Source organism: Plectropomus leopardus, chromosome 10, assembly GCF_026936395.1.
Source record: "Plectropomus leopardus strain MGB_pleo_1.0 chromosome 10, ASM2693639v1, whole genome shotgun sequence".
NCBI classification, from domain to species: domain Eukaryota; kingdom Metazoa; phylum Chordata; class Actinopteri; order Perciformes; family Serranidae; genus Plectropomus; species Plectropomus leopardus.
The window spans coordinates 36,581,952-36,654,040 of NC_142185.1; the positions used below are offsets into that span (position 1 = coordinate 36,581,952).

General features: G+C 41.1%; 1 protein-coding gene across 1 annotated transcript; it reads right to left on the reverse strand.

Moving 5' to 3' along the window:
- Positions 1-4,357: 4,357 nt before the first annotated feature.
- Positions 4,358-50,519, reverse strand: htr2aa (5-hydroxytryptamine (serotonin) receptor 2A, genome duplicate a). The gene is made up of 3 exons (XM_042494916.2): positions 48,745-50,519; positions 19,343-19,543; positions 4,358-6,088 (listed from the first exon to the last, which is right to left on the reverse strand). Exons 1-3 carry the CDS (start codon positions 49,187-49,189, stop codon positions 5,226-5,228), a joined length of 1,509 nt encoding a protein of 502 aa, XP_042350850.1. The 5' UTR covers positions 49,190-50,519; the 3' UTR covers positions 4,358-5,225.
- Positions 50,520-72,089: the final 21,570 nt, after the last annotated feature.

Genomic DNA, 72,089 nt, shown 5'->3' on the forward strand with positions numbered 1-72,089 from the left:
AAATGAATCAGCAAGAAAGGTTGAATAACAACTGTATAACTTTTTATGCCGAATCTGCATTTATTACCTTGAATTTTACATTTTTTATGCCGTATTTTCACTGTCGCTCCCTCAACACCAGTTCTGGAAAACAGGGATCCAGCTTAGCGGCAGAAATTAACTCAGTGTAGCAGCTTTTATGCACGTGTTTGTCATGGCCAACAGTGAAATTACATCTGTCACATTATGTGACACTATAATACTTTTTCTGTAGGCTTTTATCCTGAACAAACAGCCCATTTTTTCTGAACTTGTAAAGTAGTGCCGTATTTTTGGTGTTGTATATTTTCAAATTGCATATTAGTTTTATACTTTGCAGTGTATCAGAGCGACTGTAACAAACCACAGTTTCCCCCTTCAGGGATCAATAAAGCTTTTCTGATGGTCCAGGGGTTGAAGGATTTTAAAGATTTTGTTTTCTTGGTTTTTAGGTTTTGTGTTACTGCGCTCTTCCCTTCCTGTTTACCAGCTGCACAGCTGTCCTGCGTCAGCCTCATTAGTCCCTCCTGCTCTTCTGCCTCATCACCTGAGTCTCTTCACCTGTGCTTCTTCGCCTGTATTCTCCGGCTGCGTTTCATCCCCTCGTCAGTCTGCTTTGTATTTAAGTCCTGGTTTTCAGTTCAGACTCTGTTTGATTCTTGATTTGGTCGTAATGTTCAGTTGCTGTTTCCCTCAGAATAGACTGTGATCTTTTTGAGTTCTTGTTGCCTGCCGTCGTCTGCACTTCGGTTCACCTGCACAGCATCACATGACACTCTGAACCGTTATTTTTCATATTGTCCACCACCGCAAAGAACGACTTCACTGCCTCTGCTTTTTACTTTCCATAGTAAAAGACCTATTTAAGTAGGGGTGGAAGATTGAGAGTCCAAACAGATATTTTTATTCCCATTTAAAACCCCATAGAAATACATATAAAAATGTCTATATATCGTGCACAGTGTCAGACTGGAGCAAGAAAGTCATTGAATTATCATTTTTCTTTTTAAAATCTGTATTAGAAGAGTCTGGAAAATGTGCGTATGAAAAATGATTAAGATCTGATACTCCTAACCTATTGTTTTGGATGTGTTTTTATGGAAAATCAAAAAACAAGAAACCCCTTGAGATCAACAACAAAAAAAAAGTATGTGATGAAAAACAGGCGCTGTAGCTTCATACATTGACCGGTTTGAAAAATTCCAGCTGATATGTTCTTAAGGCAGGCTTTCTCTGTAATGTCCCTAGAAAATGTGAAAAGGCTTTTGAGATGGCATCATGCAATTTTTTTGCGTAATTTGAAAATTTTCAACTTGCATGAATACATTAGTAGTGTGAATTTTGCATGATCACGTCATTTAAATCACTTGTGTCGCCTGGAAAAAATTTACTTCCATTTGAATTTTTGCATGACTTTTTCTGTGCAAATTTTGGCGCATGCAGTCCAGAGAGACATTTTGTCTGAGTCGAGGAGGCTCGAATTCTTTGGACCAGCAGGGAACGTTCCAGCAACATTGACTAACATTACATACAAACTGCAACAGTATTTCAAAGAAAATATTTTAATCTCGTGTTCAAATAACATATTAAGGATGTTTATCTAATCAAATAATATTCTTGTGAAGTTAAATGTTCTTTTATTAAATTCAATTTCAATTTTACATGAGAACATTTGAAGAATGTTTTCAAAGCTTCATTCAGAACATGCTATTTTTAAATGAAAAGTTAATGTGATAAATTAAAAGAAAAACATATTCTGAACATTTTTTGATGTTTATAGAGAATGTTTCCCTAACTTTAAGATGAATGTTCTGGAAACATCATTACGGCATCTAAGCAGATTTCCTGCAGCTCCTGTGGGCGCAAACATAGTAATGCATGCACATTTATACTCTGCCCCCCTCAATGAAAATATGTTCTTGCATGCATGATCAACCCTGTTAACTCTTTTTTTACTCCAATATTTATTCATGCTCTGAAGTCTTGAATAAATAAAACTCTTACACATAAATGTTTCGTCTCCAGTTTTTTTACTTTGACAGAAAAAGGGAACCTGTTCCGCACAGTTGACATACAAAAGAAACGTGACTGTCACCATCAAACATCAATTTCCAAAATAGACACTAGTTTAAAAAAACAAACTAGAGTTGGGTTTGTGGGTCCAAAGTTACGTCAGCAGAAAAGTGTCATCACTGCAACAGCAAAGAGAACTACACAGAGAGCAGCTACGTCATCAGTGGGGGTCAGATCCATCAAAATCCACTAAATGGATCAGAATTAAAGCCAAAAACAATTTAAAAATATAAAAATCAACTGAATTTCTGATTGAGACACCACACACAGTTTTCTGGATCTAATCTTTCTGTGTAAATGCAGGTCGTGACTGAGCAAAAGAAAAAAGCATCAGTGCTGAATGGTGCTGTGAAACTAAAAGCAGCCGCCCGCTGAGCTCATATTTCTCCTCCTCCATTACTGTTGTTTATGAGCAGCCTGAATCTGTTTGTGAACCACAGCTCCCCACCTGCTGCCGGGGCGACGCTTTACCTCCACATAACTCACGGTCACCAGGCGGGTTTCCATTAACCCTCAAACTGAAATTGCAAATACAAAATATGCCTAATGGAAACATGTCAATATCGAGAAAACTCCTGTTTATCGCAAAAAAAGATTTTACGCTCGCATGAGGTGGTGTTTCAGGCAATTTGAAAAAGCCGTATTTTGTAAAACTGCAATGAAAACACCTTTCTTGCTTCAACAGCTCATATGATGTGCAAGAGCGGGTGGCGGTGATGCAACTTTATGGATGCCAACCGAGATCATCTTAACGGTTATACGAGACAAAGATATTAATTATAAGATTGGCCTTTTTTTGGCTGCAATAGAAATAAACCTGCCAAAGTTCTGGACTTCCATCACCGTGTGTTATATGAAATGATATCACAAGAGAAAAGTCATGCAACATTTTCAGTGAAGACATCCCTCAATGGAAACGCTGTCATCTCACAATTTTGTTTTATCCAAATTTGGAAAATATCGCTTAAGCTTTGTGCAAATCTGTAATGGAAACCTGCCTACTGTGTGCGACATGTAGTGCAACTCTTTGTACACCCTGAGCTTGCTGTCGCCTTCTCATCACATGTGAGGAGTTCTGCTCCAAAAAGTGACACTGATGTGAGATATATATATATATATATATATATATACACACACACACATATGAGCCAGTTTGTGTTGCATCTGAGTTTTCCTTTGACTTTGTTTGCAGTAGCTCAGCATCTACAATTCATGTGGTGTTCAGATTCAAATGCAGCTATGTTTAAGTCTATGTTGAGTTCTGGTCTGAGGTGCAGATTGTGGTAATACATCGATGGCTCATACATTAATCCATCGTCTGGCCTTCCTCCAGGTGATTCTGTCCTCAGTTTCATATCAGCACATTTTAAAATCATATTAAAACATGTGGCAACCAACTGCCGAACTGTAGAAAGACTGAAGAAGAAAACCCAATATTTCAGGAAAAGAAATGTCAATTTGTGCACGGCTCCTCTGAGGAGAACACAATAAAAAGTGACTTTTACAGTGAAAACATCTGCAGTTTGGTGCTCTGCCAATGTGAACTCATGTTCAGTCTTCATACTGCATCACACCAGTGACAGTAATCCTCCTGTCACCTGTAAATAACAAAAACCTCAACAATCATATACATTTATTCACATATATCTGCACAAAATACAAATATAGATCGATTTACGTCGTCTCTCTGTAACATCAGCAAAGAATATTTATTCTTCTGGTTATTTTCAACAGAAAATTCAGAAGTAGCGGGAGCCTTTTCTTCCCTTTTTCATATCTGACCTCTGTGAGGGTCCTGAGTCTCGCTGTGAGTCAGGCTCATCCTGGATCTCCCCCCTCTGACTCCAGCTTCTGATAAAGTGGCAGGAAATCCAGTCTAATCCCTGCTGATCCACCCAAAGGTATGATGGGAGGTAAAGGCCACCTGACTGATGCCAGGGAGGCGGCAGATTGAGGGGGGAGCCGAGGTCACCACGGCTCAGCATCCGTGGAAAATGAAAAAAATGTGCGTTTGTCCAAAGCGTTCTTGACAAAGTGGGTAAATTTTGTTGCTTTTCTTATCAGCCAAAAAGCATCTCACGTCATTTCACATACCACCCCTCCTCCTCCTCCTCCTCCTCCTCCTCATCTCTCAGACTCAAAGATATCGACTCAATAACTTTAGAAAAAGATTAAGTGGAAAATAAAATGATATGTTTTGCTGGCAGTGTGGACGAGACTCTGAAACCTTAAATGCCTTTAAAGCCCCAGTGTGCAGGATTTAGAGGGATATTTTGTCAGAAACTGAACAGAATCTAATCAGTTTGCTTTCTTTACTGTATAATCATCTAAAAATGAGTGGTTGTGTTTTCATTGTCTAAAAATGAGCTGTTTATAACTCTCATCTTCTTCTCATCTTCATATAACGCCATATTGCACCGCCAGAGCGGACAAACCACACCAGCGCGTTCTCATTCCCAGCTCGTCAAATAGCACCACTTGGTCAGTGATTTTGGCGTCTGACACTCATGAGGACGTCTTTTTCTGCGTTCACGTGATGTCCAAAGGTCGTAGTTTCCAAGTTGGAAAATCATTGTTCTGACTCGGTTGTATTCATGTGCTTTTAATGTGAAAAATTTTTAAACAAGAGGTTTTGTGCTTTTGGCCTAAGATCCAAAATGCCAAAATTAACCTTTGCATCCACATGATATGTGATACTCAGACTTTTGCTTCCTGTCTGAATGTGATGTTTTTACACTTCACCACGTGCCCTTTTTGCCTAAACATAACCACGTGCTTTTGCAGCAACATGTGACCACTTGGGATGAGAACACGTTGGCCATCCTCACAGCTAAATCCCTCTGAATCTGACACACTTTTCTTTAAATCCATGAAACAAGCACTGATCACATTATTATTAAAAGGTGTTTGTTGTAATTCAGCTCCAGATTCTGTCGCTGAGGGATCAGAAGCACTGAAATCTGAAGGTTCAGACTTTTTATTTTGACATGTTCGTGAACTCATGAGTTTTTTTTTTAATCCTGACCGGGAGGCACTTTGTCTTTGGCACTTTGACTTTAAACCTCTCTCCCACGTTTGATGCGACCACAGAAGTTAAAGGTTTGATCTGATCTGTGAGTTTCACGGGATGGCGTTCACACACAACTCTCGTCTTTCTCTCCGCAACTTTTATCCGGCCTACACTTCTCTGTTTCCTGTCCGGGTAAAGAGAAGTCCTTCATCTCGTTGCTAGAATGCACCACGCCGTTTCGTAACTTCCCGATGTCACCGAGGGGCAGCTGGGTGGAGCTGTACGCCAGCGGCGGGATGGTGTTGACCAGTATGAGCTGGAGAGGCTTCTTCTCCGGCTGGTACCGGCAGCGGACGTAGCGCAGGAACGCCGCTCGGTATGTTTTGTTAAACAGCGTGTAGACCAGCGGGTTGACCGCGGAGGACAAGTATCCGACCCACACGAAAACGTTCAGCAGGCCTCCCATGAGTCCTGCGTCGCACACCGCCGGGTCGCACGCCACCACCAGCACGTTGGTGATGAAAAACGGACACCACATGACCACAAAGAGAAAAAACACCACCCCGAGGACCTTGGACGCCTTCTGCTCGTTGCTGATTGACTGCATGGTGCGGCGCCCAAACAGCGAGCCGGAGACGCTCCCGCGGGCGCCTCCAAGTCCGCCGCTGCTCCCTCTGCCGCCGGCCTCGCGACTGATCGAGCGTCTGAAGAGTTTCTCGGAGGACAGCGAGGTCTGCGGCAAGAAGCTCAGCGTGAACGTCGTGCTCCATTTGGGCCGCGGGACCAGCTGGTCCAAGCAGAGCGTGGCTTCGTTCTGCAGGGCGTTGATGGTCAGGAAGTACGTGACGACCATGATGGTGAGGGGCACGAAGAAGGCCACGAAGGAGCCGACCAGCACAAAGTTGTTATCTGTCAGCAGGCAGCTGCCATCTTTGAAGACCTTGGAGTGGTCTCGCAGTCCCAGCACGGGGATGGGCATGGAGATCCCTGCAGAGAGGAAGGAAGCAGACGACGAGAAAAGCTCAATATTTGTGGCTGTTTGTGTGAGAGGAGATTTAAACCGCTGAAACTCAGATCCTTTAACCCTTTAACAGGCATCGTTACCACACGGTGGACATTTTTTGTGATCAAATTCATTTACTAAAAATCCAATTTCATTTTTGTACAGATGTTTTTTAACGATGCGTTTTAGTATTTTGATTATTCCGTAATTCTATTCAGTTCTATTTTTATCATATTAAATTGACTATTATTATTATTATTATTATTATTATTGTTATTATTATTATTATTATTATTATTATTTATCAACAGATTTTTTATGGATTAATTATATTTGTATGTATTTTTGTTTATTTCTTTATTTCTTTTATTATAGAACATTCAGAATTCGTATATTTTATAATTTTTTGTATCTATTCATTTTTATATTTTTATTGTATGAAGTCACTTTTATTTTCAGATGTTTTATTATATTACATTGACAATTGCACTTTTTACAATGTATTATGCTTTTTTTTCTTACTGCTGCATTTTGTCAAAATATTCTGTAAACGCATTTCTTAGTGTGACTGTTAAAAGCTCTTAAGCATCAGCAGTGGAAAATTTCTCAATTACAAGTAAAAGAAAAATGTTCTCACACGTCTGTATGAATCTGCACGACATTTTGAAGCATTTTGAAGATGAACTTGTGTGACGAGTGAGAGGTCATATAAACCCTCTCATTACGTGTGCAGACATTTAATTAGTAGAAGAAGTGTCTCGGTGTAGTTCTGCTAATTTCAGAGTTCTTTGATTACAAAACTTAATAATGCAGCAAAATGACTTTCATACATCACAGTAAACGACTGATTTGCATAATTTAACAGTAATACTGTGCAGATGCTCTGTATTGCAGTATATCGAGATCATCATAATAAGAAGTTAAGGAGAAGTTAGTTAGAAGTTGGCTTGATGTCTTAAAAAACAGACATGGGAAGAACACAATGAGCAAGAACAGAAGAAATCACCCAAAAAATGAGCCAGAAGTCGTGGAAAAGGGCTCTGTGCACTGAAGCAGCTTTTTAGTTTGTCAGCATTTACTAATTCTACATTTTTTTTAAGTATGTTTATTATGAACCTTAATAACACCCTTAGCCCAAAAAAGCATTTCTATCAACATAACTCTACCAAACATCGACTCTTGCTGTGTGTTTTCTGCGGTGGTTTCTGGCAGCTAACAGCAGCAGCACAGGTACAGTCTGTCAAATATTTCGGCAGAGGAGCCCTGCTATTACCGCTGCACTACCTGTTCACTCTTACATGTGTCAGATTTTCCATTAACTGCTCTGAAACTGTCCGTCTGTCTGTCTCTGAGTGGGAGGAAGCTGGTGTTTGGCCTCCTCGTCTCCCCGTCTGCAGCCTGTGGTCACTGCACCTCTTTGGTCTGTCTTAGTGTCTTCTACCAGTTTCTAACCTGCATTTTGATTGATTGATTGTGTGCATCACCCAGAAATAAAGAAACCTCATGTGTTTATAAGACATCAAAATTCATTAAAAATGACTTTACAGCTCAGTCTTAAACAGAATATTCTGCCTTCTTTCCCGAATTTGCAACAGAAAAAGTTTCCTCCCTGAAGCACAGCTCAAGTTTTTTTTAATAATCATCTAACCTAAAGAAGTCTGCATAAATTGACGACATTTTAGTAAAAAGTACATTTCTCCAGTCATCATGAACAACGCATCAAAACAAAAAATGAGCCTCATTCTCAAAATCACCCACATAACCCGACAAACATAATCTGTCCTCCTCTGGAGTGTCATTAAACCTACAGTTAACGGAAACGCTCCTGAACGTAACTGCACACAGCGATCTTTGTCCTTTGCTTAAATTATATTTATTTATTTATTTATTTTATTTCTGCATTTTAACCATCCTTTACAATAAGTCCTTAACTTTGGCTTGTACCATTTATCAACAGACCACTTTTCTTATGCATATGAGACATCTTGCTCCTCATCTCCTGAATATCAGAGTAATCTGTTCTGGAAAATATTATAAATATATAACTATATATAATATATTATAATATATAACTATAAAAGATTTTAACTCCGTCATCCAGGGATGACAATGTGAGATTAAATGTCTTTTTTCGTGAGTCTCTGATCAGACATCTTCACAAGATGTCTGATGTTTGGATGTTTCCATCCTCTAATCTCCACTAATGGCCAAAACTGAAGTAAATTTATGGACTCCAAACAGGAGCGAATAGCTCTATAATGCACAGTGTTAGAACTTGTTGACTCCAGAAACACACATGAGATGTAAAGTTGTGTATAAGTTTAGAAAACCTAAACTGTCACGACCTTTAACCTTGTTTAGTAGAGATCCCAGAGCTCTATTTCTTCACGGGGAAGTCCAGGAAATAAGGTTACTTTGAGTCCAGATCTCCCCCTGCTATTATTTCATTTTCTCAGCCTTAAATTTCGGTTTTCTCAGATTTAATATCTGCAGTCACACATTAGCATAAATCTCGTGATAAATTACCCCCAAAACTCCTGGATGAAGGTGAGATAGATATTCGCTCCACAGCAACAGGAAGCGGGTAGGAGGAGATAAACGCTGTGTTCTCATTACCTGTACCGGTAACAACCACGAGGGAGGTGAGAGAAAGAGCCGGAGGAGGAGGAGGAGGAGGAGGAGGGATTGACAGACTCAGCGAGGGAGGACAGAAATTGTGGCTGCACGTCGGGAGCAGAGGGGTCAGAGCCGGATAATTCTCATTAAGTCTGGATGGTTTGACAGAAAAGCAGCCGGAGGGTCTGAAGGTTTTTCACTTTCCAGCCTCATAAACAAACATTTATTTTCCACCTCGGAGGCCTGATTCATTCTGGACAGAGAGACACCGTGAGAGTCTCCGGCTGCTGCTTCTGTAACGTGAGGACCAGTGCTGCCACATTGGAAATGTTAAACTATCGTACCAGAAGCTCAAAATGATCGTTTTTTGAGAAAAAACATCGTGCCCCGGTCACAGTTAAATTAATGAATTTAGTTAACAAGTATTTTAACGACTTTTTGACACATATACAAATCTACCCACTGCCCACTACCCACGTCTTCACGGCTCAGCGCACAGCTGACGTCAGGTTAGTTTTCCCAAAATGCTGATTGACGTGATTGGCTGTAAGGAGATCATGTGATAAGTGACGCGTAAACACGGATCCAGGAGTTAAAATGGGACGTGTGAACTAAACTAAGTGCTTATTGAGAGCGTCACTTTGGTCAAATTATCGTACATTACAGCAATTTTGGAATTACTGATCGTAAAGAGGGTAAAAAGGTCCTTAAATCATAAAAATGTCTCAAAGTCCAAGAAACATGCTTAAATCCAAGAAATGTCATAAAATCATAGAAAAGTCCTAAAAATGTTCTAAAGCCTTAGAAAAATTCAAAAACCCCATAAATGTCATAACATCCTATTTGTCCTTATGTCCTGGACATGTCCTTAAATCCTACAAAATGTCTTAAAATCCTACAAAATGTCTTAAAATCCTACAAATTTCCGAAGATATTAGAAATGTCCTCAAATCCGAGCATCATCAAATCCTAGAAACGTGTATGGGGTTGCTGCGAGTGGCCCCTGAACCTCCTGTCAGTTTGGAAAAGTGGCTCCCAAGCAAAGACAGCTGAGTCTCTGTGATGTGTAAGACGGAGGACGTCATGGTCCCGCCCATGCTGTTTGATTGACAGCTGATAGAGACAAGAGTCATCTGCTCTTATTTAATCTCCACAGTGAAAATATTCAGACTGAGGTTGACTGTGTGAATACAAGCTGAAACGGTCACGATTCATCATCACTCTCTGAAAGCTGAGCGGCTGACAGACTGAAGGTGAGACGGAGCAGGAAACACACAGAGACAGAAACTACCATCACTGTCTGCTCTCTATCAGCTGATCAGATGTTTTTTGTAGAGGTGACACTGTTGATACAAGCGTCTGCGTTCTTCAGATAAACGCCCTCGAGCACCCATCGCACCGCGCTGCTGCACAACCCACAAATCAAAAGCCAGTTTTTGTCAGTTTTTGGGTCTTCCTCTCTTTCTCCCTGACGGCAACTGGCTGCTCTAAATACATGAAATCAGAGACATGAGACGGAGGAGAGAGGAACTTGACAGAAGTGGGTGAGAAGATGAAAGGGGATCAAGTGAGAGAAAACAGAGAGGAGGGAGACGCTGCAGACACAAAGGAGACGGAGGAGGCTTTCATTTCAAAATGCAACACAGGAGCTTTGAGAGAGAAGCTGTAGCCTGAAAACTGACCCTCATCGTCCTCATCTCATGTCTTTTTATTGATTTAACTGCATGTTTTTAATGCATTTAAGTTGTTTTTTTACTTGACGGTGAGATCCACTCAAAGTTTCAAGGCCACGCATAACAGAAAATAAAACTCTTGAATGTTTCAATCAATTTTCACTTAAAACTCTTCATTCTGAGAAAATCACTCCTCAAAGTGCTTTTTATCGCTCTGCAGTCATGTTGTAAAAGCTGCCATTCGTTTCAGTTTTCTGTTGTAACGTCGAGGTGATTCACACAATCACATATTTCATTTATTTTATAAACCAGAGGGAAAAAAGACGATTCTAACTGCAGAATTCGCCTGAGAATCATTGTGTTTTTAAGTTTACAGGCAGCGTCACTTGACAATGTTGGCAGATGAAACCTTTCATGTTCACGTGATTCGCCGCTTGATGGCATCACGTTGAAACGCTGCCAGAAACACCATAATATGAAAAGAGGTCCCTACAAGGTGGACAAGAGGCGGCGGATGGATCCAACAAACCCTGGACCTTCACCGGGCGGGTTTCCATTCCAGATGTGAGCAAAACTTAAGCAATATGTATTAAATGTCGATAAAACTCAATATGGAGCTGACTGTGTTTTCACTGAGTGATGTTCTGCAGCTTCTCTTCTGGTGATAACATCCCAGTAACCATGGCGACGGATGTTCAAAACATCAGCAGCTTTATTTCTATTGCAGCCACCAAACTAGCCGTCATTATTTCCAATCCAAGGCCACGTAGGCGTGTAATGGAGCCGTGATGGAAAGGCGAGCCCCTTATACGTGGGAGCGACCACGTATGAGGGAATTCTGGGAGATGTAGTCCACGATTTCACAGAGGAATTGTGGATTCTAAACTTCCAGATGATCTGCTCAACTTTCTCAGAGTTATGTGATGCAATAACAGCTCTTGTAGCTCCTGCTGCATCATGAGGGAGCCAGTTCCTACTGACAAGCACATAGACACAGCATCATGTGACCTCACAGCATCATGTGACCTCACAGCATCATGTGACCTAGAAAAGACTAAAAAGTGTTTCCATTGCAATTCTGCAAAATATGGCTTTTTCAAATTTGCCCCATTGGGCATATTTCATATTTGCAATTTCAATTTGAAGAATTTGAGGGGAGATGGAAACCTGCCTGATCAGGAGTCTGGTGTTAGCTTCCCATCTCAATATGATTCATGTATTGACATCATGGTAGCAGCATCCCAAAACATCAACACAGACACAGACAGATACCTAGAGCGTAATATGTAGACGTGAAAGTCCACTGCAAAGCAGCAACATGTGATGACTTGGGATGAGAACACGTCCAGCTGCCAGCGACACACAGCTATGTTTGCAAGTGAAACTCAAATGTGAATTTTGGTTCCACATCCTGTGCATCAGTCCACAAACAGTTTATTCTGTGCGCAGCTGCATGTAGCGGACCGTGACCTTTAGGCGCTTACGGTTCTGCACGCACACACAAACTGTCACAGCCCTAATAAATACACTGACACCTGATGCACATCATGCACGCTCTCACACACACTGACAAAAGGAGACACAAACATTTGCAACAAAAACAAACTTCAAACATCCAGTTTGAAGAGTTTTCCTCTTTTTTCCGTACTGATGAAAGAAATCAGTTTCTGGGTCATAAAAAGGAGGGATGGAAGGAAGGATGTAAAGGAAAGGAGAATTTAAACCTCGCACAAACACAAAAACTCTAGAGAGCCGAGCAACAAATACACACACAAACACACACACAAACACACAGAGCGGCCTTGTTTCTGTGATTGCCAGCCCTCAGCTCTGTGTTGTATCTGCCAGCCGGTGCGATTATTAGACTGTGGGGGTTCAGATCTCAACGAGCAGCCGCTCTGGACGGATTACAGCTTTAATTCCTGCTGTACAAATGTGCTCACATTCAAGACGCTCTGATGACAGAGGGCCAGTGTCGCTCTCTTATTGTTTCAGCGTGAAGAGCTGGCAGCCTCCACTCCATCTTTCTGATGTAAAGTCTGTTTATTGTCCTCATTTACACGACGGTAAATGCACCGACTGCCCTGCCAGATTCTGTGAAGCCTCACATAATGTTCAATTATAAACTTCTTTTATGATCAATGCCAACATTTTTGAAACTCTTTCAGCATTATCTGCAGTTTGGTAAAGGTCAGGGAAAGATGCCACATGCTAATTAGCTGTCTGAGAGTGAAATGTCCTCATGTTGAAGTATTATAGAAATATAATAAAGCAGCATGTAATTCAAAATACACTCAAAATACATATGTACTACTAATGATAAAAAAAGACTTCCATCAATGAACTTCTGACATACAATAAAATATTTTGTGATTTTCAGCCAATTTCAACCCTTTGAAAACTTGACAAATTAGATTTATTTGAATAACATGGATAAAAGGAAATGAGCTACTCAAGAAGAAATTACCAAAAATTTAGCAAGAAAAACAAGAGCTCATGAACAAAAAAAGTGAATGTTAAAGGAAATGCCCTGAGAAAGTACTTAAGTTGTGATAATTCTGTTAAATAATTTTAAATACACAATTATGATCATTATAAATATATCTTTTAGTTTTAGATATTTCTCCCTAGTGTTTTAAAAAAAAATGTAATTGTTAATTTCTTACAAATTGCTTATTGTCTTTTCCCCCAAGTTTTCCACAGAAATTAAATCAAATTTGCTCATGTTTCAAAGGTTTGAAGGCTTATGAAAGGTGTCTGAATGCAGCACAAGAAAATAAATGTTGATCCAGATTTTAAAGGGTTAAATCAAAAATGTTTTTTAGTCATTTTAATAAATAAAAATATGAACTATCTCTGAGTCAGAACAACTCAAGTAACACAGACGAGTACAGTATATGTCTGCTCATCTGTTTTCTTATGTCCGTGTGTGTGTGTGTGTGTGTGTGTGTGTGTGTGTTGGTCTCCTTCCAGTTTCTGGATGAGCCACTGTAACGCTCCCACTGGGAAACACTGAGCCGTCTGTCCGCCTACACACACACACACACACACACATACACACACACACACACACAAACACACACACACACACACACACACACACACACACACACACACACACACACACACACACACACACACACACACACAAACACACACACATTGATGTGAAACACCTCTGTGCTGCTGCATGCAGAGTTTCACTCGGTTCATTAAGTCAAAGACAAACTCGGATCCTTGACTAAAGCAAAAGTGGAAATACCAGCTGCCCCTCTCCAAAGGTATCAGATACTGATGTTTTTGCAGTGATTTTGGCATGATATTATTGGGTGGTGTCAGTTGAGAAGGCGGCCGGACAGCCAGACACTACCGTCCACGGCAGCATGATATGCAAATGTGCAGCATCAACAACAACATCAACAGCAGACGCAGGAGGATTCGTGATGCATCATATGCAGATGTAAATGGTACAGACTAAGCTGTGACATTTGACCAGTTTGGATGAGAACATGTTGGTTTTAGAGAGAAAACGGTGAGCTGGGAGGAAGTTTGGGGGTTTGGATTTGATGTGAAGGTTGATGTGGTGCTGCAGGAGTCAATTTACATCTCTGAACACACACACACTCACACACATTATGAATTCAGCAAACCGAGGCTGACAGTGTTTGTGTTTTGTGGTCAAGGATGAAGTCTGCCTCTGATGTGTGCGTCCTTGTTCACTGTGACGCTGTCCTCTCTGCAGAGGGACGTTCAGAGTCGCTTTGTTTGAACGAAATATAATGAATTCCAGTCCTTTGACTTCATAAATCGGCAAACCGAATTCTGTCACAGAAAGGAGAAGAGAAACTGTGAGGGGGAAAACAGAGCGGGCAGACCCTCTAACAGCGAGAGAAAGAGGGCGGCCGGCGGCTCCGGAGGTGTAATTTTGCCCTGTTCAAGACAAAAAGTGACGTTTATGACTCCATATAATTTTTATGGAGGTGAGGGAACAATCAGGTCCTGATAATTGGCTTCTGGCTGCCTGGCTGCTCTCCAGCTGAGCAGGTCAATGGAGCTAGATGAGCAGGAAATGTAATGATGGGGCTGTGGACGGTGGAGGTGGTGGGAGGGACCGGCAGAGTGCACATTAGCTCGCCGTCCGGAGGAAAATGCATGAAAATGTATTTCAGTTTGAGCTGACAACATTTCAAACTGCAGAAACAAAGCATCACTTATCGTTTGATTGAAGTCGAATCATCCAAAAACTTTCCCACTTTCCCGACCTGATTGATTTGTTTTGCTGGTTGTTAGCCGACATGCTTTCACACTAAGCTAATTAAGATGAGGAATGGAGGAGCGCTTCATTTTTATCCAGGTGGCAGCGCGCCGGCCCTCAGATCGTATCTAATGAATGGATGGCAGCAACATCACAGCGTGACGTCAGCGCTCTTAATGACCTGACGGATCCTGATTTCGCCCGATTAAAGACGAGCAGCGCTTTGTTCAGCAGAGTGACGCACACTTCAAATCTGCAGGAAGGAAAAGTGATATATGAAGAAACATCAGCTCAACAAATCACTTTTCATTACTGATGACAGGGGTGAGGGCGAGCATGCCTTGCTCATGAGTCACAGAGATCTGTTAAAGCTGTTCCTTTTGTGAGTTTTTTGTTGGTTTAAAATTTGAAATAGATGTGAAACAAAAAGTGATCAAATAGTGATCAATCCGTCCTCCCCAGAGTGTGAAATAAGTACATAAGAACTATTGGGGGGGGCAGATTACAATAACATGAATATTGTGACTTTTGGCATGAAAACATAGTCCAGCAGAACGATTATAATGAGTCCACTGAAGTCTGTCTGTAGGACAGGACGGCTAAACACGTCCAATTAAGCAAGTTTAAAGACATGATTGTGTCAAAAGCAGCTCGTCTTCTTCCCTGTCAGGGCGGAGCAGGTGAGTGGAGGACAGGGTCAGTGAGAGCTGGAAAAGTCAAAAAGAGCCAGAAAAGGAAACAAAATAACCCTCTTAAACTAAATCTCCCCTCCCCCGCTGACTGTGTGTCCCCCAAACTTTATTGACCATAAACAAACAGCACTAATTCGCTGTCGGCCTCGCCTGATGCCTGCGAGACGCTCGGCGGCCCCGAGCTCTGTGTTTGCTTCCTGTTGCCTCCACTTCATTAGCTCTGTCATTCTGCACTGTGGCTGCTAATGACCGAGCCACGCCGGAGCTGCACAGCGCTAATTCAGCTTCCTTCCTGCTGCAGATCCAAACGCGATAGCTGCGAGTCGCTCGGCGTTTACATTCTCCTCCATATTAATTAATGCAGTGATGTCATTCATCAGAGATCTGGAGATAAGTTTGGCTCCTTTGTGCAGATATAAGCACAGAAATACAAAACATTGGTTGAGAAATATTTAACTCTTTAACAACTGGATCGACATCAGTTTTCTTGTCCTGCATTCAGACGCCTTTCAATTATTTTATCCTCTAAAATGTGAAAAAACTGATATGATTTCTATCAAAAACACAGAAAAAGCGTTATTTATGAACTTCAATCGCATCGCGATTAACACGTTAATGCTAACAGCTCTACTTACCATCCATTTACCCTTTAAAACCTGGACTAATTGGCTTGATTTCCTTAAAAAAAACATGGAGAGAAGGCAAGAAATTAGTAAAAAGTACAAAAACAATGCCTAAAATGACATTTCTTATCAAGTTGCTCAATGCCTTTTTCCACGTTAATGAAAAAAAATGCAACTTCAGAAAAGTGATGACGATTCAGGTTTAAAAGGCTTCAAAGGCTTAAAAATGCACTTTCATTCATCCACAAACACGTCACAACTCGTGAACTCTGAGACTCAGAAGATTTCCATTCATGAGGTCCTGAATACCACAAGAGGACCGCGTTCATGTGGCCTCTCCCGGTGAACTAATGTGTGAAATTAAAACTGGTCCTGATCACAGCTGTGTAACGACATACAGATGAATGAAATTATGACGTGAGCGCTGCGAAGGAGGAAAAACGAGCTGCTGCCTGAAGGCTGGACATCAGTCTGCAGGCTGAAGTTTCTCTGCGGTGACTCTCAGCAGTGAAGAGCACAGCTTTAGATAATTGGTACAAACAGCAGCACGGTGCTTCGATCGCTCTCAGTTTGTTCCACAGTAAAGTTCTCTTGAGCGGGAAGCTTTAATTAGTCCAGTTTGGATATTTTTGTATTCAGTCAGAGCGTCTCGGGTCTCTCTGACATCTTTATTTTCCTTAACGCTCGCTGTGAGCGCTGTGTTCGAGGCTCTGAGCTGATTCTTTGTTATGTTTCTAACATTTAAATAGCTGCAGCTCCACGGAGGCGACAGGAGGAAGAGTGCAGTAATGTGATGTCAGCATGGTGAGCGGCGTCACTGCAGGCCTCACGATACGCTGCATCGCCCACCAGCCCGACCAGATTATCTCAGGGTTCGTGTTATAATTTTTATTCACACACACACACACACACACACACACACACACACACACACACACACGGCCTTGGTTTCCTCCTCGGGTTCGTCGTGATGTTTCCTCGGGGGAGTGCGGCGGCTGGCGTCAGGTCAAGCCTGCTCATGTTCCCGCAGTGAGTCGTGGTTACACTGTGATCTGATTGGACGTAACATCAGGACTTACACTTTGTTGCACAGAGGATGAGAGGGACTATATACACACACACACACACACACACACACACACACACACATGCGCACACACATGCTGACATGCATGAATGCATGCTGGTAGTGTGTGTGTGTGTGTGTGTGTGTGTGTGTGTATTTCTCCGAAATTACATGATCCAAACTGAAACGTTCATGCACTTCTTCATTAATGTGTTTCTCTGAACCAAACACCCTGACACACACACACACACACACACACACACACACACAAAAACACAGCTCTTGTAGCATTTTATCTGTTTTTAAAATTAAAAAATTTACAGAAGAAAGAAAGCAAGTGCTGCCTTAACCCTTTGAAACCTGGTTGGACATCACTTTTCCTGCTCTGTGTTCAAATGCCTCTCAAGTATTTAAACCTTTAAACTCTGTGAAGCAAATTGGTTTGGTTTCTTTTAAAAACATGGGGAAAAGGAAATGACTTGGTAAGAAATGTCTTGCAAATTGCATGCAATTAGATTTAGAAAATTATTTTTAAAAAGAAAACTTTTTTTCTAATTGTCACAAAAGAGAGTTCCTCTCTAATACAAAGAAACCACCCGATTTAAACCAATAGAAGTACTGAATAAAGACGTTTCACGTTAATATCATTTGTGTTTTATAAAACAGTGATCAGTCCTTCTGATTTATATCATTATTAAAATCTTAATGTGAACGCTGAGCACTATAAGCAGAATAAGAGTTTAGATATTTCCACCAGGTTCATGCTGGCTCTCCTGTAGCACAGTGTGTATGTTTCTTGTCTTGTTGTGTAAGGGATCTCAGGTTAAACCATCAGCAGGAGGTAAAAATAAAAAACCTGACTTGCAGAGAGACGCAGATGTCTTCCTTCAGACTTCGCCGAGCGGAAAAGTGAAAACAAGCCTCGCAGGAAATGGTTTGTAATGAATGCAGTTTGTGTCAAAAGACGTTTCCACTCCAGTGCATCAATATTTGTCATGTTCAACAAGCAGTGCTGCAGATTCACAACAGTGTTTTCACTTTGTTGTTTGTGCTGCAGCAGCAGAAGGAGCCGCACACTCGCACACGTTCACACACATTAACATGTTTATTACTGTCAGCTGGGAGCTTCAGCGTTCCCCTTTCCTGCATCCTTCACTGTCTACTTTCAGAAAAAAAGTAGACTTGATAGTGGAAAGGGAAGGAAGAAGGATGTAGGAAAGAGGAACCATGATGCTGGGACATCAACAAAAGCACATGCTTAAAATTAGGAAACAAGGCACAAATGGTTTGGTTCAGGCAAAAGGGCACATGGTGAAGAGTAAACACCAGACTCCTGGGTAAAAGTCCAGGGTCTGTTTGATGCCTTTGTTACTGACAGCGTTTCAAACTGACACCGTGTCATACACACAGGACAGGATCCATCTGGCTGCATTCTCAAATGATGCCAACATATAAAATGCTGCCGCAGCAGGCACAGCGTAAAGTAACACCATGAATACTTTTGTCTAGCAGCATTCTCAGCTGACGAGTTCCAGCATCGTATCATGTGGATGCAAAAGGTGGAAATCACACAAAGCAGCAGTATTTGATGACTTTGGAATAAGAACAGGATGATCTATTAACTTGTGCAACAAAAGCAAGTGGATGGCTTTAGGAGAAAAACACACTTTGGCTCAGACACAAACAGAGGGGTCCTGGGCGCAAGTGTGCGGTTTGTTGGACCCAAGTCTCCTCCTGCTCGCCTGTTTCCATTGACGTTTCAAACTGATGTCATCCAGCTGCATCATAAACTTACACCGCTCGGTGCTGTATCATACCACTGTGAAAGGTGCAGTGTTGGTTTGAAGCCACCAGCATTTTAAATGTTCAGCAGAGCTGTAAAGTGATGCTGCCTGATAGCATATCATGAGTCTTGGTATTTGATGAGTTGGGAATGAGAGCGGGCTGCTAAACAAACTCGTTGTATAAATCTATCTGTGTGTCCTCGTCTTAAAGACATATAGATTTACAGACCTTTAAAAGGAAAACTCTGCAGGATGCTCCCAAAAAAAACATGAATAGACTCATACAGAAGTCATTGCTCTAAATCATCACAATGACCCACTAACAGCGTGAGGACAATCTGCTGTGTGGAAGTGTTTGTTTCTGTATGTGTGTGTGTGTGTGTGTGTGTGTGTGTGTGTGTGTGTGTGTGTGTGTGTGTGTGTGTGTGTGTGTGTGTTTGTGTGTTTGTGTGTGTGTGTGTGTGTGTGTGTGTGTGTGTGTGTGTGTGTGTGTGTGTGTGTGTGTGTGTGTGTGTGTGTGTGTTCTTACCCACTGAGATGGTCCACACCGCCATGATCTTGATGCGGGCCTTGGTGTGGGAGTTAAAGCGGCTGTGGTGGATCGGGTGGCGTATGCCGATGTATCGATCCAGAGAGATGGCGCAGAGGTGCATGATGGACGCCGTGGAGAACAGGACATCCAGGTAGATCCAGATGGGACAGAGGTCAGAGGGCAGCGGCCACCCGTAATCTGCACGGGAGGCAAAGAAGAATATATAATATTCTGCACCTGATAATGATAATAATAATAATGAAAGCAAGCAGCAAATAACTCCTCCTGATATTTATAAATAATTCCATTCAAAGTCAAAGACTAAAACTGAAACAAAATAATCTGTAGAAGCCAAAAGAAGTCATTTTCCACTGCTGAGCATTTGACTGTTTGCTAATTCAGACACTTGCTGCTGCTACCTCTCTCACTGCGCTAAGTGTCGGCTCATGACCACTGATCAGCTGTGTGATCAGCTCCAAAAAAGTGTTATTTGTCTTTAATTTGGCCTATTTGTTCCTGAAAAATAGTCTCACTGGAAGAGGCAAAATTAAACCAGCCATGTGCTGCTCTTCAACGGAGGTTGAATACCAAAACTAGCTGAACACGCATCTGATTAGGCATACTGAAAAATTAAACACACAGCACCTTACTGAATCAATATAAGATGCAATTTGTGACGTATTTACGTACACAGAACTGTTAGTGACAATAATGTGGATGAATTTGCCCAAAATATTGTCAATGACCATGTCCCTATCGTCCATATGCAGACGTCCTTTAACGTAGCAGTAGCAGCTCTATCGCTCCATCTCTCTGTGTAAAAAGGGCTGGTGTCAACACAAAACAGACCAGAACTAAAAGTCCTAATTGAAGGTTTTGAATTGAATTAAAAGTGCTTTTTTCAGCTGGTCTCTTTCATATGAGCGCTCAGACACGCCGCGCTGGAGCAACATTTGTTTTAGTCTCTGCCTGTATTTGTTTGAATGTAACTGCTGCCTGTAATAAAAGGCATTAGCGGGGCCTAACTCATGCTTTTCATGGACTCGCCGGCCGTCCGCAGCCTCTGAAGAGCTAATTACACAGTGGCCACACAGCCATAAATGTACTGAGTCATACAGATGGAACATGGCCGAAGGCTTCAAAACCTGCCAACACGCTCCAGATACATCCACACGCTCCGAGCTGCAGGTGCATGGGCTGGAACCACGCATGCACACACATGTTACTGTCACATATCATACACACGCACACACACACACGCACACCAGCATATCTCCCTGATGGCCGCCTACAGCAGCCGGTTCTAAATATAGTCCTGCAAATCGCTCTGAAACCATTCAACTGCAGATGGAAATGACTTTATACAATATTTTGAATGTTAATGTTAACGGAGGATGATTCTTTACATCAAGGTGACGCGCGTTTATTTATAGAGGCCATTTCCCACAAGGCCTTTCAGAGGCGCAGAGTGTTACAAATCACAGGAGGATAAGTTCATAAGAATTAGATTTTCTTTATGAAAAATACATTTTACAAGTTCAAAAGTGTACAGCCACACTCGCAGCCCTGTGAGGATGTAACACTCACAACACTGCAGAAAATAAAGACCCACTTTGATATCACACACACTCATATCACTCAGCACACAAAATACGCTTTTCAAAATCAAGCTTTAAAACATTTTTTTCATTAATATCATTTTCTACTTTCATTGAGGTATTTTTTTAACCATTAGTCTTAATCATAAATATCAAATATTCATTCATTTTCAGAATTTTTACCCATTAAATGCCACGTTTTTGTCATCGTGCCACTATGTTTTTAGATGAAAAAAATTATTTTCAATAAACTACATGCTAAGTAGATTTTTTTTTTGCTGCTGACAGTCTGGGATATGTCAGTGATCAGCAGCTACATTGACTGTGACAGGTCACCTAGTGGAAATAGCATGTATTTCCTCCATATGCCAAATATGGTCAAAATGACAGTGGATGGATCAAACAAACCCTGGACTTTCACCCAGAAGGCCAGAATATGTAGACGCAGAAGTCCACTGACAAAGCGGCAACATGTGATGACAGAATGAGAACAGTTGGTAATGTTTATGTCCACAGTGCTGTGTCTTTATTTTTTTGGGGACATTTTCATGGCAAAGGTTCTTGCATGAAATGTTAAAATTTTGTTGTGGTCTGGCCTTTAATTTACACCACAATGGTGTTTTTGGGAGCCTGAAAGCACAAACTTTTGAAACTGATTCAAGAGTGTAACCTTTGAAAAAAGCAACGCCGTCTGTTGCTGTGTAAACTGACGATGAGAATGGTGACGTTATAGCTGCTTTTTTGTGTGTGTGTGTGTGTGTGTGTTCTTCTGTGCTGTTTCATTACAACATTACACCACCAGCTACCAGCCTGGTGTGCATACTACAGCATTTTCGGCTGTTTCTGCAGATCTGTGTACTAAAGGATCGTTTTCATAATGTTACCATATGAATGCAGATTTTGTTCAGCGAGGCAGCTTCAGATCGGAGCGCTAACACAGCAGAGTGTAAACACACAGAGACATTTTTTGAATTCAAACTCAGTCCGAGCAGATGAATGAAAAACACCTGTCTGCAGACGAGCCGTCGCCACCACTGACGGTGTGGACAAAAATAGAGCCGGAGGCGAGAGGATTAGAGGCAGAGCATCAGGGTCAGGACGAAGCATTTCCTCCTCCTCCTCCTGATTCTGCCGTCCCCTCCGTGAGACAGGTGAGGGACGACCTGGTCCAGCTTTTATTATTTGGGCGGTGATGACTCATCCATGTCGCTCGATGTCACCATGGTCACCACCATTCTCAGCCTCTCCTCCTCCTCCTCCTTATCTCTCCCGCTCTCTGGTTTCCTCTTTTCTCTCAGCTTTTCATGTAATCATCCTCTGATGGTCAAATGGAGTTTGTCCTCCGTCTCTTTCAGCTTGTTTTCCATCTGCGAGTCTCTTTTAGTTTCAGACTCATTCAGTCATAAACAGCCTCCTCTCTTTGTGTCCTCTGATTCTCCTGCACTTCACTCTGCATTCAGTCTGGGTTTAGTTTGTCCTCGTGCACTTCAGCTCGAGACATCTGGGTTGTTTTCATGTTGTTTACTAATGCATTTGAAAAAAAGGTTTTTTAGAAAAACGTACAGCCTAACCGAAAGCTATTTTAAAAAGAGTCCAGAAGTGGAGACGTTGACCTGGTGGTGCTGCTTGATAAAAAGTTACCACAAGTATATATATATATATATATATACATATATATATATATATATATATATATATATATATATATATATATATATATATATACCATTAGAAATATTGCTTTGGACTATTGTTGGACATAGTTTTGGCAGTTGCAGGACATTTCTTACTAGGTTGCTCATTATCTTCAGGTTTCAGAGGTTTAAATGCTTGCAAATGATGTCTGACAGGAAAACCTGATGCTGAGTGTTTGAGGTACCTTGTAATCATGTTTGCTGAACCTAACCACAGTAAGTGTGTGAAACATAATATTTGTGGGGCACTTATTTCTGGGATATCATATGAACCAATGTTTAATTTAGTTTTCCAACTTACACAACTCAAATATACACAAGGAAAGTTATAATAGTATGTCATTTGTTCGTGTCAGAGATCCACAGAGATCCTAAGTCCAGGTCCCAGGTGTCCTCAGTAATCAGGAGCTATGTGGTGCAGCTGTGATGTTCTCCTCAGCTGCAGGTGATCGGCCTGCTGGGAGGTTTTATTGGGAGGTTTTCCTGCTCACTTGGTTTTGTGTCTCCAGAGAGTCGACACCTTCAGTTGGTTCTCTGTGTTTTTTTGTTTTTAGTGGAAAGTTGAGTGTGTTTGGAAGTGTGATTCTTTTGGCCGCTCATTTTGTTTCCCCCCTCTTCAGTGACTAATTTTGTTTTGAGACCAATTTTTCTGTTTTTCTATCATTTTGATGGAATCAAGAGACCACATTTTAATGATTTTTAAACATGCCTATAAACAAAATATTATATATTTTTTTAAATCTCAAAATTTGTACTTTTCTCTAACTTTTTACCCCGCAAAAATTTAAAAAGAAAATTAAAAATTAAAAAAAAAAAGAATAAAAATCACCAAAAATGTTTAAAGAAAACACACTTTCCAAATATGTTGTTTAAAAAAAAATCAAGAAAAAACATTTTCACTGTTTATACAAGTGACAAATCACCAAAATGTTTAAAAAAAAAACATGTCCCCTGTGAAGGATGACACTAAATGTAACTGAATGTAATTTAACTTACTGCAGACAGAAAATTTCCATGACTTTTCAAGTACTCTTTTTTTCTTGCTCAACATTATTTTAAACACAAGATTCAAACATAATTTCAGCATCCCTCATGATGTGTTCAAGGACTCAGAAATGTGAAAATCCAACAATAATTTCTGTGTTTCTATTATAAACGGTGTCCTTTTGGTGAAAGAAGAAAGAAAAATGAAAAAATGTAAAGAAAACATGCCCTCCATGAAGGGCGACACTGAGAAAATGAAACCTTTGTGATGAACAAAAGAAAAAGCAAAAAGTGTCACATATTAGAGCCACGTTTCATCGTCAGCTACAGAAAATGAACTCAGCGTTATGTTACATTAATGTGATTTACTTTACAGACAGCAAATTTCCAAAACTTTCAGTGATTTTTCTTTTTTTAACTAGTTCCATGACTTTTCCACGCCTGGGAAATGTGATTACGAAATTATAAGACTTTTCCAGTTTTCCGTGAACATGGGAACAATTAAAGATTACGTCATCATGCGTCATCATTTCTTCCACAAGAATGAACGTTGGATGTCAGAGTGATGACGGATCACTCGTGTCAGGCAGCTTTAAAGCTTCTGCGTGCAGATTTTCTCGGGATTGACTGAAATAAATGGCTGCACGGACGAGCGGAGATCAATTTAAAGTTTGGCGAGCTAAAACGTGCACTAACACGAGTTTGGTGCTTCAAAGTGGCCGACTCGTGTTTGTTGTTTTCACCTCTCTCTCTCTCTCTCTCTCTCTCTCTCCTTCTGCGGATGATCCCGTGTCCTCAGTTCCCCCATCGAGAAGCACAAAGAGAAACGAGAACTCCCCCTCAGGGACTCATGGAGTATCACGGTGTTACTGATGCTGATGACCTGGAACCAGACTGAATTATCGCTCACACACACACACACACACACCGAAAACTCCCACAGGAGCTGCTGAGACGGGACTTTTTGCTGCTGCGGTTTTACTCTCAACTCGTTGTGGCGTTGTCACCTCGGCCTTGTTCCCCTCACAGAGCCGGGGGCCACTTTGTGCTTCCTCGGCTTGTAAAAGGGAACGACTGCGACTGTCTCAGTACCTGACTGCAATTAGAGCCAGCCAGCTCTGCAGCAGGTTCAATCTGAGCAAACAAGCTCCTCTTTTCAGAGTCAGCGTGTTACAGACATAAACTGTGCATTTTATACAGGAGGCATCATTTAACCCCTTAAAACCCTGAACTCTGATCAAAAACATGTGAAGCAATGAAAATCTCCTTTACAGTTTAGTGTTTTTTGTGAAGAAATCTGTTGATTTAGCAGCATTTAAGTCTCACTTTTGTCCAGGGTCAAAGGTGATGTCTTCAAGTTGTGCACCAAAGATTTTTAAAATGAAAAACAAGAGATAAATAAATGTATAATAAAATAAATAATAATGTAAAAAAAGAGACTAAATAAATGAAAAATGACTAAATAAAATAATAAACTCACAACATAATAAAATGATAAAATTATGACAAAATAATAAAATTCCGACAAAATAAAATAATACAGTTATGACAAAATAAATTATTAAAATAACAATAAAATAATATAATAGCAAGACAAATATTTTCTTCCTTTTTAAATTCAGAAAATGTAAAGTGTTAAGTTACGGGTCACTGCAGTGCACAGTAACGTTTATTTGACCGTCATATAGTCATTGTCATCAGGTCAGATGCTTTACATCGTTGATCAGAGGCTGCAAGTTGGTGTAAAATGTGTCTGTCAAACCCCCAAATGGCAAATTTGCTCTTTTCCAACTCCAGAAAAATGACATTGTATCTTCGGTCATTGAGGCAGGCGTTTGGGGGCAGCAGTTTCTTCCACAGTAAAACTATTCTCCGTTTGGCTTTTAAAGAGTTAAATGAGATGACATTTGTTTGCCTTTTGGACCTTGTTGGGATTTCTCAAAGTCTTTGAGTCCCTCTAACCACGAGTTTTCCTGTGGTCAAACACTTCCTGCAGTTCCAGGATGAAGCCGAGGATCCAGCGAGGACAGCAGGGTGATTTTTGAGGATTTTCTGTTGGAACAGTGAAGGTGAACAGCAGGTCAGCCTTTCAGGTCTCCTCCAGCTTCAGACGTGTCGAGCCCACAGAGGGGAAGAAGCAGAACAGAGCGCGGCGGATCGATCTGATGAAGAGATTCGATCAGTTGTAGGTCTCTCGGGGTTAAGATCTGGGTGAGTGCAGACGGTTAATCACAGCTGAGCTTTCATGTGACACCACCTGCTGTGAGCTGACTGTAACTCTGCAGCTCTGCAGCACTTTGAGCCCCGAGAAACAACAACTGACAAACACGGAGACCTTTCAGCTCCAGCTACATACACACACGTCTGTGTGTTTTCTGTCCGTCCAGTTTTACCTGAACGTGTGCCAGCTGGGAGTTTTAAACGCAGCCAAAACTGCTCTCATTTTTGCATTTTTCAACTCGTTGAACTCGAGTTGCACCGAAACAAAACAGAGTGTGAAGCTGCGGTTTTGATCTGTGGGAGAATCAGAAGATTCACCAAGAAAAGAACATTTAAAGGAAACGCAGTCCAACCGCTGGAGACAAAGTTTCTCTTTCTGGAGCCAAAATGTGTAGTTTCCTGTTTCTAGATAACCTTTGAAATTCAGAGGGACCTTGGTTTCCTTGTGCTGCAAGTTTTTCAAACTTTTTGAAACCTGAAATTGTCTTCAAAAACACATAAAAAGGCAATGAACAGATTGCAAGAAATTGGCAAAAAGTGACAAGAACATAACCTTAAAATTAATTTTTCAAAAAGTAGAGCAATACCAGAATATTATACAAAAAATATCATTTAGTATTTTTATATAATATTATTACATTATTGTGTACTCAAAATATGTTAAAGAGTTTTGTTTGTTTTTGTTTTTTTCAGATCATTTCACCTTTTTTTGTTTTTTACTGTTTCTTTTTTTCACGCAATTTTTCAGGTAATTTTCTTGTAACTTTTTTTTACTTATTTGTTGCTAATTTTTGCCTTTCTCTCATGTTTTTGAAATAAACCAAGTTGAGACTGATTAGAGATGGATCATGATTTAAAAAAGAAGTGTGAATATCGTTTTGGCTGATTTTCAGCAGCGAGAGGACACACAGAGCGAAGGCTCAGAGACGGCCTTGTGCACAGCCAAGTGTGCACGCTTTCAAAAGCAAAGAAATGTGAAAATAATTGATAGAAGAAGAGTGGGACTAGAGAGCGGGGGAATGAGTTCCCATGAGGGCAGAGAGCTCACAGAGACGCTGATTGGATGAAAGAAGAGCAGAGAAAAGATGAGAATCTGGAGAGAGAAGAAAAAAGGAGGAGGAGGAGGAGGAGGAGGAGAGATGAAGAGTCTTCACACACTCAGCATGTCGTCCACACACTTAACACAGGGCTGAAAAGAGTCATGAAAAACCTGGAAAAGTCATGGAATTTGTAGATAGACCTGGGTAAATTTTGGAAAACTCAATAACTTCTGCACATCTTTAAGATGTTGCATTTTTCTTTATTTCATGCATTTTATATTCTCTGTTTGTATGTTTGTATTCTCTATTTTTATGCTTTTTTTTTATTAATAATGCCATGTCAATGTTTATTTATTTTATTTTCCATTTTATTTTATACATTCTGTGCAATCAGTTTTTATCCCTGTTTTATCTTACTTTTACTAAAATTATCACAAGGGTTTTATCCATCTGAAAATGCACTCTGTGTTTTCTATTCTGATCTTATTTCATTTTTACATGCAGGTTTTATTATGTCTTTTGTTTGACATGTTAAAGGTGCTATACAAATAAAGTTTATTAGTATTATTATTATTAAGGTTCTGGAAAAGTGTTTATTGTCAGGCAGAGAGTCTGAAAATTAAAATTCTGTTAATATTGACAGAATTTCAGAGAGAAAATGTTAACAAATGTTACAGTTGAAGAACAGCAAAAAATCTGTGCTGGTTTTGCATCAATTTTTCATTAATCTCTGAGTTACGTCAATGAAATCACGTGCCGCGAGCGCACTAAAGTGAGTTTGTGGAATAAGCTTTTCCTCTACAATCAAAGGCATTTTTAAGTAGCACTAATAAGTGACAGCAGATCACCATTTTCAAAGTCATAAATGTTCTCTGTGTTGTAGCTGTTACACAGTCTTCACCGTCTGAATTTGTCCGGACTTTTTACATGAAGGTGGAAAAAAGTTAAATTATCAAGCCAGTTTCATTACTTTACTACACCTTAAATTTTGTTTTAAATCAATTAACACAAAAAATGAGTTTAAATTTCACACAATATGGAGTCTGTGTAACTATCAACATTATAATGTCAACATAACTCTTCTGTATCTGCTGTTAAAGTTCTGGGATGAACTTGAAGTTCCCAACTCGCTGCATGGTGCCACTCTGTCAGTGACCTTCTGCGTCTACTTATGACCTTTTAGGTTTCCTTCTGCATCAGCTGTTCACGTCTCCAGGATGCCAACAAACACACATGATGGGATGATGCAGCACGGTCCTTATGTTTACTCAACAGCACATGGTGACCAACACGGACCATCACGATGTGTAGGATTAGGCAACAGAGTCCCGGAGTGATAGGTTTTAGCAAAAGAGGCACATGGTAAGAAAAAGCACACATCCATACAGGAAGTGGACTCTGCTGTCCCGCTTGAAAGCTGACCGTCGACCTCCCTGCCTGCCCTATAAGAGCACTTGCGCTCCTTATATTCTGTGGTTACGGGCAGTGTTATAACTGAGGCTGTTCTTCAGCATTTCATGCACACGCAACCGGATCCAACCGGCCGTGTTCTCAAGTGATGCAGTGATGCTGCCCGTGCACGTTGCATGTGAACGCACCCGGTGCCATCCAAACATCAGCTGCCGTATGATCGTATGGTTCTGTCTGAGTGCGTTCTCATCTGATGTCATGCAGCCATGTTCGGGTTGGACACAGGAGGTGGCTTTTGGCGTCACACTCGTACGCTGAAAGCAGTGACAGAGCGGCAGTATTTGACGAGTTCGGATAAGACGGTGTTTGGGAAACACCGGGTCACTGTATGAAGCGTGCACATGTCCGTGGTCGCCTATTGGAGGATTTCTGCCAACCTCTGCTTTAATAAAGTGTTTCACCTGTATGTCTGTTTGGTGCATTTTAAGCATTTTCAGTCTTCTTTTTGCAAATAAGTGGATACCTTCTACCAAAGAGTCCCTTAGGGGTTGTTGGTGAATATTTCGTTTTTCAGGCTGCTGACTCATCTTCACATTCAGGTGTTTTCTCAGAAATGGGGCTGAAGAAGCTCCAATGAAATCTCCTTATTTAATTGTTGTAACTCGCAGCAGAGCAGAGAGACGGCCTCAGCCGGGTGGGAAGCGCCGCTAATTATTGTTCCATCCAAAGTATGTTTGTGGCGATAAAATAAGTTGATTATGTTGGTTTTTCAAGAGCGCTGGCTCTCCCGAGGCGGTGGGATGACGAGACGGCAGCCGAACAATAGACGGCAGAGAGCCGAGTGTGAAGAGAGGAGGCAGGAAATTACCAAAGTGCTATCTTCACTGAGTTCACATCCAGGTGGCAAAACTCAAGTCAGAATCTGAAGCAGACAAAGAAGACACCAAACAATGCAGGTGATTAAAAACTCTGAGCAGATGCGGACGAAGACAAAAATTTAAGATAAAGTGAAAGAAAAAACTATTTTCTCCTGTTTGGGAACAGTGATGTGAGCACCAGGGGGACAGGTAAAAGGATTCAGGTCTCATTTTAAAGGATAACTCTGGTACTTTTTGATTTTCTTTTTTTAGTACCAACAAGAGGCGAAGTAATTAAAATAAAAACAACAATGGTAATAATAATGGCAATAGTCTTAATTTATAGAGCACTTTTTAAGATTCACATCACAGACTGCTTCAAGAAGGAAGAAAATTAAGTTTTAAGAAATTAAGAAACAAAACTGTTTGTTGCATTTGAAAGAAGTCCAGTGAAGATGCTGTCAGTCTGAACTTTGTCATCAGACAACATTAGCAAACGTAACAATAGCCCACAAATGTCATACAGATCTGCAGCTTTCAATGTAATAATGTAATAATGTACAAATGTAATACATTTCCCATAAACATAACAGCAGTTGCCTACTGTAAACTTAAAAAAAACAATTCCTACAAATGTAATAGCAATGTGGGAAGTTTTCACTTTATTTTATGTTGCAGTTTTATGCTGAAATAAATGTGCACACACTGAGCCGCACATCATGACATGTGAGGACTCGGGATGAAGCGTGTTGTGCATCATTAGTGACGATGGGACTCAGCTCCTCTGTGATCAGGCTGCTTTTCATTCTGCTAACTTTTGTTTTCTTCTGCCCTCTTTTCTTCCACAACCCACAGATTGTTTGGGATTGAGGAGACTTTTTAAACTCAAAGTCCAGGCTTCAAGATTTCCTGCTCCTCCGCCTCACTGACAGCAGAACATGGAGCTAACTCAGCTGTCAAAAGAAAAATAACAGAATAAAAAAATAAAAGTGCTTAGTGAAGCTTCCTTGAATATCTTTAAAATAATCTCTTCCTCTCTTTGTCTCGGCTCCGACAAAGTCAGAGGAAACTGATGTTATTAGACGAGACGTTAACTGACAGAAAAATGATTCAGACGATGAGCTGTCAGAACATCAGAAACAAAACGTGCAAACAAATGAGAGAGAAACTCCGCTGAGAGCAAAGAACATTTGTATTTTAACCACAAAGTTGCAGATTTCAGCGCCTGTGACTAAGAAAATGTATGCAAACTTTTGAGGAGAGGCTGCTGGGTTTTTGTTTTCCCGCTGAATGTGCATGTTAAGTGGTCGCTGTGGGTGGAAAACATTAATCTGTCATCACAGCACTGTCGGCACGTCTCTGTTGTGGCTGCGGCTAGCGCTCTTCTGATTACAGTCATCACAGCTGTTATTTGTGCAATTACATTAACACTTAGAGAGTGGGCTGCGAACTTTAGCATGCAAACAGCTCCGACTGCAGATGGAGAGAGAAATGACGAGGAGGAGGAGGAGGTTCAACACTCAGAGATCCTGAGAGAGTAATCACAGGTTTATAGAGACTTTCAGGTCAGAGGACGTCGAGACTCGAAGAATTACACTTTAAAGCTTCTGGAAACAATCTGGACTACATTTATGACATATGCATGAACACACACACAATTATCACAACATGAAGGATAAAAAGCGTGTAAAATGCACCAAACAGTCTCTAAAGGGTTAATCCTGATGATATCCAGCGTTAAAAACACACACAGTGTTTAAATCCAGATGCTACAGACAGAACAGACTTTCAGCTGTAAAATCATCTCCAGCCTGCAACATGGCCGCTTCAGTATCGCCGTGGTAACACTTCAGATGCACTCTCTCAACCTTCATCTCTGCAGAGTCCAGAGCTGCACCGAGAGCCAAACTGCAGTCTGTGAGCCATACGGTGGTCACATGACTCGCTCCCACTCACCTGATCCATTTATTATAACCTCACATACCTAGTGTGTGTGTGTGTGTGTGTGTGTGTGAGAGAGAAGCTACAGGAACTTTGTCATCACGGCGCTGGCAACTGTCTTTGTTGTAACAGTTCAGAGCCAAACAGGAAAGATGTTTCCACAATATCAAACCCATAACTAACTCACAGCGATGCAGCAGCCGCGGTTCAGCTGATGCAAGAGTTTACACAGTGCTGCTACCTCTGTGCTTCATGAGGCGAGTTTCCATCACAGATTTGGACTAAATTTTAAGCAATATTTTCAAAATACGGATAAAACACAACGTGGAGCTGACTGTGTTTCCACTGAGTGATGTCATGTGACCTCCTCTGGTGATAACATCCCAGTAACCATGGCGATGGATGTTCAAAACATCAGCAGCTTTATTTCTATTGCAGCCTCCAAACTAGCCCGCATTATTTCCAATCCAAGGCCACGTAGGCGTGTTATGGAGCCATGATGGAAAGGTGAGCCCCTTATAGGTGGGAGCGGCCACGTATGAGGGATTTCTGGGAGATGTAGTCCACGATTTCACAGAGGAATTGTGGATTCAAAACTTTCTCAGAGCTATGTGATGCAATAACAGCTCTTGTAGCTCCTGCTGCATCATGAAGGAGCCAAAGAGCCAAAAAAGTGTTTATAATACAGTTTTGTAAAATGTCTTTTTTGAATCGCCTGAAATACCACCTCATGCGAACGTAAAAACTTTTTTGCGATAAATGGGAGTTTTTTTTCAGAACTGATGTGTTTCCATATACTTTATATTCACAGTTTTGAGGGTTAATAGAAACCCGCCTCGAGTCCTCTTTATGCTCCACAGCATTATCTTTTGTAAATGTGTTTTTCACTGTGTAAGAAAATGGAAGTGTGGCGTGCAGACTGTGGCGTGAAAGCATGTGAAATGTGTCAGTTGCATTACGGTCAGTGCGTGAGCGTCTGCAGCTGCACCACATTACATGAAACGGGTGCATGTTGGACTGAAAATCATAATCATTTTTCTAAACCTAACCGAGCAGTTTTGTTGATTCACAACTTTACAAAAGGTTCATCTTTGCAGAAGATGTTTGCTTCTCATTTTCTCAAAACACAACAAACTGGAGGACAATCATATCTTGTTGATTTAATTTGGTTTGTTGGTTTCTGGTTTATTCTATTTGTTTGGGATTTTTTTTTTTTTTTCTTACAATGAGACAAAGCAGCTCTTCCCCTCAGAGACGGAGACGTGTCCAGACACTGTAGCTCCACTAAAGACACAAAGTGTGTAATATCTGTTCAGTGGGTATTAATGAGTCGCTGGTTGCTGTTGTGTAAAGAAGCTGCTTCTATAGCTGCTCGTCTCTTCGTCTCTTCAGAGTCTCTGTAAACACTCTGCAGCAGCCAACACGGAGCTCCATGTGTCACGCTGAGGAACATACCGAGTGCAACAAACAGTTCACACATGAGGACATTATATAACCAGCGAACACAATGACCTCACACATTACAGGAGTTCAAGGCTCTGCAGACTGTTTATTAAAAGATCCAGTGGAGGACCCCCCCCCCACAGGCCCCGACAGAGGTCCTGGCTAAGACCCTGATCAAATCCCAGAAACGTCCCAAAATCCAGAAAACTCCTGAAATCTGAGAAATGTCCCCAAAACTGAGTAATGTCCTAAACATCCTGAAATCCCAGGTACGTCATCAAATCCCAGAAACATCCTAAAATCCTAAAAATGAGATACATCCATAAATCTCCTAAAATCCCCGAAATGTCCCAAACTCTTACAAATGTCCCAAAAACTGAGAAATGTCCTAAAATCCCAATAACATCCTGAAATCTGACGAATGTCCTTAAACCTTGGTAACATCCTAAAATCTAAAAAATGAGCTATATCCAGGAAATCTAAAATCCTCAAAATGTCCCAAAATCCTAGAAATGTTCTCAAATCCTAGAAACGTCCTAAAGTCTAGGAAATGTCCTAAACTAACTGAAAACTCCTAAAATCCTTAAAATATTCTTAAATCCCAATTGAGTCTTAATTAAAAGGAAACAGTCTGACGGCAGTTTTCAGGCAGAGAAACTTCACAGCTGCATAGTTACTTATAATACAAAGAAATACGGCCTTTGTTGGTGTTCGTGTTTGCACCGAGAGAAGCAGAGAAAGGTGAAGAGGTGCAAGCACAGAGAGAGATGATGTCATTGCTTCACAGCAGCTTTACGGGCTTTTTTTATATAATCATAATTAGAAGACTAACAGCAGCAGCGGTGATTAGAATAATCAGGTCCATATTTATTAGAGGAGCTGAGGGGAAAGTGTTTAACTGGAGTCAACGGCCGAACGTTCCTGAAGCAAAACACAATCCGGGAGGGAGCAACATGACGGGGCAGCAGAGACCAGTATAACTCAAATACACATGATTAGAAAATACCAGTGAAACCTGGCAGAGTGGAAATATGGCGTAGTGAAGGATGCGGCTGTAAACAGGAAAGTTGCTCAGAGAAGAACCGAACGACTGGAGGTCAATGAATCCACCAGATCCTGCACGCACCTTTAAACTCACTCGTGGTGAAACGGTGTTTTTGCATCTGAGCGAGGAGCTGACGGGCGTCTTCAGTGGACAGAAAAGTGAGTTTGGGCTCCTGAGACCAAACCAAACGTGCTCGATCGAAATTACAGCGTGCCGCAGCAGCGTGTCATCATGAGCTCTAATTATTCCACATTAATTACACGCTGCTCTCACAGGACACAAAAGTTTCCACACGTGAACGTCTACAACAGCCGGGAAGACAGAGTTTATTTTACTGCAGTTTACACTTCAGAGGAAAAGGACTGTTCACCACTTTTTTAGAAATACGCTTTGTGGTGCTAGTGTTTTTTTTTTTTAAAAGAAAAGTAATTTTTTTAATGCTGAAGTCAGTTAACCATTGTTGCATTCAGGTGCAGACGGATTTCTCAAAAGCAAAACTAAATTATTTTTTACTGAGCCTCTGAGACGCTGCATGCCGTCACTGTCTCCTTCTAAGAAATCTTTACTTTGTTATATATTTGAGATTTCACGCTGAGAGACGAACAGCCCCAAAATAACGAATGCAACAAACAGTTCACACACACAGAGACATTATATCTAAGCAGAGGACACAAAGACTTCACACATTACATCAGCTCAAGGCTCTGCACTAGACTGTGTTTTTAAAAGTGCAGTGGAGGAGGAGGACCTAGCTAAGACCCTAATGTCCTAAAATACTATGTCTTAAAATTAGGGCCGGGACTTTAACGCGTTAATCACGATTAATTAATTACACAAAAATGAATACGTTAAAAAAATTAACGCATTTTAATCACACCAATTTTTGCACGGCGGAACCTTTCTCACTTGATGAGTTTCCGGGGGACCGATTATACTAGCGCACCACCTACCGTTCATGACTTCAGACCATCCATGCTACAGACAACAACAATGAACGAAGAAGCAGATGAGACCGCTTTGGTTGGCCCCATGGATGGGAAATTTTGTTTTAAAAAGCGGGCGGATGGTAGCGTAGACATATGCGATTAAAATGCGATTAATTTCGATTAATTAATTACAAAGCCTCTGATTAATTAGATACATTTTTTTAATCGAGTCCTGGCCCTACTTAAAATACAAGAAGTGTCCTGAAATCCTAGAGACCTCTTCAAATCCAAGCAGTGTCTTTAAAAACATCCTAAAATCTTGGAAACTTCCTAAAATCCAAGAAACGTTCAAAAAACCTAGAAATGTCCTAAAATCTGAGAAACAGGTATATTAATGAATTAAATATATAATGTATAATATTACATCTTGTCTGCAGAGTTAATTATAATTTCAGTCTTTGTGTATCAGGTACATTTTAAAAATACATATGATTCTGTTTCTCTCCAACCTAAACTGCGTGCTGCTGGATCATGGATTATATCACTGAGACACACTGAACCGCGTCTTTGAATGCTGTGTTATGTAACCTGTTAGCTGTTTGCTGTGAAGCGACTTCAGAGCCTCGTCTTTATCTCTTTTGTGTCTGGTGCTCATCCTCCTGCCCCCCCCAGCTCTTAATTTTACATTTTCCTTCCACGTGGTGACCTTTTGGCCCGCTGTCTCACATCTGGCCAGCAGAGCCTGATAATGGCTCTGCCCTTTTGTTTGCATCTGTTTCATTTTGTTCCGTCTGCTCATGCGAGAGAGGAGAAGGCCGCCCGCTTTGTGCTCCGCTCTGCAGCTCCGACACACAAAAACAGAGAAATCTCCTCCATCTCGAGCAGTTGAGCACAAACACGATGAGCACAATGCCGGCTATTTTCCGCTCGGGACTCGCTTTGTTCCCAAACCCACTCTTCATCTTTTCTACTATCAAGTGAGGAATTAGAGGTTATTGTTGCTCAGGGCGACGGCCTCATCCAGTGTCGAGGAAACCAGCGAGGAGGACGTTCTCTCTGTTGTATAAGACCTGTTCCAGCCGCCCTACTTCTGGACATACACTCCAGAGGAACATAAACGCTTCATCTATTTAACCTCCTCTGCTTCTGTCATGTTCAGTGATTCACCTGTTTAAAAGTCATGTCATCATGTGATCACTTTGTGTTTCACCGCCCGGCTGACAGAGAGGACGATAATGGACGCCTAATGGAAACATATCAATTTTGAAAAAAACAGTTATTGCAAGAAAGTTTTCACGCTTGCATGAGGTGATGTTTCAAGTGCAATGGAAACACTTTTTAGTCTTTAATAGGTCACATGATGTTATGAGATCACATGATGCTGTGAGGTCACATGATGCTGTGTCTGTGTGCTTGTCAGTAGGAACTGGCTCCCTCATGATGCAGCAGGAGCTATAAGAGCTGTTACTGCATCACTCTGAGAAAGTTTTGAATCCACAATTCCTCTGTGAAATCGTGGACTACATCTCCCAGAATTCCCTCATACGTGGCCGCTCCCACGTATAAGGGGCTCGCCTTTCCATCATGGCTCCATAACACGCCTACGTGGCCTTGGATTGGAAATAATGACGGCTACTTTGGTGGCTGCAATAGAAATAAAGCTGCTAATGTTTTGAACATCCATCGCCATGGTTACTGGGATGTTATCACCAGAGGAGAGGTCGCACAACGTCACTCAGTGGAAACACAGTCAGTTCCACGTTGTGTTTAATTGATATTTCAAAAATATAGCTCAATTTTTTGTGCAAATCTGTGACTGAAACCCACCTTGGACGTGCATGCAGGTGCATCACCAGTGTGTCTCACTAATACAGAGACAGGCGTTTTTATAAAAGCACATACTAGCCAAGAGTTCGCCTCCCGTCTGAATGTGATGGTTTTTTAACGTCCCAGCATCCGTTGCCATGTGCTTTTGCAGATATGCTTGCTGTTGTAGAGGTTTCAGGTTTCAAAGGGTTAATCGAGATTGTTCAGTCTGTCCCTGATAATAAATCTATAAATCAGTATATCATAAAACTACATGAACAGCAAAGAAACACAGAATAGAGCAAGAAATGCATCAAAATAAACTCCAGAGAAGACAGCTTGACGTCATCTGACTGACAGCTGATCTGAGAGGAAATAAAAACAGATTTCCTGTTTGGCCTCATGTGAGACGATTTGTTCCTGAATATCTTCCCAGGATTTAAAGGCAGCGCTCGCCTTAAAACTGCAGAGATTTGGTCTGAATCACAGAGAAGAAACGGATCCTAATCTGCTCCGTAAATCTCATCCTGCACAGCTGCACAGAAAGAGGACAAAACCCGAGAGCTACGAGACTCAAGCGTTTGTCTTCTGTGTCACACAGAGAGGAGAGCCAGCAGCAGGCGGAGTGACGGATCCACGTTAAGTCTTATAGGACATTAACCCTTTGAAACCTGGATCGACTCCAGTTTCCTTGTGCTGCATTCAGATGCCTCTCAGAACCATTAAAGCCTCTGAAACCACAGCAAATTGCTGTAATTTTGATTTGGAAAACATTAAAAAAAAAAAAAAAGCAAGCAATTATGAGACAAGAAAACCACCTGGAAATTAGTCTTTAAAGAGAGAGAATTATTTTAAAAAATAGTTGCTTTTTTGTTTTTTCTTTGAATGGGGAACATTGACCAGAACACTTTATTTAGGATTATTATAATAATATATTTAAATTACGTTACAGAAAATACTCATTTATGTATTTACTGGATTTATTTTTAGCACTTTTTTCAGTAATTTCTATTTTCTTGCTGATTTCCAGGTAATTTTATAGCAACATTTGACTCTTTTTGCTAATTTTAGGGTAATTTCTTGTTAAGTTGCTCTTTTTTTCATGTTTTCTAAAGAAATCTAGCCAGTTTGCTCAGGTTTTAAAGACATTAACAGCTGACAGACATCATCAGCTCAGAGAGAATCAGGTTTTATGTGTCTCTGCTGATCAGAGGAGGGACCGAGCAGGAGCAGAGCTGGGATCTGGCTGCCTGGAGGACTCAGCGAGCTTCCATTGAGCTCAGGCTGGAATACCATGTTCCCTCCGCTCCTCTGTTTTTCACTGTTGCCTCTAGTGACCGAAGCACCAAAAGGCTGAGAGGCTTTACAGCGAGAGCCGCTGATTACTGAGCAACTGAGTCACAAAGGCTGCGTCCTGAGTGGAAGGAGGCGAGGGGTGGCAGAGTTTATGCTGAAAGCAAACTGTGTGAAGAGGTTTGCAAATTCACCTCAAACAAATACAGTTTAACAGCTGCAGCTGTTTGTTCTCCTCGATGAATCAGGCTGATTCAGGCTGCGTAATCTAAATGATGATTTCACAGCTTCTGCAGTCTCTGATGGCATAAAACAGTCAATGGGATTTAGTTATTAAAATAAGAAATAATTAAGAATATGTAAATCTTTACATAACCTGATCAAGATCAAGATTACAGCTGAAGTGAATTTGCAGCTCAGCTCCTACAATAAGTCTGAAATACACTGTGGAAACTAAATAGTTACATTCAGACTGTTCAGGTCAAAAAATGCTCCATTGAAACCCATTCAAACTGACATTTTTGATCCCACAGCCATCAGAGCAGAAAAACAGGACTTGTATTATTTCTGGGTGTCATTCTGGGCTTTTGACTCTGAATTTGTCATTTTTTGCCATTTTTGTCATTTCCACTAGGTGACCTGTCAATCAATGTAGCTGCTGATCACTGACATATCCCAGACAGTGAGCAGCAAAAAACAACAACAAAAAAGCATGCAGTATATTAATAATAATTCATTTTTTGTGTTTTTGTCATCTAGAATATAGTGGCATCATGACAAAAACCTGGCATATAAAGATATAAAATTTGGAAAATTAATATGTATTTGTTAATTTCTGATTAGGACTGATGCTGGTTTAAAAAATAATTCAATGAAAGTAGAAAATCATATTGAGAAAATATTGCCAGAAATAAGCAAGAAACAAACAAGAACGTTTTCGCCCCAGTCGTGGAACTGTGGACCAGCTCTGGACCCTTGGCAGGATCCTTGAGGGTGCATGGGAGTTTGCCCAACCAGTCCACATGTGCTTTGTGGGCTTGGAGAAAGCATTCGACCGTGTCCCTCGGGGAGTCCTGTGGGGGGTTCTCCGGGAATATGGGGTTTCGGACTCCCTGATACGGGCTGTCCGTTCCCTGTACGACCAGTGCCAGAGCTTGGTCCGCATTGCCGGCAGTAAGTCGAACTCGTTTCTGGTGAGGGTTGGACTCTGACAGGGCTGTACTTTGTCACCGATTCTGTTCATAACTTTTATGGACAGAATTTCTAGGCGCAGCCAGGGTGCTGAGGGGGTCCAGTTTGGTGACCTCAAGATTGGGTCCCTGCTCTTTGCAGATGATGTGGTCCTGTTGGCTTCATCGGGCCGCGACCTTCAGCTCTCACTGGATCGGTTCGCAGCCGAGTGTGAAGCGGCTGAGATGAGAATTAGCACCACCAAATCCGAGACCATGGTTCTCAGCTGGAAAAGGGTGGCGTGCCCCCTCCGGATCAGGGACGAAGTCCTGCCCCAAGTGGAGGAGTTTAAGTACCTCGGGGTCTTGTTCACGAGTGAGGGAACGATGAAGCGGGAGATCGACAGGCGGATCGGTGCGGCGTCTGCAGTAATGCGGACTCTGCACCGGTCTGTCGTGGTGAAGGGGGAGCTGAGCCGAAAGGCAAAGCTCTCGATTTACCGGTCGATCTTCGTTCCTACCCTCACCTATGGTCATGAGCTTTGGGTAGTGACCGAAAGAACAAGATCGCGGGTACAAGCGGCCGAAATAAGTTTCCTCCGTAGGGTGGCTGGGCTCTCCCTTAGAGATAGGGTGAGAAGCTCGGTCATCTGGGAGGAGCTCGGAGGAGAGCTGCTGCTCCTCCGCGTTGAGAAGACCCAGATGAGGTGGCTCGGGCATCTAATTAGGATGCCTCCAGGAAGCCTCCCTGGTGAGGTGTTCAGGGCACGTCGCACCGGTAGGAGGCCCCGGGGAAGACCCAGGACACGCTGGAGAGACTACGTCTCACAGCTGGCCTGGGAACGCCTCGGGGTCCCCCGGGAAGAGCTGGACGATGTGGCCTGGGAGAGGGAAGTCTGGGTTTCCCTGCTTAGGCTGCTGCCCCCGCGACCCGACCCAGGATAAGCGGAAGAAAATGGATGGATGGACAAACAAGACAATTACCTAAAAGTTAGCAACAAATTAAAATGTCAGAAACAAACAACAAAAAAGGAAAAAAAAAAATTTTTTTTTAAAAAGTTATAAGAATGGGAAAAATTTTTCAATGATTGTTATTCTGTAAAGAAAAAAATGTTTAATATATAATTATTTAAAATTGAAATGATACAGTTAGAATCAGCGGCGGTCTGTGGTGCTGAATGGACAGCTCCTGGAAACTCACTTCACTGTACATGACGTGGTTTTTATCTGCAGCTGCTTCGTCCTTGTCGCTCTAACTGAGGTTGTTAGGGTTAGGGTTAGGGTTTGTTTTTTGTTTTGTTGCTATAGTGCTACTAAGGCTAAATTCACATTAAAAGCAAAAGTGTCCAAAATCTGATGTTTTTTTGTTTGCTGTTTTTTGTTGTTGTTGATCAGGAGCTCTGCTGGAATACATATGCTGATTGGTTATTTATAAGTGCAGCAGAATATCAAGCATATTAAAATTGAAAGTGTTGATTCTGCTGAATCTAAAACTTCACTTTCACTTACAAACAGCTGCTCCTCTGATCATCCTGTGAGTGACAAACTGCTGCAGAGGAAAAAACAAAGCAATGGGAACCCTGCTGCTGCGCTGTGTTCATGAACCCGCAAAAACGTTGGATTTTAGACTGAACACAAAGAATGATATGATCATATGCTAATGATTTTTTTCAAATGTGACACAACGTGTGTTTGTGTGTGTGTGTGTGTGTGTGTGTGTGTGTGACGTCATTGGTTGCTTGTGAGGTGTGTCAGGGCAAAGATCTCTTCACCATGTTCAATTAATGTTTAAAATAACCCATATGTGACATCAGTTGAGGCAGAAAGTTTGGATCTCGGGGGAAATCAGAGGCGCATTAAGTGCTGTAATGTGAACGTAGTCTAGCTTCACTATCAGAGTCAGTGTTGTCACTGATCAGTCGGTTTAGAGCAGAATGCAACAAAAGTGAACAAAAATCAACACACTGAGGTTTTGGAGGGATTATATTTGAGCTGACCTTCCAACACAAGAAATTCAGAACAACTCCGGCACTGTTTTTATTTGTGAGTTTCCTGTTTACAAGTCAAGTTTGCCAATTAGCTCGAGTTTCTCTGAAGGATTCTTTCACACTGCAGCAAATTAACCTCAGCTGAGTAACTGAGATTATTTCTGCCTCCAAAAGCAGCTCAGCCGCCGACAAATGTTAACAAACGGGATGAACTGCAGAAATCTGCTGACCTGAGTCACAGCCTGACTCACTGAGAGGAAAAAAACGATTTCCAAGTGCACTCAGTGTCTTTGGGGGAAACTAAACGTGGCCCCAAAATATGCAAAAAGGAAAGGAGCCGATCACAATCACACAGCTTTGGAAGCTCCCAACGGTATGTCTCCAACTATCATGGGTGCAGATCGTAGCCAAGTGAAACGCAGAGTTATTGAGCGGAGCGTCGGGGGGATTGTTTGAGGTGAGACGGCGCATCAGTCTGTGGAGTTTATGTTGACAGCTCGTCTCCGGGGAACGCACCGCAAAAACAAGGCGACGACAGGGAGAAACAAACCAGAACTCCACAGCAGGGGAGATGTTTGCCTTCTGTATTTTAATGCCTAATAGACAGGAGTCAAACTCTTTGTCCACGACAGTGTCCACACATTGTCCACGACAGTGTCCACAATGGTTAAGAGAGTAATCCCAAATTTCCCAGGATGCTCGAAATGCTCAATTTAGAACTGGATCTCTAAATCATGGCTGGGAAACCTGCCAAAAGTGGGCAGACAAGACAAACACAGCAGCCAAAATGTATCAGCATGTGGCTGGTAAGCTGATTAGTGTTTGACATGCTCAATATGTCCCCTCATATCGGATATGACTGTACTGCCTCAATGACGGAGAATAATCCCGACGACAACAACAACAGCCCTCATAATGTGTCCCACAGTGAGATTTATTCAGAGATGACACAGTTTGGGAGTACAGAAGGTCTCTGAGGTCGATGTTTGACAAGAGAAATCTGTTCAGTGTTGGATAGTTTTTAATTAGCCTCTGCAAAAACAAGATTAAAGGGCCGCCCACGCCGAGAATGATAACTACAGAAATATATCCTTTAAAAACTGTACCAACTTCAGCAGATGGTGGGAGTCGACACAATAACTGCTACAAGAGAAAGATGTCGTTGGAAACATTTCAGAGCGATTTGTTGAGTGATAGAAACTCAGCAAAAATAGACCTTGGCTTCTCACTATAGACGGCTTATAACTTTGACTTTTTATTTATTAAAGAGCAAATGTCCCCAGAGAAAATGAATGGGACATTTCCGTCCTCTAAAGGGCAGCACACATCAGCGGTGTTTCCTGTTTCTGAGCATCGATGCACATCAGCTCTCCAGGAATCCGACAGCCAACAAGCAGGGAACGTTCCCACAACGTTGGCTAACGTTACCTACAAGTTGCCATTTTAAAGAAAACACTTTAATCTAATGTTCAAAGAATGTTTTAAGGATGTTTAAATGCTGGCTAAGATGTAACGTCTGAACAGCAACACTCTGAGGATGATCATAGAATGTTCTTTTATAAAGCGTTCCCACAATGTTACATGAGAACAAAGGAAGAACGTTTTAAAAGCAACATTCAACATTTTTTTATGTTTATTGAGAATGTTACCCAAACTTTAGGAAGAACATTCTGGAAACCGAAAGAAAACTTGCAGCAGAACACTATAACATAGCATGGGTTGCATTGTACCTTTCTCAGAACGTTTTTAGAACCAAAAATTGCTAGTTGAGCAGTTGCTGTAGACATGAGGGGATTCCTTCAGAGCTCAACGAAAAATCTGTTTGTTTGATTGAACAATAGGGTTTTTTCTCTGAATACTTAGAGAACTGCAGTTAAAATTCTGTTCTCCATATTTACTTTCACAGGAACAGCATGAGTCCAGCCCAGGGGGGTTATTAAGAGAAAAGCTGCAGACTGAAACAGAGATGAAGAGCCTCTCCAGCTGGAAGATGCTGTGGTTTCGGTCTGCCAACAGGAACATTGACATCGAGCCCTTTGGAAACAGTTCTTACCTGTAATCACTTTTTTTTTTTTAAATGTCCAGGAACAAGATGTTCTGTTTGGAGGTGGAAATGTTTCTTCACCATTTTGGTCCAGAAATCTCAGCAACCATCTGATGGCCATAAAACATGCAGACATTCATTGAAATATCTCGTTATCTTTTACGATGATTGGGACCAAATTTGGTCGAAATGTTCATGATTCATTCGTGACAGATCATAGAATGTTCTTCTATAAAACGCTCCCACAATGTTACACGAGAACAAAGGAAGAACATTTTTTGATGTTTATAAATAATTTTATCTGAACTTTAAGAAAAACATCCTGGTAACTCAAACATTGCATTGTACCATTCTCAAAACATCTTTAGAACCACAAATTGCTAGCTGGGGGCGTAAAAAAGAAAAAAAAGCATGCACCCATCTTCTCCGTCTGTGCTCTCAGTCAGCTGCAGCTCTGATTGCTGATTCCTGACACCTGGTCTGATTACCTGAGTTAAAAGCGGCTCCTCCTTCAGCGGCGGCAGCAGCACATGCTCCTCTCAACACCTGATTTTTCATTTTCCTTTGTTTTTTAAACAAACCTGAGGTTTCTGTTTCTCCCCCTTGAGCCCGAGCCTCAGCGACCTGCTCTGATGAGTCCGAGTCCTCCGAGTCTCCCGAGTCCTCCGAGTGCCTCGTGTCTCTGAGTGTTAGGAGTCGACCGTGGTGAGCTGGTCGTTGAGTGGGCCAGCTGAACTGCTCAGTTTCTCTGTCAGCCCACTACTTTATTTTTTGCCTTTTTTGTTTTGAGGTAGTCCTGGGCAGAGACCTCGGTCTCTGGTGGGGGTACGCTTTTAAGAACCGCCGGTCTCTGTGGGAGGCCGCCGGTTTCTGGAGTTCAGCGTTCAAAGTCGCCTCGAGCCCGGCTCGCCTCACAGAAGCCGGTCAGGCTCAGTCCGTGTGCGCAGGCAGGAGCAGGAACCAGGGCGACTCCACACCCAGCTTCAGGTTCTGGTTAGGGCGGCAATTGACCACTCGTCTCATGGAGCTCGCTGGAGGGAGGACGGAGAACTTTGTGTTGGTGCTCTGATCCGCAGCAGTGACTCTCTTTTTGGTTGACAGATTTTGTGAGGCATCTATAAGAATAATTATTGAGGTATTTAGTGTTTTTATGCCTCCACACCGGCGACAGTCAACAGCAGAGGCTGGATCCCAAGTCCCTTAAATTGCATCCTTGCTTCCCTTGCAAGGAAACCATGAGAGGAGAGAGGAAACGAGCACAGACGGTTTTAAGACACGAGACATCGTTTCCTTTGAAGCATCATGTTAAGTAATGCCATTTCTAATGAACACAACAGCAGATCAGCTGATTGGGCCACTACTGGTCTAAGCATGATGTCCTGCTCACCCAAAACAGAGGAAAAGTCACAAAACTTTACAAACTCTGCATATATGTTCCACTACAGCAGAACTGTAAAACTGGCATTTTCAGCCACTGCTCTGCAGAGGAACATGTGTCTGCATCACCATTTCCCAATTTCTCTTACACCCAAAGACAGAGCGTGCACATCCTCCGACACTCAAAAAGAGGGCGTGTGAATTTTCTTTAACCCAAAGAAAGAGCGCACACATTCTCCGACACCCAATATAAGAACGTGCACATTCTCCGACACTCAAAGAGATAGCGTGCACATTCTTTCACCCAAAATAAGAGCGTGCACATTCTCTGACTTCCAAAATAAGAGTGTGCACATTCTCTGACACCCAAAATAAGAGCGTGCACATTCTCTGACACCCGAACAAAGAGCGCGCACATTCTCTGACTCTGCTCGCTTAGAAAGTCATTTCACACTCCTGCTGCTAGAGGGCGCCAATCCTTTGGAGCTGTGATGACGACATTTACAGTTGCATTTACCTTATTTACCTTATTTATAATATTTAATCAGATATGATCTCAACTGGTCTAAAATAATGACGGCATCACTGAAACGATCACCTGTGACGTCACCTGCTATTTCATGCATGAGCGCCTCTGACCTCATTAATGACCTCATTAATCATATAATTTTCACAGCTATGACATCAACCACAAACTAATCTATAACCTCATTAATATCCACTCACGGCCTCGTCTCTGGATCCCCCTATAATCTTCTTTTTGACATCGATAATAACCTCTCTGGTGGTTGCCGCCTCTCTGTGTGATATTACCACTGCGCCCTCTCACCCCCGACACAATGCTGTTTGCTCTCTGAGTCGCTGAATGAATGTGAGGCTCGGCGACCGTGCAGCAACACGAGAGAATAAATGCTGTGTGTGTGTTTGTGTTTGGCGTCGGCGTGGCTAATGACTTCTTTTGTCTTCTCATTAAAGGCGAGTAATAAGCACTGGAGGTCGTTCTTTTTGGAAGCGCTCTTCCTTCTGACTAATTTCCCGCCGCTCGTTCTCATGCAAATGAATTTGCTACTTAGGGCTTAAAGCTCCTTATGTGAGCAGCGGCTCGTGACATTTCCAGAGACACGGAGAGGAAGCTGAGGGAGGAAGAGGAGCAGATGAGGACGGGCGGCAGTGAAGGACAGAGAAGGGGGTGTGTGTGTGTGTTTTAGAGGTTTTGTGTGAGAGTGTGTGTGTGTGTGTGTGTGTGTGTGTGTGACAGATAAACAGAAAATGAGGAAACATTCAGCCTCCTGAAGCTGGTCGAGGGAAGCATTAATCACCTGAAGCACCAGGAGAGTTTTCAGATGCAGAGAGGAGCTGCGGGATCTGAAGTTATTGTTCCCAACTGTAAATTCAAACTTTAAAGATTTATCCACCGTGGTTTTAGGGATGGCAGTGTGAGTCTGCCCGCAACTTTTGATCAAGACTGAAATATCTCAACTGTTGGATGATGTTTCCTTGAATCTCCCTGACTTTTCTTCAGGTGTTCATATTTGTGGCTCAGAGTGAAATATCCCGCCAACTTGGATTGCAACAAAATTTTCTGCAAATAATATTTGTGCTATATAATATGTTTATTATTTTAACCAACATCAGTCCTAATCATGAATATCAAATAGTCATTGTTTTGTTTTGTTTTTCAGAATTTGAATACTTTAAATGCCATTAAATCCAACAACAGAGTAGCATCATGAAAAATCATGATGCTACTCTGTTGTTGGATTTAAAAAAAACACAAAAAATGAAATGTTTTTAATATACTACATACTCAATAGAATTCTTTTTAAATTCTTTTTTTTTGCTGATGACAGTCTGGGATATGTCAATGATTTGCTGCAACACTGGTTGTGACAGTGCACCTGGTAGAAACAGCATGTATTTTCTCAATATACCAAATGCCAAATTTATGCTTTGATGGCTGTGGGATCAAAAATGTCAGTTTGAATGGGTTTCAATGGAGCATTTTTGGACCTTAACAGTCTGAATGCAACATTTAAGTTTCCACAGTGTGTTTTAGACTTACTGTAGGAGCTGAGATGGAAATTCACTGATTACACTCAAATACACAACTTGCCAAAATGTTTGCCATATGCATGAACACAGAAAATTATTATCAGAAAATAAAGAATGAAAAGTGTGACATGCATCATACAGTTCTTTTTCTTCTCTAATTTAAAAGCTGCAGTTGCCCCTCAGATAAATACTGAACTTGGTCAGACTGCCCTCCACTACTTTTTTCCTCATTAAACAAATCAGTTATAGATTATTTTAAAAATTCATCCCACCAGACCATTTAAACTTTGATCTCAGAGTCACATCTGTTGTCTCTGGTGCTGCTTCTGTATGTTCTGTGTTTTTCTCTCACAGTGAGACAGCCTGATTAAATAAAGGTTATTTATATCCTGCTCTGCATTTTCTTTATGCAAAGGCAGAGTACAGAAAGTGTTTACCCCCATATGGACTTTTGCCTCAAGGCAACGAAACCAACATCTGGTTGCTGAGAGGAGGTACTGCATTATTAAAGCAGCGACAAGAGTTTCTAACTGGTTATGAAACAGCTTCAGTTTAATTCTGATGCCTCTGAATGACCCACAAATAAGAGCATCACTGAGCAGATTGGTCATCCTGCTCCCAGGTCTTCCTGCCAAATCAGAACGATTTACGATGAACCTATTTAAATTTCCACAGACAAAGTTTGACTGTGATAACCAGTTAAAAGTAGAGGAAGATTTTTCTTTATTTTTTTACGTTTTGTGGTTATGGCTGATACTGAAATAGAGTCAGCAAAGAGAAAAAGAATTAACCAAAAAACAAAAAGCTTAAAAGGGCAGTTAGGGACCACGGGTGAAAACGTGAGTCAACCTCGGTCCCTCATTCAGCACAAGGAGAGAATTGATTTTAAAAAAGGATGTTCCTTTTTTTTGCCTTCAATCTGAGTTTATATTGATTATCTGCTTATACCGAGACCCATTCTAATGCTTGGATTACTTTAGATAATAAAGCTGCACAGTGCACACTTTAATGAGGTTTCTTTAAAGTTATTGAAATCATTTGGATGTATAGCCTTTGCATGACCATGTGAATAAATGAAAAGCTCTGCAATACATCAGCTTTTTAATTACTTTTTCATGAAATAAAGTACAAAATGACGAACCCTCCCTTTATGTTTTTGGCATCATTGCCGTTAAGAAAGCATTCTTGGTGTTTGTTCCTTTCGTGCAGCCTCTGTCTGAGTTACCTGAAAAAACTGCATTCAGCTGAGTGTTTATTTCCGTTGCTCGCACATCTTTTGAGCAGATGACGCTTCGTTAATGCATGAACCGTGTTGGTGTTTTGCTCGCACACCTTTTGTTGCACTTGCAGAGGTGTGGTGAGTGAGGTTGCGCTGAAATGAGACCAGTGCTCAAAACTTCAGTAAAAAATGTAAATAAACAGCCTTTATGACTTATGACTTTCACAATCCTAAAAAATTCTGAAAAAAACTGTGAGTATACACTAACTGACAGGCTGCCGGTGATTTTTTTATGACGACTTAAAAACAGTCGATCATATATGTAAAGACTGCGCCAGAGGACTGAACACAGACATGGCTTGTCACTCCAACTGAAGTCAACTGAACCTCACCAAAGTCTCATAACAACACTTTCGAGAGCAAGAGTAAACATAAAACTGTCATGAAGAAGAAGAAACAAACATGGATGCAAGACAGGCAGCAGCAAAAGAGACTCCACAGACTGCAGACGTGCATGAAGGCATAACAAGAGAACGTACATTGACTGTTGACGGTACACGTTTCCCAGTTGGGTTTGTGACGAGAGTACACCATACATCAGCGTCCAGAGTCTGCTTTAAAAAATAAAACATGTTTGATACGCTCCAACTAATGACTGTCTTACAGATTTCTGTGCCAAATCGCCACGCCAACCGGCCACAACTCGTGCTGACTACAGCAGACTAGGACAGAGTCGTCACAATGGTGAATCCTGTAAAAATTCCTGTCAAAAGCTGTTGTTTGTATCCCCAGCTCAACAGGTACATCTGGAGATCTTTTCCTGCCACCCTGTGTCTTTTATTTTACATGACACTGATTTTTTTTTTTCTCAAGAAACTTTCTCAAGTATTGCAGCCACATCGTCCCGTGGCCCCTTCATTCATCCCGGTGTGACCTCCGTCTTTGTGCACTGAAGCAGCTCTCTGAATAAACACATCACTGTCACCAACACTGAAAACCTCCATCACAGAGTCACAAGTCCTGACACCACTGAGGTCACATCAACACAGTTCACACAGCTGATCTCAACACACAAGAGACGCCAAAACAAAGGAGATTCAATTTCTTTTTATGGTGTTGTCACTACCATCAGATCTGTCCCACTTTGAGAGGACGGAGTCCGAACATGCCAGCAGGTGGTCACTCAGAGAACAAGTCAGACACTTCAGGGGGGAGAAACTGTGCCGACTCGAGTCAGCAACACACCAAATGTCAACTCAATAAAGCCCAATATCAGCGTCGCTCGGAGCTTACCGTACAGAATGGTCACCATGGAGACCGGCATGACCAGGATGCCCAGGAGCATGTCAGCCACCGCCAGGGACATCAAGAAATAGTTTGTGGCGTTCTGCAGCTTCTTCTCCAGAGAGACTGCCAGGATCACGAGGATGTTGCCCATGACCGTGACGGCGATGACGATTAAGATCAGCAGCGCCGCCCAGTTCTTCTCCACCGCCATCTCCTTTTGGGGACACTGAGAGCCGTGAATCCTACCAGCCTCGTCGCCGTAAACTCCTCCGACGTTTCGGTACGACCAGTTCCCTAACTGCGCGTCATTCCCGTGACACCCTGTCAAGTTATTGAATCGCAGGGTGCCTTCCTCGAGTCCACGTGGGGACCAGGTGTTGGACTCCAGAGCGGTGGCTGCTCTCACTGTGTTCGACATCAACTCTGACACATTGCCACCACGCAGGTTCATGGTGTCGACTCGGTGACGGCGTCACAGCCGGAGACAGAAGTGCCTCAGGGCTGCCGCCTGGAAAATGGGTCAGAGTAGAGGAAGAAAGAGGAAAGTCTTGTCATCATGCACTCGTGCTCCGTTTCCTCTCCCCAGGTGAAAGCCACAAACATAACACCATTTATCACTTAATCGTGCTTCAATATCTGCTATTCACGCCGTCATCTCGGAGGAAACTCTCTGTCTGAGCATCAACAGATCGTCTCCGCACGGGGAAACCAAAATAGCAGACTGCTCAATTCAGCACAACAAAAAGAGCAGCTGTTCATTTTCAAAGAACAATGCTGAATGGATGAAAATGAAATCTCCTGGATAATATGGTGACCGTGCAGCCTCGGCCCACAGTCCCGTAAAACTGACACACACGTTCCCGATGAGCAAAATGTTACAGATGTTGGAGAGATTTTGCCTCACATGTTTTCAGTTTTTTTTGAGAAACTCTTCTCATCTTCTGATTATAGAATCCATTTGAAGCCGGAGCGACGGGGGACACAGTTGCAGGTTTCTCATCCTTGAAGCTGCGCTCATGATAAAAACATCAGGCCCATCTCAAGTCTTCCCGATCTGAACCAAGTCTCTCCTCACACAGATGGAGTCTGAACTTCAGGCTCTCAGTTTCAGGATGCAAACAGACGAAAACGTAAGAGAAGAAAATCTTTGCATTTTTAAAACTTGTATCAGTTTGCTGCAGATTTGAAGACTGTGTCAAGGTGTTTCCTCTCCACTACATACTTGCACAGATGACATCACTGTGTGTGTGTGTGTGTTCATGAATGAGTGTGTAAATCCTCGAGTGTCCTTGCCGTCTCGTCTCAGCTCATCCCTGCACCTGTGAGAGTGCGTCGGCAGCTGACAGAGATTGATGATGAACATGATGATATCTGACGTGTGCGTGTGTTTCCCAACTCGCTAACTTTCTCCTCTTCCTCCTCTGCTCACACACACTCAGTTTGGCGATAAGAAAGTCCTGACTCATGGCAGAAATATTCCCCAAAACAATGACAGCCCCTCAAGAGATCTTAAATATTCCTTTTAATGTTTCCTCCTTCTACTGTGTGAACGAGCCCTCGGTGGAAAACGTCAGTCACTCTGATTCAGTATTCGTTCAGCTCCATAAATCTTGAGTTCTGGGATATTTCCACGTCTCTTTCCTGAAAGAAAACAAAAGAAGAAATGTTCCAAATGTCAACACCAGACGCGACACAGACGAGGTTTTCGTGCAGGTTTCCAGATTGAGTCTCTAAGTTGTTGAGTCGTCCTCAGAGCTGATCAGGAGCTGAATGATTTCCTGCGTTCACTCTCCTCTCTGCTCCTCTCTGCAGCTCTCTCGCTCTCCGCTCTCTCTCTCCCTCCTACCATATTGGCTCGCTCGCTCTCTCTCTCTCTCTCTTAAGCGCCTTTTGGTCTCTCTTGCATTCATTGCATCCCTTTCTCTCTTTTGCTGAACCTCTAAGTCCTGTTCTCGCTGCTTTTTCTCGCTCCTTAAGTCGGCTGCACTCTCTGAACCCTTCAGAGTCTCTCTCTGCCGCTCCGGATGAGTTTCCGTCCGATCGTACCGACAGAATTTACTGAAAATCTGCAAAGAGCAATGCTATTGTTAGCTCTTATCACTGTTGTCTTATTAGTCAGGTTTAAATTCAAATATAGGTTAGATTTGAAAGGATTTCCAGGCAACAAAATGCAATTTGTTTCCACCTACCAAATAACTGTACTGTTGCAAGACGGCAGGCTTGAATTTTGAAGGACACATGGTTAATTCTTTACTGTAAATAAGGACTTGGGAATTGGATTGACTTGCATTTGTCGAGTACCTCTCTGGTCTTCACACACACTCATACTCGGAAGACCTAAAATCTAAAATCCTAAAATCCTAGAAATGCCATAGAAACCTCAAAATGTCCAAGAATTCTGGCAATGTCCTAATATCCTGGAAACGTCCTAAAATCCTGGAAACGTCCTAAAATCCTGGAAACGTTTGAACATATTATTGTTTCTGTCCTTCTGCATCTGCTGTTGATGTTCCCAGATGCTGCCACCGATGTCAGGATGTCAACAAAAGCATGTGGTAACCAACACTGCGATACAACAAAAGCACAAACATGGTAAGGTGTAGAGAAAAACATCACAGTCAGATGGGAATCGAACGCCAAACTCCCACATGAAAGTCCTGGGTTTGTTGGATCCATCCATCGCCCCTCCCTCCAGCCCGCCCTATAGGGACATTTGTGCTCCTTATATTATGTTGTTACCAGCAATGTTTCAACCGCACGTTGTCCAGTGGAGTATCGTACAGACGTGACAGGTTCCATCGGGCTGCGTTCAGAATTGGCACAAGACCGTGTACGGATCATGCTGCTGTGGTAGGTGTCGTCCAGCCGTCCAGCAGCGTATCATAACACCACAAACAGTTCTGTCCAGCTGCACTCTCAGCTGACTCCACCCAGTAGTGTACCATACAGCCACAGAAGGTGGTTTTTGATGTCTGGATCTTATGCCGAAATCACTTCAAAAGTCGTATTGTATACACCAATGGTACCGCCTCTGTGAGCATGGAGAGGTTTTGGCATTTAGCATCTAAAGAGACACACATTTCCCTCAGGAGACGGTGGAGACCAAAAACAGAGCCAAAATAACCCTTAAATTGCGCAAATTGAAATTGAAAATATAAAATGAGCCAAATGAAAAAATGGGAGTTTAAAAAAAAAAAATTTGCGCTCCCATGAGGTGGTATTTTAGGTGACTGGAAAAAAAACAAACACATTTTTCCAAACTGCTGTGGAAACACTTTTTAGTCTTTTTTAGGTCACATGATGCTGTGAGGTCACATGATGCTGAGAGGTCACATGATGCTGTGAGGTCACATGATGCTGTGAGGTCACATGATGCTGTGAGGTCACATGATGCTGTGAGGTCACATGATGCTGTGTCTATCTCTATCGCTATCTCTTTAATGACTTGTTGCAGGTTTTAAAAGTGTTTTTTTGTTTTTTGAAGCATTATTTGTGAGACTGCTGCTGTCCCCCCAAAAACTGTAAAATAATATATATATATATATATATATATATATATATTTATATATATATATATATATATATATATATATATATATATATATATAAATATATAATAACCACCACCATATATCAGGACTTGTGTAAGAGAATATACATAATCCTTGTTAGCTGAGAGCCGGACACGACGCTGTTGCTAAGATATAATTAGTAGAAATGTATGTCAGTGTGAATTCGTCATGTGACCTCAGCATAATGAGCAACCAGCCTTATTTGTCGGTGGTTAATGGCACCTGTAGCTGTCTTCCTCCAGGACCCTCAGATGGTTAATTAACGTCTTCATCACAGTCAGGCTCTTTGTATTTGGTGTCTCAGCTTCTACAAACTGCCTATTTAAATCATGTTATTTTGTCTCTGCTGACATGCTCCTTTCATTTCCCTTCAGGTGAAGTAAAATGTGTTTTACGCTCCACAACAGCTGCCGGAATAAAAAGCCGTCATCAGACAGATGCTCTTCAATGAAGCAGAAAGCAGTTTAAATCACAATGAAGATTATAAAACCTTTCCTCCTGTGACTCACACACTCTTAATGGATGCTATGTGTCTTCACTGACGCAACAGAAGCTGCATTTCTTTCCTTTTTTTAATCGTGTATTTCTCTATTTTTAAAAATATATATATGTTTGAAATAAAAAATATTTAAATTAACATTTAAAAAATAGGACTGTAGTTCATTCAGTTTGTTTCATAGTGTACACGAGTGATACTCAACTTATGGCTCACAGGCCAAAAAGTGCCAGTGGGGATCCCTCACACCCTGACGAGGTCCTAGCTGAGACCCTACTGTCCTAAAATCCGAGAAATGTCCAAAAAACTTCCTAACATCCGAGAAACAACCTTAAATTCTAGAAAAGTCCTAAAATCCTAGAAACATCCAAAATCTCAGGAATATCCTAAAATCCCCAAAACGTTCCAAAATCTTAGAAACATCCCGATACTCTAGAAATGTCCTAAAATCCTAGAAAAACCTGAAAATAACAGAAATGTCTTAAAATACTGGAAGAGTTCTAAAATCCTAGAAACTTTGTAAAATCATTGCAACATCCAAAAAACACCAAAAAATCCCCAAAATGTCCTAAAATCCTAAAAACGTCCCTAGATCCGAGAAATGTCATAAATCCTAGAAATGTTCTAAAATCCTAAAAACATTGGAAAATCTAAAGTCCAAAAAGTAGCATGATTAGCAGCATGATTTACTTATTGAAAAAAAAATGTATTTTTGCTTCTTTTTTTTTGCATCAAATTCAGCTTTGGAGAATTTTGATTTTGTGACATTAAACATCTTGTGTTGTTTGAGAAGAATCCAAAATATAGGAATCTATCTTGGCCTGTGTTAGCATTGCACACATTGTCTTTATTTTAAATTTGTCACCTATTTGCATATTTGTTCCCGTTTCACTCTTCCCTCGTTGTGCTGTAAATGCTGCACAGCAGTTTGCCCTCAGAATAAATAAAGTCAAATCTACTGGCTTGTTGCTGCGTCCACCTTCACTCTGCTGTCTGTCGAGTCTCAGCTGCTCCACAAATGTCCAGCAGACTCTTATGAATACAAATCTTGACATGATTCCTCAAACTGCTGCATATTCTGCTGATGAATTCAGATTTTTTTCAGTTTAAAACCACATCAGGGACATTAAGCATGACTCAGAGTGGGTGAATGAAACGGTCTGACGGCGTCTCTCTCTCGCTCTCAGTCTGAAGGGTAATTACTGTCTCCCTCGTTCACTCGCTCAGAGTCTCTTTCTCTCTCTGTCATTCACTGAATCTCGCTCTCTCTCCAGCTGACTGTCTGTCTGCCTCTCTCGCTCCGTCTCTCTCCATTTCCATTTTCTGATGTTTCCTGCGTCTCTCTGCTGTGCAGCGACAGCAGGAATCAAACCATTAAAGAGCCTGAGAGCTAAAAAACTTTATTCATGGATCAATCAGCTCACATCGTGGCCATGACACTGTTTACACTCTCTGATACAGTGTGTGTGTGTGTGTGTGTGTGTAAGAGTGAATGTGCACCACATTCAACTACAAAGTTGATTAATGATTACGGTGACAGATTAACAGCTTAAAATGTGAAAAAAATTCTAAATCCTAGAAATACCCTAAAATCCTGGAAGCGTCCTAAAACATAATAGAGATGTGAGAATTGGCTTGATTGCTTTCAAAAACATGAGAAGAGGGTGACAAGTACTTTAACAAGAAAAGTAAGAAGAAAATTACCTTAAAATAAAATTCAAAAAAGTTGAAAAAAGAAAAAAAGATGATTCAGGTGTTACACGTTTAAATGTAGTACTTCCTGTCAAGTTTCCCACCTTTGTGATTGCGGCCCCGCCCCTGACATATTGCACCTGTGCGTGATTGTCTCCAGGTGCATTTAGTCTGAGTCCTCCCTTCGTTCTGCTTAGATCTTTGTCTCGGTGTCGCATCTCCAGAGAAAACCTTGAAACCTCCTGCTGCAGGAAAACCAGAGCAGCCTGAAAACTCACGCGACGTCTAACATCATTTTTATAACGTGAGCAGAGCAGCTGCACAGCGAGGACTGTCAGGAGTTTGGGTCTAACATGAAAGACTCAGACCAGAGATTTCCAAACTTTAGATCATGTGAAAATACCTGAAGGACAGGTACAACTTCAACTCCTGAAGGCGGCCATCAACTTTACATTTCTTTGCTGTAGTCATGTCTGCTATATAGCAGGAAGAAAAAAAAAAAACAGAAAAATAATGAAATTAAATTAAATTAAATGGTAAAAAAAAAAATATTAATAAAAAGAAATAAAATACTATAAAATAAACAGGAATGATAAAATAAAATGATAAATGAAATGATAAAATAAAAATAAATATAAATAAAATGAAACAGCAGGAAATGTTTGCTGCTAAGTAACTATTCTGTTTGCCTGTTTGTGAAAACACATACTTACGCCTGTTTGGTGCATGTTTACAAACTGCATTACAATCCTGCCACTGTGACGTAAAACGAAAAATGCAAAGTGATCTCGCTTGATTAACGAATGTCGTGCATCAGGTCACATATAAGAACACATTCAGAAACACAAGCCATGGGGCCACAATCGGCCCCCGACCTGGAATTTGGACCTGACTGACTCAAAGAAACGAACTCAGCAAGACGATTTTAAAACTTTCTGAAACATTACATTATTACATGAGCATTAGATTGAAATGTTTTCTTTAAAACATTATTGCAACTTGTAGGTGACGTTCCAGCGCAGACAGTCGGAGGGAAATAAAGAGTTTTTGAGCATTAAAGCATGAAAATGTGTCGTAGTAGAAACCAAGAATACAGGTATGAAGCTGAGAATGAGCAGAATCGGTCCTCTTTAAATAGATGCTGATTCTGAGCTCTATTTTGTGTTTGGATTGAAGGAATGTCTCTCATCCAAGAGATAAGCATCCAGGATAGACAACACACACACACACACACACACACACACACACACACACACACACACACACACACACACACACACACACACACACACTACAGACACCGACCTGCCTGTAACATTAAGAGCAGACGGGAAACAGAGATAAGCGGCTGCACATAATTCAGCAATAGATGGACAGCACAGATAAATATTCAGAGTCAGCAGGAGGGAGGCGAGATAAAGAGTTCGGAAGAGACGAACAAAATCTAAACACACAGTCGATGCACTTTTAGTTGTCATAAATATTCTTCAGCTCTGCAGAAAGGAACGAGAAATATTTAAAAAATGAAATAGCAGGTAGAACATTTGCTAAATGCTTCAAAGAGAAAAACTCCTGAGTGTAATTTGGTTGATTTTCATATTTGGGCTCCATCTGAAGGATTACGTGCTCTCACTGTGGGAGGAATCATTCGGCCCTGCAGCGTCACGTCCTTTCAAACCTCAGTGGATGCAGAGAAAAATGCAAACTGAGCGCAGTGTTTTTCTTTGTCTGGAAAGCTGACATTTCACAGAGACCTGAGTCGGGTTTTCAACAGATGTATGTACTCCACCTCGCTGACGTGTTTTCAGTATTAGGGGAATATTACTGTTAGTATCTCTGTCTTAGCTGTCTTCCACAGAAAAACAGAGAGCGAATAATTGTCATATTAACCCTTTGAGGTGTGAGCAAACTGGCTTGATTTATTTCCAAAACACGGGAAGAAGACAATGAGCAACTAAACAAAAAAAGACTAAAAAATTTGCAAGAATTTTTAAAATTTTTATGTTGTAAGAACGTGTTTGAAACTAGGCAAAAAAGAAGCAAGAAAATTATCTGAAAATACAAAAAAGCAAAAAACTAATAAAAAGAAGCAAAAAAAAAAAAGAAAATTGAAACAAGAATAACTAAGAAAATGGCCTTAAAATGCTACAAATGTTTTTTTTCTGTAACATCATTTTAAATATTTAATTACAAGAGTTATAATTTTCCTCATTATTTCTTAATAATATCACCCCGTTTTTTAACCTTTTATTATAAGGCGTGGGACATTTTGTGCCGAGTTGCTCACTCAAAGGCTGCACAGGTTTCACTGCTGAAAAAAACTGACTCAAAACTGATGTCGATCCATATCTTAAAGTATTAAAGCAGCTCGAACATAAGCACAAAACTAAATAAATAAACTGTCTTCCTTTCAGGGATTTATCATGAACAATAGGGGTGTGAAATAAATCAGTTTGTAATTTTCTTGGTATTTTGTAAAATTCTTTGTCATTCAAATGCAAACGTGGAGGATGTTGTGGTTTTCATTGTGGCAATCTACAAATAACAAGATGTCGAATTAAAACAAAAACAAAAAAAAATAAGAAAGCATAAAAAGGCAAACGTTTAGAGGACGGATCTTCAACTGTTGGATTTGAACTGTTTTATTTGGTGTTTATGCACAACAGCCTGATATAAGATGCAGTCGCATGGAGAATATAATCCCATATTAACTGGGATTTTTTTTTGCTTACTCCTCGCATCTGAAAAATCTGTAATAAATTTCTTTAAAAAGCTCAGCATGTGTTGTGTTGTTAATCAGCAGCATCCTCACTCCATAAAAATACATTAAAGTCATTAAAACGGCGGATAGAAGATATTTTCCATCACGAGCTGTTCATTTCCTCACACATCACACCGACAACCTGCGGCAGGAAATTGCTTTTTGCAACGTAAATGACACAACCCCAATCTGAATTGTGTTTGTAGCGTAAAATGCATCGTAGATCAATGGTGTGTGAGGAGGCTTTTATACTGTGACTTATCTGTGTGTGTGTGTGTGTGTGTGTGTGTGTGTGTGTGTGTGTGTGTGCTGTGATGTCGAGCAGGTATCATATTTACCAGGTGGTGTTATGCCGTTATTACAATAATTCAAAAATCTCAACTGAAAAATGTCCCATTCAACCAAAAGCCTGTTTTCTTGTAAACAAACACGTACTGTGAAAATTAACCCTCTCCCTGCTGTCAGACAGATCTCTTCCTCTAAACGTTTCACACCCTGTTTTGCATTTATCGGGATCAACTAGGCCAGTGAAACTCAACTTGAGGCACTCGGGCCAAATCTGGCCCCTGATAGGGTGCTGAGTGGCCCCTCAACCATTTTTTAAATTCACAATAAAAACAAGTGATTCACACTGTGAATAGTTTTTGTCCTTTAAGTCTCCATAAGGTGTCAGAGACATAAAACAGCATCGAAATAGAGCTTGTTGATCAAAAAAAGAGCCAGTTGAGGATCCCCCACACCCCCGACAGAGGACACAGCTGAGACACTGATGTCCTAAAATCCAAGAAGTGCCCTGAAATCCTAGAAAAGACCTAAAGTTGTAGAATCATCCGGAAATCCAAGAAATGTCCCAAAAGTCAGTGAAACAGCTGAAGATCTGAAAAATGTCAGAAAATTTGAGAAATGTACTAAAATTGCAAAAATGTAGTAAATGTTTGAAATGGCCCAAAATCAGAGAAACGTTCTAAAATCTGGAAAATGTTCTAAAATCCGAGGAGTCCTAAAATCCAGGAAAAAAAATCCTAAAATGTGAGAAGTGTCCCAAAATTGTAGAAATATCGTAAAAACATAGAAACATCCTAAAATCAGAAAAAAATGTCCTAAAATCAGAGAAACAAGAAATTGTCCTAAAATTCTAGAAATGTTATGAAATCATAGAAACACCTTAAAATGTAAATGTAAATGAAATGAAAATGTAAATTCCTTTCATTCGAAAAATGTCCTAAAATTCAAGAAATGTCCTAAAATCGGGAAAAACGTCTTAAAATGTGAATAATGTCCTAAAATCTAAGACATGTTGTGAAATCCGAGAAACGTCCTAAAACCCAAGAAACATCCTAAAATCTGAGAAATGTCCCAAAATCCCACAAACATCCTAAAATGGAAACAGGTTTGGGGCCGCTGTGACTGGCCCCTGGCCTCCTGCCATTTTGCAAAAGTGGCCCTCAAAGCAAAGCAGGTTGCTGCTGCATTCATGGTTCAGCATGTTAGCGGACAAAAACCCTCCATTGGGACTTCCCCAGACGTATTTTGCAGCGAAATTTTAAAGATTGCGCGACGATCTAAGAGTTAACAGATATTTGAGCGATAACTTCGATCTTCACATCAGCTCCTGAATAGCTTTTTTACTTCTCTCCTCGTTTTCTCGGCTTCATTTTCATCAGCCACTTTATTATTTTTCATATGCATATGTATGCGCAAATGAAGCGTATTTACATTATTTCTTTCAGTCTGCAGCCTCGAGTCTCGGCCAATTAAAGCTGTCAGTCAGCTGAAATGTTGACGGCATATTTACCTCAGTGACGGGGACACACACTCGTTTGAACAGCTCACACACACACACATTTACACACATGGGCAGTGTGTACATTATGTGTGTGCAAACATTTGCTCCGTGTTTTGCTCCGATCTGTCGGAGGTTTGAGCACAGCCACAGAAAAACAGTTTGGGAGTACTGACCCAGCCTTTTTTTAAATTTTATTTTATTTGCCGTGTTTTTCATAAATGCAGCGATGTTTTTCTCTGTGGCTGAATCACTGCAGTGTGTCGCTCGTTTTAAACACCTTTTAAAGTTGATTTAATGAGCTCTCGTTAACGCAGCAGAATGAACGCTCGATAGAAACTCATCCAAGCTTTACATCATCTGAGCACATCAATTCAACACAACTTCTTATTAATGGACTCTGTGTGTGTGTGTGTGTGTGTGTGTGTGTGTGTGTGTGTGAGGCAGAGGCAAATAAAAACAGATAATTTCTCCATAAACTGCCTCACATTATAAATACCTCAATATTTGAGAGGTGTTGTAGTTTACTTTTTAAACAGTAAAAATACAGCAACACTGCCAAGTCATGAGTCATTTTAAAACAACGGTACAAAACAGCAACAGTGGGACTGTGTCCTGCTCTGAATCCTGTTTACGAGGTCGTGCAGCTCTGCCGGTTTCCTGCAGAGAAAACGCATAAATAAAGTTTATATTTGACAGTTAAAAAAATGCAGCTGCCGAGCTGCGGTTCGATTCCTGCAGGAGAACTTTGATTCATGTCGGGATCTACTATTGACTAAAAAATAAAATCTGAGAATTATAATGAACCAAAGATGCTCCAGTGAGGTCATGGGATCTGAACACTCAAAACCTAAAATCTATTACGAATCTTTCTCCAGGTTGTCGCCACCGATGCTGGGATGTTAACAAAAGCACATGGTGATGTTTAGACAGAAAGAAGCAGATGGAGAAAAAAAACTACACATTTAGACAGGAAGCAAACACTAGACTCCTGCATGACAGTCTGGGCTTTGTTGGATCCGTTTATCGCCCTGCCCGCCCTGCAGGGACCTTCATGTACATGATATTATGTCATTACTGGCAGTGTTTTAACCTGACGCCACCCAGCGGCGTATCATGCAGGGGGGGCGGGTGCACTCACTCCATCCTCTGAGTTTTTGGGTGCTCCCTGGCTACATTTTCAAATGGCACCGCCTGTCCACGTATCTTGCGCCATGTCAGTTACTGTCTGACTGGTGGTGTCCAGCTGTGTTGTGATGGCGTCCAGCGGCGTATCACATGGACGTATGGACGTGAAAGGCTGCTTTTGGTGTCGGGATCTCTTGTCTTGCCTTCGATCATATCACACAAATATGTTTCTAAGGATCCAGAGGAAGATCATGTGTGACAGTAAAAAGTTCCTTGTTGTGAGATTTTGCAACAAAAGTCAGTTATTTGTGGGACCCATCTACCTCCCTATCCGCCCTATAAACACACTCACACTCCTTATATTATATTTTAATCGACAGACCGGGCGTGTTCTTCGAGTCTTCAGAGAGAACAGGCTGGATTTTGTCAACACTTGCAATTTTTACGTGCTTTGCGTAACAGTGCGGAACAAATACTCATCGTATTTGTTTGTATTTGTCAGACATTTGTTAATGTAATAAAATAATCAACACAAAGCTGCTGTTTGTTAACAGATTTAGTTAATTAGTTATTTGTGTTTGTCTTCAGTGACACAGACTGTATGTGTGTGTGTGAGTCTGCAGATATAAGCCGAATTTAAGCAGAGGAAATACCCAGGAGAACAAACACTCCTCACACACACACACACACACATACACACACACACACACACACACACAAATGTGCTAACACACTGAGAAGATGAGTCAACCATCGGCAGCAGCAGGAGCCTTTAATACCGAGCTGACACCACGTCGCTCCTTAATGCTGCTGCAACACGTCACCGCCAGCTCCCATAATACCGCAGTGTGATCCACCAACTGTCGACTGACTCACCTGAGCGGATCCACCTGAGCTGAGCTGGTCCATCTGAGCTGAGCTGGTCCACCTGAGCTGAGCTGGTCCACCTGAGCTGAGCTGGTCCATCTGAGCTGAGCTGGTCCACCTGAGCTGAGCTGGTCCATCTGAGCTGAGCTGGTCCATCTGAGCTGGTCCACCACCAAAAACACAATCAGAGACTGTTGGTCCAAACTCTCTCCTGGTTCACAGATTGAGTCTGTAACAAATGTTTTCTGTGTCAACAGCTCAGAATGAATCATCACCGTTGTGATGCTTATTTTAAATCACTTTTTTGTCCTCTTTGAACTTATTTAACCCTTTAGGGCCCGCTTTAATATCACACACACTCATATTGCTCTGCACACAAAATACGCTATTCAGAATCAAGCTTTAAAAAATATTACACATTAATGTTATTATTGACTTTAATAGAGATATTTTTTTTCACAAATATCAGTCTAATCATAAATGTCAAATATTCATTCATTTAATTTTTTTAACCGTTTAAATGCCAGGTTTTTGGCATGGTGTCACTATGTTGAAAACAAATACACAAAAAGTAAATTATTTTTCAATATCCTCCTTGCTCAGTATATGATGTATTTCCTCCATATGCCAAATATGGTCAAAATGACCTCATCAGGTGGAAAATAGTCAAAATGACAAATTCAAAGTCAAAAGCCCAGAATGACACCCAGAAATAATACAAGTCCTGTTTTTCTGCTCTGATGGCTGTGGGATCAAAAATGTCAGTTTGAATGGGTTTCAATGGAGCATTTTTGGACCTGAACAGTCTGAATGTAACTATTTAGTTTCCACAGTGTATTTTAGACTTATTGTAGGAGCTGAGCTGCAAATTCACTGATTACACTCAAATACACAATCTGGACTACATTTAGGACACATGCATCAACACACACACAATCATCACAACATGAGGGATGAAAAGCGCATAAACAGTTTCTAAGGGTTAACCTCGTCTTTACTTTGTTTTCTGTGCATTTTAAATTTAAATCTCATGTTGGATCGGCCTTTTTCGACAGACATGACACTGACATACAGAAACTGATGACGGAGCTTTTTTAAACATGTAAAAAAAACAACAAAACAGACAAATTAAAGCAAACAAGTTTTATGACCAAATTCAATGAACAAAAACAAAAAGACAAAAAAGTAACGAAACCTGTACGTCAGATTCAATAACTGGACAAAGTGTGTCTCCATCACTGTATTAATCCTCATCACATCCGGCCCATTAAACATGACATGGCAGCTCCTGCATCATGTTTCACATCAGTAATCAGTTCTCCATTACTCTGAGAGCCCAGAATCTAATTAAAGCAGGAATTAATTGAAGCCGAGGAGATTTAGAGCGATGGACGGGAACACTTGAACTCTTTTATTGTTTCTTTCTGGTTGAGAAAGAAACTGGACTTCAGCGCTTCTTCCTCTCCGTCTTTGAGCTGCATCATGTTTCATCATTATCTTTGTGCCCGGGTGGTTTTATTGGAGGCTGTAATTAGGCCGGCGTATTAACACGCTGTCTGCACGAGCTTTGTTACACCACAATGATTACTGAATGAGGAAAAACTAAAAAAAATCAATGAGCAATGAGTCAAAGTCTCAGAGCCTCCGAACAAAGGTCACGCTGCACATCGCCGATCCGTTAGAAACACGCGGTCAGGGGGTGTGGCACTTCAAAAAAATTTTAACATCATCTTCCTAACTTTGAGCAGTTTGTGTGTGCTGCAGGATGAAGCAGACTGCACCACCTTTATCGCAGGTTTTCTGACATTTTTGAGCAGCTGAGAGCTTTTAAGCCAGTAGAGATAAAAATGATGAAATTACACACAAAATCTCAACAGCAGGAGACAACCGTTCACTTCTGGTTCCCCGCCAGCAGACAACGCTGGAACGACTAAACTTATAGCGGAAATATGCAAGTCTTATGTCGTGAAGTAAATGTGGATTGCACAGTATAATGCTTATGGCTTTCAGATTTTTGACTATAAGAATCACTTTTACGATGCAATTCTGTCTGCCAGGAGAAATGAAGGCTCCATTTTCAGTGCACGAGGCGATTTCCATCACAGATTTGAACAAAAACTATTTTGGAAAAGTCGATAAAACTTAATGTGGAGATGGCTGTGTTTCCTCTGAGTACAACGTCTCCTCTGCTGACATCATCCCAGTAACCATGGTGATGGATGTTCAAAACATCAGCAGCTTTATTTCTATTGCAGCCACCAAACTAGTCGTCATTATTTCCAATCCGAGGCCACGTAGGCGTGTTATGGAGCCATGATGGAAAGCCGTGCCCCTTATACGCGGAAGCGGCCATGTATGAGGGATTCTGGGAGATGTAGTCCACGATTTCACAGAGGAATTGTGGACCCTTTCTCAGAGTTATGTGATGCAATAACAGCTCTCTTCTTCAGACCTCCGAATCAGCTGCAGACATTTTTTTGTGTCTTTGCCTCTGCAGTTTCTGGTGCAAAAACCAATATTTCAATTTAATATTTCCCTAAACTTAAGTTAACCTTAGCTGCAATGCACGGCAAATGGAAAAAGAAATAATTTTTTAAAAATAGTCTGCAAACAAAACAGAGTTTTGCAGAGCATCGTCTCTGATGAAGTTGTACTTTCACTTCAGTTACTCGCATGCTGTCAAACACACATCAGTAAAGGACATTTTGGTCTGAATCTATGATTTCCATGCATTTTTTTTATCTTGTATTCATCCATCCATCCCTTTTTTACACCCACTTGTTGCTTGCAGAATCACTTTGTTAAACTAAACTCAAAAACAAAAAATGAAAATGTAACTTTCAAGTTTGTCTGATGCACAAAGTGGGTTTTGATTTAATTTAACTTTTAAAAGGGTCACAAAGTCACCCAGAATGAATTTTGCTCAGAAATTAAAGCTTCGTGCTGTTATTTTTATTTTTTTACAGAATCTCAGCATCAGACTCCTTCTAAATTTGAATAAATGAGTGTACGGCAGACATTGCAGGCTGCGTGTTGAGACTCTTTGAAGTGAGAGTGAAGAGGTCGGAGCTGCAGGAATCTCTCCATCATCTTAATCAGCACCACACTCCTTAATGTTTTTCAATGAGGCAGAAAATGAGACGTCGAGTGTTTCCCCGAGATCTTCGAGTCATTTAAACGCACCCGAGCTCTCTGCAAGAAACCAAACCACACTCTGGCCCCCTGACCGATTTTCAAAATAAAAGCTCAGCACACACACAGCTGTTGAAAAGCTCTGAGGCAGAAATCCTTCTTTCAAACGCAGTCTCTTATGTAATAACTATATGAACGGACTGTACACATTTCTCTGTGTGTTTCTGAAGAGACCGGCCGAGCTCACTTCCCTGCAGGACCAATAATAGCTCTCCGCTGACACACATCTGTCCGTCTCACAGCACGTCCACTCTGTCTCTGTGAAGCTCATGTAAATGTCCTCCGTCAGACGTCCACAGATGAAAGCTCTGATCAGAGACTCGAACACGAAGAGCTGACGAGACTCATCCGTCAGACGCTTTGAACTTTGTTCTGTTTTTTGTGACAGCGGCAAATTCAAGGGCTCATACGATCACAGAAAACCCGGAAAAGTTATGAAATTTTGTTTTACAAAACCCTATAATAATATGTCATGTGTTCAAGGATTGTCAGAAATTGAAAAATCCAACAATAGTTGTTGTCAGTTGTGTCCGACTGATAAATCGTACACTTTTTGGTGATTTTTGCACCACCAAGCATGTAGGTTTGGAAGGCCTTTCTAAAACATCACCCAAACATTTTAAGGGGAAAAAAATGCAAATTTGTTTTTTTAAAAATTGCCCAATTTTTTTTTTTTTTTTGAAATACCCTCAAAATATTTTTTATAAGTTGGCAAAAAAAAACATTTTAAAGAAGAAAACTTTTCTATAAAAATCACAAAAAATTCAAAGACAAAACTTTGCCAATTGTCCTTTAAAAAACAACAACCACAAAAAAAAACATCGCCAAGTAAAAGTACAAACGTAGGGGAACAAATTACTTTGTAAAGAGATCTCACTCAGTACCAAAGAGCTGAACCAACCGTAGAATGACATCAGCGTATAAACTGACCCGTGTTTGACCTCTGACCTCCGAGCAGCAGCTTCAGATCTGGAGAGTTCAAGTTTCCCAACCAAAGACGACTAATCGGCTCCAGTAGAAGAAGAAGCTGGTCATCAGTTTGGAGAAGAAGTCGTGATGAATAAAGATTACATCGTGGATTAGCTCCGACTCCATCTGTTCTGCTTTTTAATACTCAGTTCAACACGTTTACATTTTAGCTGTCAGTCAACAGAGAAAGCTCATATATCCGACTAAAACCCCAAATATGTGTCTTAATATCATTAAACCTCTCTGGTTCCGTGTTTGACCGGATCCTCGAAAAGCAGATTGTTTCTAGAGTCTGTTCATTTTGAACTTTCTGTCTCGTTGATTTAAAACTCGTATTATTTGCAGGACTTTTGTCGGGTCGTGACGCAGCAGTTTGACTCCTGATCTTTTTTTAATGAGACGCTTTAATCGATCAGCTCCTTTACATCATGTGGAGAGTTTAAATAAAGGATCAGGATCGGGATGAGGATCAGGATCAGGGTCGTAATGAGCGACATGGAAAGCGAAGCCTCGGGGAAATCCAGCAGAGATTAGTCAGCTGACGGCTGAGTGTGAGTCGATCCTCCGTCAATACTCAAATCATCTGCGTTTTGACAGATTTGTTGTTACAGTCTGAACGTTTATCGTCTTGAATCCACACGATCTCTCTTCAGTCTCTCTAAACACTAATTTTTATAAACTGGGTGACTCCTTTTAGTTACCATTTTAATGCGACCTTGATCGTCTTTTTCAATGACTCAGAGGACACTGCACTTTAGTTTTTGGGATGCTGTCAATATCAGTATTTTTTTTATTTTATCTGTTTATTTAATTTAATTTAAATTTCATCAATAATTTCTCATTTTTTATGTAAAATCATAATTATTATTTAAATGATTTTTTTTCATCCATATCTGTATTTTATCGCACATCAAATGTCCTTTTTTATATTTTATGTATGTATGCTCGGCTTAACTGTTGTGTCTAAAAATGGTGGATTTGTTTAGCATTACTGCCGGCCTTGAATTTTCAAAAACAATATGTAAGTTAAAAAAAAAAATTTTTAGATTGTATTTTCACCACAGAAAACCCATGTCAGGTTTCCATCCAGGTCAATAAATAGTGTTTTAAAAAAACACATAATTATTTTTGTTTATACTTTTTATTTCAACTGAGACATTTTTTAATTTTATTTTTTGTTGCTTGGTTTTTGTTTTGTTTTTTGTTTGTTTTTTTGTTTGGCCATCCATATTTTGCATTACTGTCAGCCTTGTGTCCTTAAAATGATTTTTTTTTTAAAAAATGTATATTAAAAAAAGAAAGAAAGAAAACTGTAATTTCACCACAGCAGACTCATGACAGTTTTCCATCCAGGTGAAGAAATACTCTATAATTATTATTATTATTATTATTATTATTATTATTATTATTATTCAACTGAGATTTATTTTGGTTGTTTTGGTTTGTTTTGGTTTGTTTCGGGGTTTTTTGTTTGGCCAGCTCTATCAGAGTTTGAACGGCATAAAAACACAAAACTCCATAAAAACACGATAAAGCACGTTTAAAGAGGACCTAGCGGAGGCTGAGGTGGCAGCTCCTGTCAGACTCTCTTCATCCGTCTCTGTCATGTCTGCTCCTCTCTGGACTCTGAGCCGCTCTAAAAGACCCGCGTGTCCGCAGGCCGAACAGGCTGGCTGTTGTTGCCGTGAGCGAGGTGCTTCCACGTGTGGCCGCTGACTCATACCTGCTGTGGGGGGGAGGGGGGGAGGCAGAGAGGTGAGCTCAGAGCGAGGCCATTATTTCCACCGGAGCATCAGCGGCACGTCTGCAGCCAAAATTCAGCTTTTTACTCAAAAGAGTTTTTACAATACGTGTTTGATGGTGTGGCAGCAGTAAAAGGAGGCATGAATCATGACTGTGAAAACTTCACTGTGAAGTAAGGAAAAGCATTTTGTGCATATTTGATTTACATAATGGCGGGATTTTTTTTTTCAGCAGAGAAGACAGAGACAGACAGAGGACAGCTGTCCTGTGTGTGTGTGTGTGTGTGTGTGTGTGTGTGTGTGTGTGTGTGTGTGTGTGTGTGTGTGTATGTGGGGGGGGGGGCTGTTTGGGGATTTGTCTGAACTGAGCGAATTTAGCAAAAAGCAAAGTGGAGATGATTCAGGAGTTTCATGATGGAGAGAGAAACCCGACAGATGGAGCATCAGAGACAGACTGTAAATACCTGAGAGTACGGAAGCCTGTGAGCCGCTGCTCATCACACTGTTAACCCTTTAGAGACTGTTTTTACATTTGACACACTTTACATTCTTCATTTTTGGATAACTGTGTGTGTGTTGATGCATGTGTCCTAAATGTAGTCCAGATTGTGTATTTGAGTGTAATCAGTGAATTTGCAGCTCAGCTCCTACAATAAGTCTAAAATACACTGTGGAAACTAAATAGTTACATTCAGACTGTTCAGGTCCAAAAATGCTCCATTGAAACCCATTCAAACTGACATTTTTGATCCCACAGCCATCAGAGCAGAAAAACAGGACTTGTATTATTTCTGGGTGTCATTCTGGGCTTTTGACTCTGAATTTGTCATTTTGACTATTTTCCACCTGATGAGGTCATTTTGACCATATTTGGCATATGGAGGAAATACATGCTATTTCCAGTAGGTGACCTGTCACAGTCAATGTAGCTGCTGATCACTGACATATCCCAGACTGTCAGCAGCTACACTCACACACTGACATATCCCAGACTGTCAGCAGCTACACTCACACACTGACATATCCCAGACTGTCAGCAGCTACAATAATATACTTTGCATGCAGTATATTGAAAATAATACAAATATATAAAATATTTCATCTAAAAACATAGTGGCATCATGACAAAAATCTGGTATTTAAATGATTAAATTAATGTAGATTTAAAATTTTATGATTAAGACTGATGTTGGTTAAACAAATTAACTCAATGAAAGTGGAAAATAATACTAACGCATAATGTTTTTTTAAAGCTTAATTTTAAAAAGCACATTTTGTGCACAGAGCGATACGAGTGTGTGTAATATTAAAGCGGGCCCAAGGGGTTTAATTTTTTAAAAAGTCACACTTGAACCGGATCAAAAAGCTCAGACTTTATCATCGAAAGAAATAAAACTGATTCTCTGTTCAGACTGCTCGGTGGACGTGAGTCTTAAATGTCCCCGTACAGCTGAGGTGTCCACGACCTTTCTTGAGGACAAAGGTCTCTGTGTGCTGAAGTGTCCAGCAGGTCTCCAAACCTGAAAACCGGTCCAGCACGTCTGGAACATGTAATCCAGAGAACATCCTCCAGATCCTGATCAGAGTCTCAGTGGGAGAACGGCAGGACACGGTGCGGATCATCAGGAGCGTGTGAACGCTGGAGGGGAGACAGCAGTTATTAGAGAACATCTGGGGATAATGAAATGTCATTTTGCTGACAGATGACAAAGCAGATGCTCTCAGTGCATGTTTGTGTGTCCTTAACCCTTTAAGACCTGAGCAAATCAGTTTGACTGAACATAACTGAACAAGACCAGGCCCAAAAATTAGCAGGAAATTAGCAAAAGTATCAAAAAATTACCAGAAAATTAGCAAAAAAATAAATTAAAATAAATCAAAAGGTTTTTTTTTTTAAAAAAAAAAAAGCAAATGGCCTAAAATCCTTTCAAAAATGTAGACAGTTTCTACATTTTCTTTACTTTTTTCCCAGAATTCTTAAATTTTTCTTTAAAAAAAATTATTATTTTCCAGTAATATTCTTGTAACTTTTTACTGATTTCTTAAAATTTGCAGGAAATTTCTTGTTATGTTGCTTTTTGCCTTTTTCCTCAGGTTTTTTTAAAATTATTTTTAAATCCAACCAATTCGCTCATGTTTCCAAGGTTAAATAGCTCGTGAAAGGCATCTCATCACAGTACAAGAAAACTCATGACAAAATTAATGTTTAGGTTGTTTTTTTTAATTTATTTAACCAGAAAAACCTCTTGAGATTAAAAATCTCTTTTCAAGAGTTTCTAAGATATATAAGATGTGTTTCCACTCTGATGTTTTGTGTATTTCTACTTGGCACCTCATTCAGAGGTTGAAGGGCGTCAGCTGTTTTGAGTCACGTGATTATTCATGTATATTTAATAAGATGGCGACTCACCAGAAAACCTCCGAGTCTGAGGACGAGCACACCGGCTCGAAACGTCACTTCAAATCCTTTAATGGGAGCTTCCTGATGTGCAGATCTCTGTTTTTTTACAGTAATAAATAATCCTAAAAACAACTTTCACCACAATAAAACAATATCAAACTCGTAGGATAAAAACTAAACAGACGTTTCAGACACGCAGCTGAGCAGCCGACCGAATATTTCAAGCACAAGAATTTAGCTGCATTTCGCTGATCGTTGACACGACTGCACCACTTTATTTTTCATTTTAGTAATATTTAAATTAAATCTTTTCCTCATTTTTGCAGCCATTTCATGTCTGTTATTGTAATTTAAAAGTCTTCACTGTGTGTCAGACGGAGTGAACGCGGTGACAGAGGAAGAGGAGCAGGGAGCTTAAAGACGTTCACGCCTGACATAAGACCTGAGCTGTAAATGTACTTTAAACCTCCTCCTCCTCCTCCTCCTCCTCCTCCTCCTCTCTCTGTCACCTCTGTCGACCTCGGTGTGTCTGTCTGCCCTCTGTGTCTCCGTCTCTCTCGTCTCTGTCCGTCTCAGTCGGCACCTTTCTGCCTCCTCTTTGATCCGAGGCCTCGGTTGTTTCCGCTCTGCTCCTCGCTCTGCTCCTCGCTCTGCTCCTCGCTCTGCTCCTCGCTCTGCTCCTCGCTCTGCTCCTCGCTCTCTGAGCTCTTCAGGCACTTTGTTTCCCTCGGCAGTAGGTGAGGCAGATTAAGCAGAATTAGTTCCTGGCAGACTTGCAGAAGCTCGGCTGAATCTTTTTTTCTTTTCTCTGCCGTCACACTCGTCTGCCTCTTTACCTTCGTTTCATGTGTTTGTGCTGCAGGAGGTTCTGCATCTCCTCCTCCGACTTTCACCGGGCGAGTTTTCATTAACCCTCAAATTTAAAGTTAAATAAAATCAAAACCCACTTTGTGCATCAGACGAACTTGCAGAAAAGTTGTATTTTCATTTTTTGTCTCGTAGATTATGGAAAGAGTTTTACATAACAAAGTTATCCTGCAAACAACAAGCAGGTGTAAAAAGGGGGCAGGTGGACGAATTCAAGAAGAAAAAATGCATTAAAATCATAAATTCAGACCAAAATGTCTTTTCCTGATGTGTGTTTGACAGCATGTGAGTAACTAAAGTCAAAGTACAACTTCATGCAGAGGCAAAGACACAAAAAATGTCTGCAGCTGATTCGGAGATATCTAATATGACGTGTAACAGCAGGTGGTGGTAATGCGACTTTATGGATGCCAACCGCCATTAAACCCAGAGAAGAAGAAAAAGTACAACAAAGTCACATGACATTAAGCAAAACATGAAAAAGACATAAAAAAAAGACATAAAAGAAATAACGACGATGTAGATCGGCTTTATTGAGCGGCTGCAACAGAAATAAACCTGCCAATGTTTTGGACATCCATCACCATGGTTACTGGGATGTTATCACCAGAGGAAAATAAAAATAGCATAACATCACTCAGTGGAAACGCAGTCATCTCGCCTTTGTGTTTTATCGAAAATTCGAAAATATCGCTCAAGTTTTGCCCAGTTAAGTTTTTTCAGTACTGACGTGTTTCCATTTGGCATATTTTGTATTCGCAGTTTCAATTTGCGTCTCCTGCTGAATGAAAACAAACCCCCAAAATACTTTCACTCATCTCCTCTGCAGCCACATTTGTGGAAGTATTTAATATTTGTGTGCATGTTTTATTACAGTATGGAAATAGTTCACATTACTGCAAACACAGGAACAAAACTTTTATCTAAAATCTTGAAAAACATCACAAATGTGAGGGTGAAGTCGAAAATATGTCCCTCCCTGCATACATCTGCGTGTGTGTGTGTGTGTGTGTGTGTGTGTAGTCTTTTGGTGATTCACCACCATCCTGATATTGACTGCAGCTCCTCTCTCTCCCCCGGCTCGCCCTCCTAAATATCACCTGTCAGTCAAACTCTGTATTAGACAGTTCCCTTCAGGTGGCTCAGTGGGACTCTGTGTGTGTGTGTGTGTGTGTGTGTGTGTGTGTAAACATGTGATGCTCATTAACCTCTTTCCTTTTTAAAGAGGACCGGTGCAGACCTGCACAGTGTCTGTAATGATTCTGCAGGACACAAACGGAGACACATGGTTCGGTTCACTCGCCGCCTTAAAATAGTCACCAGGCACCATGCTCGCCATCTGGCTCCTCACCCACCTGACAGCAGGGTCACCTGATCTTCAGTTTGCTCCCACCGTCTCTGGTGGAGCTGGTTCTGACTTTAGTTTTTTGGGGGCAGCACCAGTCTCACAAATAATGCTTCAAAAAACACAAAAAAAATAAAATGAAATAAGAAACAGTGAAGCAAAAACCCTGCAACAAGTCATTAAGGTACGACAGAGGATTAGGGCCATGTTAAAGAACGAGAGAATAAAGTCATAATTTTACAGGAATAAAGTCCTAATTTCCAGAATAAGTTGTAATATTCTGAGAAACAAAAGTCCATCTCTTGGGAGCACAAAAAGTTGTTTTACAATAAATGGGAATTTTTCGACTTTTCATTTGACATATTTTATATTCACAATTTCAATTTGAGCAACTCGAGGGTTAATGGAAACCCGCCTCGTGTATCTTTAAATTGAGCCCTGGAAGGTCGTGCAGGTCCATGAGTGCCAGAAGTGAACAAACATCTGACTCATCTTCACTGCAGCTTGTTTTCTCCTGCGTCTCGTCTGCAGCTTGC

What these genes read in the sequence shown, in the direction of transcription:
- htr2aa (XM_042494916.2), bottom strand. Translation starts at nt 49,189, where the DNA reads ATGAACCTGCGTGGTGGCAATGTGTCAGAGTTGATGTCGAACACAGTG. An exon ending in CATGGTGACCATTCTGTACG is followed by an intron (nt 19,544 to 48,744) that starts GTAAGCTCCGAG and finishes CCTCCCGTGCAG; the next exon opens with ATTACGGGTGGCCGCTGCCC. An exon ending in GGTGTGGACCATCTCAGTGG is followed by an intron (nt 6,089 to 19,342) that starts GTAAGAACACAC and finishes TCCTCTCTGCAG; the next exon opens with GGATCTCCATGCCCATCCCC.